Raw genomic sequence first — 59,299 nt, forward strand, 5'->3', positions numbered from 1 at the left:
GAAAATAGTATCTTTAGGAAGTTGTTTATACGTGTATTTGAAATTTTGAATTAATCGCATATTTATTTTTACTTTGAGTATCATGCCATGTAAAATTAGAAGCTACTCTCATTAATAGCTTATTAGCAAATTTGCATCTCAATGGTTAACTAGCTTGTGAACCAAATTAATTAATTTCTCATTCAACTTCAAAAATGGTAGTTAATAAGCCCGGCCCGTGATAGTGTTGTGACTAAGGGTATGTTCTCACAGACTGAAAGAGTTGAGTTAAGTTGAATATTTTATAAGAGAAGGAAATTATGAGCTAAATTGAATTGAACTGAAGTGAGCTGAACTGAAAATAAACATATGAGAACAGACCCTAATTTCTCATTTCAACTACTTCGTATTATAGTTAGCCTGTGACATGACCAGGAGATTTTGATCACATACAAATCGAATCTACTGTATATTTTAAGACGATTAGTGATAGTAGGAGTAGCTCACTAACTAAGACCTGGTTCATTTCACTTAAAAAATAATAATATCTGGTAAAAATAATTTCAGTTCAGTAAAAATCAGTAACTTTAAAAATGAAATATAACACATAATCAGTAAAAATAATTTTAGTCCAGCAAAAATAATTTCAATTCAGTAAAAATAAAATAAGTTCGGCAAAAATAAGGTGAAGTGAACGGGTCTAAATCAATATATATATGGACAATTAGTCCCAACTCAGTTCACATGTGAGTTATTTTCCTAACAATTATTACGTAAATTATTAACAATGTTGTAATGTTTGTTGTATAGGAGAAATGATGACCTAGGGCTCCCAATAGTTGAAGCCAATATAGCAGATGAAAGGGAAAAGAACAAGGTATTAGAAGCAGCTGAGGAGAGTATAGAGAAAACAAAAATGATGATGGAGGATTCTGCTAAAACCGCGGCGGAGATGGTTGGTGAGGCGGTGCACAAGACTGCGGACATTATGAAGGAGGCCTTTTCTCATCACCATCACCAGGATGAACTTTAATTCAACCCATATTTTAAAGCATTTTTTATCTTAATTTTTAATTTTTTTTTTCTAATATTATACTATGCCTTTTTGATCGATATGTTACATGGACTATAGAGTTTGTTTAATATTATAGGATGCTTAATTAGAGAGCTAATCAAATGTACTTTGTATATGTTTTCTTGCAAGCCTTGAACTTAATTAGGTCAAAACTTAACCAAAGTCTCTATTCGATAAACTCAATGTTCTTTTGTTAACATGATATATCCGGATGTTAATTAACTTGGTTATAGTAATATCTGGCCACCTAGTCCCCTCCTTGATAAAGGAAAAAAAATATCACGGAAACGTGTGTTCAAATTTAATAGGATGTTTAACTTTTGTCTTAAAATAACCTTTTGTGCGTGAGATGAAAATTAAATTACATATAAACTCAATAAAAATTTTATATTAAGTGATAATCAGTGTAGAGGGCACCAGACCGTGGTAAGTAGCTTATCAAATTCTACGAGTATATAAATCAATATAAATATGAAGTGCTTTGTAAGACGTAACTTGCCTTTCAATACGTACGAAAAGAGAACATAACTCAATGTGATACTCCGTAAATTAAAGAACACGTACGAGATCAATTGATGATATCTACCCTTAACATAACATAATGTGTATGTGTTATCAATTTTGGCAACTTAATGGCATGATGGAACGGCCTGACGTTACCGGCCCATGGGCCAAATGTGAATCTTTGATTAAAAAAACATCAAATTCAAATTATGGAAGACATCCTTAACAGATCATAAATGTTGGGTTTGAAACATTCAAAGTTCAATTCAAACTAATAATTGGTTGATGCTTCATCTAATCATCTTCGTGTACCTACCATTTTGCTAGCGTGACATATAAAACCATATTATATACGTGCATAAAAACAAAGTCGCATCATTTTGTCACAATTGCATGTGCCTTAAACCTCCCACCTCCACCAATTTGTAAATAAGTAATCTAGGATTATAATTTGACTTGTAATTAATTAGCCTAATACTATGTATATTATTAATCCAAGTCAATAAACTCGTAAAGTCAAGAAGCATGTCTGTTAAATTATATGTATGTGTGTCAATCATATGATTGGCATAATGTTGATTGTAAGCCAAAAAAACAATCTTTATGAAGATAATTTAGCCAAATTAAAGCCATAATCATAGCATAATGACTAATGAGGGTATTAAATATTAATTTCTTCACGTAGATATAACGTTCATGACATGCAAATGTATGATTGCAATTATAAGCAACAAATAATACACCCTAACATGCAAGTTAACTAGTAAGTCTAGTTGTTAATTCATTATCCTTTAGATTAAACATTATTAGGTTCACTATATATATAAAGGAGAGTTTCTTAGCAATTCTCATCATCACTTAGCTTGAACATAATTAATTAAGTACTTAACATTCGTTAATAAACAAGCTAGCTAGTTCGAGAAAATGAGGTGTACCTCTCCTTCGGTAGCCTTAGCCCTAGGGCTCGTTCTAGTAACCCTTGTTAGCCAATGTTATGGTCAATTGTCTATCGGATACTAAGCTATAAGGATAAATGTTGGGGTCACAACGTTGAAGAAATTATTTTCAGCGCAGTTAAGGCTGAATTTGTTAAGGATCCAACTATTGTTGCTGGTCTCATTCGATTACAGTTTCATGATTGCATTGTTAGGGTAAGTAAATTTGATAATGAACTAGAGTTGTCATTTTAGTATCTTGATGATTAGCTAATTAATACTTATGTCGCGGTTTTGTTTCTTTGTTTAGGGATGTGATGCATCAGTCCTACTAGATGGGCCAAAATCGGAGAAAACAGCAAATCCAAACTCAAGTCTTAGGGGTTTTAATGTTGTGGATGCTGCAAAGGCGGCCGTAGAGGAAGTTTGTCCCGGAGTTGTCTCTTGTGCTGATGTACTTAATATGGCTGCTAGAAGTGCTGTATTTTTGGTGAGTATGCAAATCTTTTCATAATCTCAATTTGATCATTTGGTATACTCACAAATTTGGACACAATAACCTGTTTACCATCATTAATTAGTTGTTAATACAATTATATACTTTGTATATGATACCTCAAACTAATCAAAGTTGCAATGCAGGCTGGAGGTAAATGGTATTATGTAGAAACAGGACGACGAGATGGTGTTGTTTCACAAGTAGAAGAAGCCCTTGCTAATCTTCCATCAGAGAACTTGCCAGTGCGTGACGCTGTCCATCTATTTGCTTCAAGAGGACTAAGCAAGGAAGACTTTGTTGTTCTTCTAGGTATGCATTATTAACTTCACCTAAAAATAAAAGTAAAATTGTTACATTTTATGGATTTTGTGTTATTTTAATGTCTATATAGACTATACAATTAAACTTATAACGTCGATCATACAGGTGGACATACTGTTGGATTTACACACTGTGAAAAATTTGACCACCGTCTATACAATTTCCACAACACCGGTAAGCCAGACCCTAGGATGCATACCGGTATGCTATATGCATTGAAGAAAATGTGTCCAAAAGACGGTAGTGGTGCTCACAACAAGGTTTACTTCGAGTACAACCCGAAAAAACATTATCACTTTGACAACGGCTACTACAAGCAACTATTGGTAAACCAAGGAAAGCTTGAGATTGATGCAAACATAGGAAGGTCTCCACTTACTAACAGCATTGTGAAAAAATTGGCCTATTCCCCTGATTATTTTGTCAATAGATTTGGCTCTGCAATGGTTAACTTGGGAAGAGTTGGCGTTCTTACTGGTAATCAAGGAGAGATTAGAAGATCTTGTCGCGCTGTTAATCACTAAAAGGACTAATGATTTTGTACTAATCGTAAATTGTTCAGCTATGTATGCTTTGGTTTTTTTTCTAACTGATGTATTAATAAAGTTTTGCTTTCTTGAGGCATAATTCTGTAATAGCTTCAGAATTTGATTTATAACAAATCATTTTAGTAGCATGTTTTGTGTATGATACAAATGTTAGCGCGTTCTCTTTCTATGTACTGGCTCATGAATCGATTCTTCTTCGTTTCATTTCACAATCACGGTGTCCTTGTTATAGCAGCTAACAAGGCGCGATTGCTATCCTGCACACTGACTCCTTATCCCCTCCATACCCGAAAACAAAATCTAGTCAGGACTGTAAGGTCTGTAACATGTTCAGCAAACTAATGTGAGCTGTGTCAAATAAAAAATAAAAAAAAAAAAAAATGTGTCAAGCTCAGCTGCATAGTTTGATTCTTCAGGTGATCTGAAGAGAGTGGCGAACCCTTGTGCCACAGTATGCGCAATTTTCATCATAGCTTGTGTATTTGCACCAGCCGGGAATCGAACCCGGGTCTGTACCGTGGCAGGGTACTATTCTACCACTAGACCACTGGTGCTTGTTGAATGTTTGTTAACTTTTTTTGTAGATAGTATGTGTCCATAAAGGTCATTCTTTTTCTACCTTTGGCCAATGATTATACTTTTTTTTTTTTTTTTTTTTTTTTTTTTTGATAAAAGTCCTAAAAGGACACTAAATTTCATTAATGTAAGCCATACGACATATACAATTGACAATGAACGATAATGAAAACGAATTTAACAAAATCAAACAAGAATTAATCGGGGAAGGGCTAAGAATCCAAATACATAAATATAACAATTCGGCATATTCTCGATTCGTTGTCTCATACAACTTTTTGAGTGGATCCGTCGTCGCTTCGCAATTTTGTGAGAAAGTAAATTCTTCTGTTGATTCCGTAATCCGAATCCGAGCCACAATCAATAGTAGCCCCGCACAACCGGAGATCAAATTAAGCACAAATAAAACCTTGTCTTTCGAAGGAGTACGAAAAACCTTGTCTTTCGAAGAAGATCGAAAAAACCTTGTCTTTCGAAGGAGATAAACCCTTTCTTGAGGGAGACATTATTGTGACCTAAAACAAATTAAAAAGCTTAAAAGAAAATAAAGATTGGGGCTTTCCACCAGTGAAATCCGATGGAAGCCCTTAAAATTAACAATGGAGACTAGGTTTAGGAGAGAGAAGAGAGAAAAGGAGGCTAGGGTTTTTTTTTTTGAGAGGGAGGTTTTTTACTCTCTTCGGATCTTGAATTATACTTTTATCTTTTCAATGTACTTCATTCAATTTCTCCTTCCAATTCTTAATTATTGTGAAAAAAAACACAAACAAAAAGTCAAAAAATACAGTGTATTATGAGATAAAGGGAGTATCAATTTATGATAGAGTGCAAACATTTTTAAGCTAATTACTCGAATTTTTATAGTTATTAATGTGAAATTGTGAATAGAATTGGAAGATTTTGATGAGAAATGGATAAAACTCTAGACGGTTGGTAAGATAATTACTCTAATTAGCGATTCGGGTAATAATGATAGGGTAATGTTAGTTCTCATGATATATCCCCCACCTAAGAACATAAAGCCATAGAGGTCTACATTGAAGCTATAGACCATCTTATCTTCCTATTGACACTTCACAATATGTTGTGTTTTCTTCCCTTTTGATGCGTAACGCGATCCTAAAATTCATGATTAACATTTTAAATTATGATGTGGAATTTTTTCTTCTATGATTGGTCTTAGGATTAATGTTTAATTTAAGAAGTTTTTCAATTAGCACCTTTAAAAACCAGAGTTAAAGTTTACCACTCATTATTTCTGCATAATTTGCACATAGCTTTTCAAATAATACTCAAAGTAACAGCTTCATGGGTGTGCGATAATGATTACTTTTACTACTGTCCTGTCCATCTATACTTAATGTTCTCCTGAATTGCCTGAAAATCACATCTTATGATTCTTGCATCATTTGTGTAACAGAGTGATAAGAAGCTGTCATATTAACTTAAGATGCTGCAAAGATGGACTCAATTAACCATTTAGCTGGACTAAGGTTTCTAATGCTCTCTAAGAAAATGAGGTTCAGGTGGCTAACTGGCTACCAAACAGCAGCAACTCCCTGCACACCTTAATTCTTTGAGGCTACACCTCACTCGCTTCCCTGAGCACGCCCATAAGGACTGCACCAGCCAACATTACTATCCCGCGCACCGACTCCTAGCCCCTCATATCATCAGGAAGTAGCTTTGCTCCGCAATCTGCATTGGCTATAACTTGATCTCAAACTTCTACTGTTTCTAATGCAAGAAACAAAAAGATAACAAAGCTCAGCAGCACAGTTTGCTTCTTCAGGTGTTCTGAAGAAAGTGGCGAACCCTTGGGCCACAGTATGTGCATTTTTCATCACAGCTTGGTTTAGTGCACCAGCCGGGAATCGAACCCGGGTCTGTACCGTGGCAGGGTACTATTCTACCACTAGACCACTGGTGCTTGTTTGATATTTGTTAGCTATTTTTGCAATTAGAGTATGACCACTTTATTGTTTGGAATAACATATACAAGTAAGCAAACATCATTTCCTCTATCACTTATTAGAATTTTTGAGTGGAACTTTTGCAGTTTAAATAAATTTATCTAGATAATTTATGTTACCATTGGCAACTCATATATTCATATGCTGTGTTTTCTGCCCTTCCATTGCACATAGTGGACCTAATAGTCATGATTAATATTATACTAGTGTATAGATTACAGTATAATTTGAAAAGTTTATTCTATTGTTGGTCATAGAATGTAATGTTTAATTTAGGAAGTTTTTAGGTTAGCATCTCAAATTCGATTATACTAAAACAAGAGTTGAAGTTTACCACAAGTTTTCAATAAATTCCTGCATAAGTTGCTCATAGCATTTCCAGCTTTGCAATGCAACAGCTCAAACATTTTCCGGTATGGTCCTTAGTAAGGCTTTGTGGAGGTGCAATAATGGCTGTTTTACTCCTCTAGTCCTGCACATTTTTGGCATCAAGTTAGTTCCTGTTATCTATGGCTTATATTGAATATATTCTACAGAAATGCCCGAAATATTGCATCTTATCAGATGCTGCAAAGATGGACTCAATCAACCAAGTAATAGGGCTGCTTCTGCATTAGTGATTTCGGTTAGTAGTTTAATTTTAACCTAATGTTTGTTCTAGTGCTGTTCAAGGAAACTTAGTTCAGGTGGCTACCAAACAGCAGCAACTCGCTGCACAACCCGAACGCCTTGACCAGCAGGCTGCACCTCACTCTCTCCCTGAACACTGCCAAAATGGACTCTTCACCAGCTAGAATTTCAGCTGTGCGGTGCACCATTCCAACACAGAAAACAGAATTTCGGTCATTCGACATCGACCATGCCAGCATTGCAACCCTCTCCGTCTCTATCAATCTACCACAGTGCAACTCTATCAAGTATCAACACCAGTCCAAAATGGCAATACTAAAATGCAATTCCTTCACAGCAAGTAAATCAGACAATATTTTCATAGAAATTTTTGCCAAATGCAACAATGACACAAGATTACCAAGGAAAAAATCAATATATTATACACACAAAAGAATCAAACAATATAGTAACACATATAATTAATTTTCAATATAAATTTGTCAAATTCCAATTACATTATAATATTACATTCACAAATGAATATTTGATTACACACAAAAATCAATACTCCCCTAAAAAAAACAAAATTTACAACCCCATTTTCTCAATTACATATAACAACAATCCCTTGTACTATTACAAAAGAATTCACTCAAAATCTCAAAGCAAACCACAAAGAACAGAAAACCCTAAAACAATAAGCCAAATCAAATGAAACAACAGAAAAGCTTGACCCGATCCACCACTTTCAACTTCACAATACCCAGATTTTACGACCCGAGTACCCGCACAATGAGCATCAGCGCAACCGCACCAGTAAGTTACACCATTTTCGCCGCAAACCGGGTCGGGTCGAAAACATTTAATCGGGCAAGATTTTCCAGAAGGTTCTGATTCTTCAATCGAGCATAAATTAGAATCGCTGACGAAAGTATTGGTGGGCAATTGAATGATGGAAGATTGGGTATCGGATATTACGATTTGGGTGGAGGAGATGAAGAGGAGAGAGAGAATTAGGAATGATAAATTGGGAATTTGGGGTAACATTTTAATGGGGTGGGTTTAATTTTCAAAGTTAGGGTTTGAGACGAAATGAAATTGGGGCTTCTCAAACCCTAGAATTTTAGGAATTGGGGAAAAATCAGAGTTACGGGATATTGAGGGAGAACAGGAAAGAGAAATTGATTTTATTTTAGTTTTATCTAGAAATGGTAAAAGAGGAAATTGTCGTTAAATTACAAGAAGTCTTATTGGTATTACAACTTTATGACTATTATGAGTACTGCCCGTTCGCCCCATACCCGCATTCATATATTTTTACCAAAGAATACAAGTAAATTAAAAATGATGCTACAAAAATGTCATTTAAATAAAAATGATCAATATAAATATTTAGGAGAGTAGTATAAGAAAATTGTTCTCTAAACCTCAATCAAAACTTAAATTCGCTGTAAATTAACATTTTATTATGCAGAATTGAATCCACTATATTACAAAGGTTTGTTTGAGTTCAAGTTCCCCGTATTATTGATTAATTTAGCTATCGTGTAAATCCTTCAAGAGGAATGTACTCCAAAATATACTTTAGTCGCTTTCTTAGCAATAATTTGATGATTATTTTTGCCAACATACAACATTGAACATAAAAATCTTTAATTGTTCAATCAGTTAAAATTTCGGATTATTTATATAAACATCTAAATATCTAATCATAGCCACTTATCCAATTACAATTTAAAAGTCAAACTGTTGTAATAGAAGACTTTTATTAGATGAAAAAATGTATAAATATATAAATATAAAATATTCAAAACTCAATGTGAGACTGTCACCTTAATTATTAATGAACTTATATGGAAGGAGATTAGGTTAAAGTTGAAAAGTATCTTTTTTTTTTTTTATTTCTTTTTTCTTACACTTGTTCTAAATCATCTTATAGGCTTATAGCGTGCGAGTCAATTAGGATATGTTATGTTCACCGTACCTTAATTTCAATTATTTCATGTCTAATAAGTTCAGTTAAGCTCAAATTAATTCAAATAAGGACATGTTCATATTACTAAACTGAGCTGAACTGATTGGAGCTGAATTGAATTGAACTGAACTGAATTGAGCTGAAATAAATATTTTATGAGAGAAGAAAATTAGGAGCTAAAGTAAACTAAACTGAAATTAAGCTGAAGTGAACAGACCCTAAATTCAGCTCGGGAAAATAAATTTTTGATAAGGGTTACCCAAGTTAAAATTTACAACTAGAACAAGTTTTTAATAAGGCCTAGTAAGGGCCTGTTCATATTTACTTATTTTCAGTTCAGTTCAGCTCCAATCAGTTCAGTTCAGTTCAGCTCTAATCAGTTCAGTTCAGTTCAGTTTAATTTTTCAGTTCAGTTCAGTTCAGCTCCAATCAGTTCAGTTCAGTTCAGCTCTAATCAGTTCAGTTCAGTTCAGTTTAATTTTTCAGTTCAGTTCAGTTCAGCTCCAATTAGTTCAGTTCAGTTCAGCTCTAATCAGTTCAGTTCAGTTCAGTTTAATTTTTCAGTTCAGTTCAGTTCAGCTCCAATCAGTTCAGTTCAGTTCAGCTCTAATCAGTTCAGTTCAGTTCAGTTTAATTTTTCAGTTCAGTTCAGTTCAGCTCCAATCAGTTCAGTTCAGTTCAGCTCCAATCAGTTCAGTTCAGTTCGGTTCTGTTCAGCTCAGTTCAGTAAATATAAACAGGCCCTAAGTTCAAATAAGCAAAAATCAGGTGAATAGAACATATCCACATTTTCTTAACAATAGCTGTGATTTGGCTAGGATAAATAATGCTAGATAGGGTTTGGGTTGGAAGTCTTAGCTAGCCATGACAATAATTTTGTTAATTATTTTTGTTTCTATATATTTATTTTCTATATTTTCTTAATAAATTTTCTTAATGATATAAATTGGACAAATACTGTATATACTTGTATTATTTATTTCAAACATAGAAAATGTGATTTACTTCCACTTTTATCAAATTTTTTATGAAATAAAATCAGAGAATAATTATAAACATAGAAAGTGAGATATGCTCCTTTCTATCCAAAAGATTATTGCCATACAGCTAAATATTACCGAATTTGGACCAATTAATCCTCTATAAAATTCATGTATACTGACCATAATAATCATTAAAAAAAATCTCATCAAAAACATTTTTTTCTACCATAAACTATACATTTACATTTTACAGTAGAAATGGTTAGATTAGTTATGCCACTCTTTTATTGTTTCTTGGCTATTACAATAGCATTTTCGTTAAGCTGCCAAGCTGCTAGCGAAGGGTGGACCGATGCCCGTGCTACATTTTATGGTGACGGGAAAGGAGGAGAAACTATGTGTAAGGCTCGAATTTATTCACTTTATTTTCATTTTTTAATATTTTTTTATGTTTAATTTAATTTTAATTTATTAATTGATTCACGTGTCAAAATGCATCTAATAGTATCGACCAATTTATTAAGATGGTTGGTCGTGTCAGTTTAAGAAGACGTGTAAAATTATTAATAATTCAGCGAAATTATTTTTGATTTGCATGCAGATGGTGCTTGTGGGTATAAAAACCTATTCGATCAAGGTTACGGTCTAGAGACAGCAGCATTAAGCACAGCGTTATTCAACAATGGATCAGCGTGTGGATCATGTTACGAGATACAATGCATTAACTCGAAAAATTGTTTACCCGATGCTAAAACTATTAAGATCACGGCCACCAATTTTTGCCCTCCTAATTACACAAAAACAGTCGATATTTGGTGTAACCCTCCACAAAAACACTTTGATTTATCGGAAAAAATGTTTGTAACAATTGCAAAATATGAAGCCGGGGTTGTTCCAGTTCAGTTTCGTCGAGTTCCTTGTGTTAAGAAAGGTGGCGTTAAGTTCCTACTACAAGGGAACCAAGGTTGGTTACTTGTACTAGTGTTTAATGTTGGAGGTGCAGGAGATGTTGCTAACGTTAAGATTAAGCCCTCTAATTCGAATGATTGGTTGCAAATGGAACGTAATTGGGGGCAAAATTGGCAAATTACTCAAAATTTATTAGGGCAAGGTTTTTCATTCCAAGTTACTACTAGTGATGGTAAAATGGTGCAATCTGATAATGTTGTGCCTACTAATTGGCAATTTGGACAAACTTTTGAAGGCAAAAGTAATTTCTGATTAATAATTGTTTTGTTCCTTAATTATTTTGTTTTAGGGTTATAAGTGAATTAAAGGCTACATATGGTTGTAGAAGGGATTGGGTATTCTTATGTCAATGATCAACATACTATTGAATAAAAATATTTGAGATTTCTAGGTAAAACAAGTATCAGAATTCGAGTTTTTAATTTATTTGTATTGTCATTATTGTCTTTTTAAATTTGCTCCCAAAATTAGTTTGAAATAAATAACTCTAATAAATTTTTCTTCAAAATAAAATAAAAAAGAATGTACATTATGAAAATTAAACATACATCTATGTGTAACCGTTTATGTTGGCAAAAATATTACAAGTAGTTTTTTTTATTATTCATTCAAATAATATTCCGTAAAATTAATTTCAATTTAACAAAAATAAACTTTTGTTAATAAAATGTTTAATTTATAAAAATCGGTAACTTGAATAAATATAATGGAAAGTTGGTGAAAATAAGTTTTAATTAGTAAAAACTAGGTTATTTCCCGTGCTATGCACAATAATTCTTAAAAACCATTATTAAGGGTCTGTTCACATTTATTGATTGAAGCTGATCTGAACTGATTGGAGCTGAACTGAACTGATTGAAGCTGAACTGGACTGAGCTTAAATAAATATTTTATGAGAAAAGGAAATTAGGGGCTGAACTGAACTGATTGGAGCGAAATTGAACTGAACTGAATTGATTGAAGCTGAACTGAACTGAAATTAAGCTGAAGTAAACAGGCCCTAAATTATCATTGTATAATTTATATTTTGTTTTGATCAAAATGTCTAAAAATATAAATTTTGATCAAACTAAAGGATTACGCAATATATGTTAGTTAGATATAAAATAGTGTGTGATATAAATACGATAATTGTAAAATAATACGTAGTATTTAAAGATTGAAATGTATGAGAAATACGAAGTAAGGGCATGTTCATATTTACTGAATTGAGCTGAACTGAACTGATTGGAGCTGAACTGAACTGAGATTGGAGCTGAACTGAACTGAAAAATTAAAATGCATAAAACTGAACTGAACTGAATTGAACTGAACTGATTAGAATTGAATTGAACTGAACTGAATTGAATTGAACTGAATTGATTGGAGCTGAACTGAACTGAACTGAACTGAAAATAAGTAAATATGAACAGGCCCTAAGTCGTATTGGTTGTGGGAGATTTATAATGAATAGTGACATGTGTTTTTTTTTAAAAAAAAAAAAATAGACTCCTTTTTTTTAGTACTCCGTATATGTATAGTAGATTGTTGACTATTATTATTATAACGACCATTATATTAATTATCGAAGGGAAAATAAAAATATATGTTGTTAATTTTTTTTTTTTTTTTTTTTTGGAAATATGTTGATTTTTTATTAGCATTGATTTTTTTTTTCCAAAACAACAATTGGGAGAGGACTGGAACCTAATCACCCAGAATTGATCATTGAATCCGGATTAGCCCAAAAGGTGAATCGGATGAAAATATGGAATATATATGATTTTTTTTTTTTATAGCTATAAATATTTGTGTTAATAAAGATATGTCAATTTTTTTTAAAAGTTATTATATTGTATAAGATTGTGAAATTGTTTTGTATAAGATTTATTTCCTTAATAACATTTTTTAAAAAAAATCAAATTTTTTTATTGATTGATAATTATAAATAATATAATTTTTGTAAAATTATTTTCAATTCACTTAAAGTAATTTTAGGGTTGGTTCTGTTTACTAGATAAAAATAAGTTAAGATAAGTTCTAGGAAAACAAAGTTTGATAAATATTATCCAAGTTAAAGCTATAATTAAAATTTTAATCAATTCTAATAAGTTCAGATAAGTGAAAATCAGGTGAATAGAATACATCTTTAATTTTGCAAAAATAAGTTGTACAAAACTAAGATATATTCACATTTACTGAACTGAACTGATTGGGGCTAAACTGAACTGAATTCAACATAGTTGAAATGAATATTTTATGATAGAAGGGAATTAGGAGTTGAACTGAACTAATTGGAGCGGAAGTGAATAGGCCCTAAGTCATTTTAAAAAAAAAAAAAATCAATGACAAAAGTAATTGATCCTTTTTTAAAAAAAGTTCAAAATCCATGCATTGATTATAACATCCCTTTGTTGTTAAAAGAATTTTTAAAATCATTCCTCAAATATAAAAAATTTGTAAATGACAGCCAAAAAAATTTGTAAATGATTTTTTTTTTTTTTTTTTTAATTGAAAGTAGCCTCAAAGGATAAAAAATAAAAACAAACATTATATTAGAGGGAATTTATTATTATTATTATTATTATTATTATTATTATTATTATTATTATTATTATTATTATTATTATTATTATTATTATTATTATTATTACTAGTTTTATCCCCGTGCAAATGCACGGATTTATAATAATAAGACTTGAAAATAAAAATAAATAAATAAATTAATAAAATTCAATTAAAATGGAGTTAGTTTAAATGAAATGGCTTATATGTAACATTTTTTATTTTTGAATTTGAATTCATATCATGTCTATCCTTAAAATTCTCATGTTAGATACATTATTTAAAATATTTTATAAATTATTGTAAGTTTTTTTTCATTAAATTTTTTTTATCATGTTATTTTTTAAGGGAAAAAAAGAAATTTAAAAAAAAAAGCTAAAAAATATTTGGGCGGGAAAATTTTTGTTGTGAATGTGACATGTGTACTTAAGGGATAACTCTGGTGATTACTTTAGTATATAGTATATAGATAGATAGATAGATAGATTATTATTATTATTATTATTATTATTATTATTATTATTATTATTATTATTATTATTATTATTATTATTATTATTATTATTATTATTATTATTATTATTATTATTATTATTATTATTATTATTATTATTATTATTATTATTATTATTATTATTATTATTATTATTATTATTATTATTATTATTATTATTATTATTATTATTATTATTATTATTATTATTATTATTATTATTATTATTATTATTATTATTATTATTATTATTATTATTATTATTATTATTATTATTATTATTATTATTATTATTATTATTATTATTATTATTATTATTATTATTATTATTATTTGAGAGATAGATCGTAACCAAACTACAACAATGTAACATTTTAATGGTTGGTCCTAGTCTTACTAATTACCATTTCAAATGCTTATTTTTAGGGAAATAAATCATTCTTAATAACCCAACAGCAAATTCTATAGTACCATTTGGAAATCTTTGATGATTTTCCACTAGTCAGAAGATCCCTTTAAATCGGTTTCATATAATAAGAGTATAAGACTATCACTAAGAAAGATAAATACAACATTATGTACGTACTTTCTAAATACTAGGGATAATTACAAGAGAATATTTATCTAAGTATGACAATTTTACAAAACAAAAAAAGATACGAAGAAATAACAGTATTATTAACTAATTAAATTAAACTAATTAAATTACTTAGACTTATCTCCAACCACAACAAATCACTATTTTATCGTGATTAGCTGAAGTTTTCAATCGTGCAAATATTTCATTCTATCTTAACATTGTCAAAAACTCTCTATAAATACCCTTTAAAACTCTCACTCTTAAACCACAACAATAACCTACAATTTACTTGGCATACTTTAGTTTTCTCTCTTCATTTCCAAACCGACTTAAAAAGTCATCGAAAATGAAGTTTGTTTTTGCTATTCTAGCCTTGTTTTTTGCCATTACAATGGCACAAACACAAGTCCAAGGCTATGAACTCAACATTGATAATGATAATGATATTTATATCGATAATGCTGCTTATACTGATTTGTTCGATACAAACACTCTTTCTCATCAACAAGGCCATGACCATAACAATAAGTGTCTTAAGGCGTTCCACAACCCTCACTTGAAAGCTTGCTCAAAAGATCTTCGAAGTTTCTACACGACACACCAAATTTCCATTAGTCCCGAATGTTGTTCTGCCCTAGAAAAGGTCGGGAAGGCTTGCCCTATCTTCAAGGCGCGCCACCCCTTTCTTTTTAAACTTGTTAAAAACCATTGTTCTAGTCCTCCTTCCCCTTCCCCTTCTAATTAAGTGGAAGGGTAGCTAGTTCGTTATTTATGTTTTTAGAATTATTAAGGAATAGACATAATAGTAGGAATATATAGCATATCTTATGCTATCCTAATAAAGTATTGATAGGAGGTTTTTTAAGCCAATTTTAGGGATTTGTTTATTTTTCAAGCAAGCTAGGCATAGTTTGATTTATCTTATCATTTTTATCAATGTGAAAAATAAGTTGATCATAGTGCAATGAATTTTTTTTAATTTTATTTCAATGATGATTAGTTATTTTGATTAATTATGCCTAACAGCAAGTCATGGCAAATGAATGCCTTTGTTAGTAATTTATAACGTATAACTTAAACCGTAAAATAGGAAATTCTCTTTTTTTTTTTTTTTTTTTTTTTTTTTTTGACGGCCGGTAAAATAATGCTAATTAAATTACTAACGCACTTTAAACACTTCCATGGTAAATACTCCATGTATCCGTTTCACATTATTAGTCCCCTTTAAAATCAATCATTTAAAATAAGAAATTAAAAGACGAAAATTTGGAATTTGATTGCTTCGTAATTAATGTTTAAATCGTGAAATACGAAATGGAGTACTTTGTTTTTTTTTTACGGAAAAATAGGAATACTAATTAAATTACTAATACACTTTAAACACTTCCATAGTAGAAACTCCTGTGGTTTCCAACAATGACATGTCATGGATTTCAAAATAGCGTAGATATTTCTACAAGCACATATATTAAATCAAGATAATAAAAACAAATTTTTAAAATTAAGATATAAAAATTAGAATACGAAGTAATTAATTATTTTCAAGTTTTGAAGTTATAAATTCTTTAATCCAACATGTCTAAAGATCAATTAAGTGAGTAAAATTAAGAGAATAAAATCACTCTTGTAGAATAATCATGTGGCAAACAATCGAAAATAATCTAATTGCTTCCATTTAACAATGCTTTAGGTGTTTCTCTTATCAAAATAATCGATTAAGTATATTAGATTAAACTTGTGATCATTACTATATGTTGAATGAACATCCAATGTCATTCTTCTCCAAATTAACATGCACTTTTAATTTAATCTGTTGTTGATGTAGCTCATAATGTCACAAATGTGTGGAAATAAAGAAAATTTTTGTATTTATTTCAAACATATATAACTAGAATATAATCCATAATTATAGGTTTAATTGTAGTAGGAGTAGTAGTAGGATGGAGGAGATTTTTTTTATTTCCTTTTTGACAAACTTTTAAAAAAATCAGGTGTACAATATTGTACATCCGTTATAAAGTTACCCTAACATGAGCAAAAGTTGCCTCTGAAATGAAGAAAGAATCGCATTTTGAATGACTAAAAATCAATTATTAGTGATTGAATATAATTAAATTGTCTTTATAAATTTTTTCTTGTTGTCTATTTATATAAAAATTGTATTATGCTTAAAGTTACCCAAAAAAGGCAAAAAGTTACCCTAAAATTAGCTAAAAGTTACCCTATACCCCTCGATGTACACTAAGGGGGCGTTTGGTTCACAGAGTGGTATGGGGTTGGAATCAGGAATGGGGTTAAAGTGGTATCGGGTTGGAACTTGATACTTAATACCATGTGTTTGGTTTAATTCTGGAATGGAATATCTCACTATTTTCTCCTTTTATTTGATACCTAAGGGAATGGAATGAGCCAAACCCACCTCCCCCCCAAGGTTTCTAAACCCTATACCTCATGGGTTTGAGGTATGGGTTTGAAATTCATATTTTTGACAACCAAACATATGGTATGGGTTTTAATCATTCTAAACCCATACCTCATACCTATATTTCGTGAACCAAACGCCCCCTAATATTAGTGTAAACCAGGTGCAAACAAAAGTTTTTCTTCTTATTTTTTTTCTTTTTTTGTGGTTGATAAGAGCCATCTACAAATTAAATGTGTAAGAATGTAATGTTACATCTCCTAGTCTTACTACTTACCCTTTCAAAGACAATTTTTATAGGAAATCATGTAGTAATAAGCACAACTAATTACACACATTTATCGTGGTTCGTGAATTGAAAATTTCAATCTTGTAACTAAATTTTATTTTTCTTAATACTCTCATAACTAAGAACACTATAAATACCCTCCAAACTCCCATTATTCTCAATCCACATCAAATTAAACCTAGCTACTATCTATCCTCTCTTCTACTACCTTCATTTTTAAAACCCACATTTAAAAAAACTCATCAAATTAAAAATGAAGTTAATTGTTGCTATTCTAGCCTTCTTGCTTTTGGCCATTACAACAATGGCACAAACACAAGTTCAAGGCTATGAACTCAACATTGATAATGATGATAAAAATGATATTTATATCGATAATGCTGCTTATACTGATGATTTTAATCCAAATACTGCATCCAACTCCGGCCATGGCCATAACAAGTGCCTTAAGGCATTCCATAACCCGAAATTGAAAGTGTGTTCAAGAGATCTTCGAAAGTTCTACAAAACACACCAGATTTCCATAAGTCTTGATTGTTGTTCCGCCCTAAAAAAGGTTGGGAAGGCTTGCCCTATCTTTAAGGCTCGCCACCCCTTTCTTTTTAAACTTGTTAAAAACCATTGTACTAGCCCACCTTCCCCTTCTCCTATGTGAGAAATTTGTGTTCTTTATTTATGTTTCGTAAGAGAATTTAAGGAATAGGCGTAATCGTATGAATAGATAAATAGATTGGCACTTTTTTGTTAGCTAGTTTTAGGGATTTTTTTTTCAAGTTTATTTATTGAATAAATCAGGAAATTCATAATGCAACAATTGATTTATTTAATGAATTTAAGTTGTTTCATGTATTCTTAGCTTTAAAGTTCTTACATATTATTTGAATTTGTGTCCTTTTTGTTAAGCCAGCTATAATATCATTTTAAATCATTTTAAAGGATTAACGCGGCCCTTTTACAACTTAAATTAATTGAGTAGCATTTTGAGAATATATTTCGAGGAGAAACTAATAAGATCACTCATGACTATAATATTCTAACGTATAAATCACATAATGTAATAAAAAAAAAAGTGTAAATAATGAAAAATTCCAAAATTATGCGATTAAAAAAATGAAGTGCATGTAGGTGTTAAAAAAAATTTAGTCTCATGAAGGAAATTTAGTTAATTTGTACCCTACGACATTGGCCATCGAAAATTATTGACAATATATAGAAAAAATAAGTTCAGATCAAATTAAATCGGAAAAAAATAAATTCTGGTATCGATTTATGAATGATTTTTTTGTCACTAAATATCTATAATTTTGAAATGAAATGTATAATGAAAATTAAATATCAATGAAATGCACATTATTACGAATCTAACAAGACCATAATTAATTTTGACCTTTAAAAAAATCCATCTAATGAGCTTATTGACCCCGATCTTAGCTCAGAATGGGGTAAAGGCAAAGTTTATAAGAAAAAAATGCAAGGAGTGTACACGAGAGGAGATTTTCAGTTAACAACTCAGGTTTGACTTAGTTTTTTTTTTCATGTTCTCTCGATAAATAAGCCAAATCTGAACTATTATTGAAATTCGTCAAAATAAACAAGATCGAACATGTACATGAAAATAAGTATACTTGCTCATTTATAAATACAAAAACAACCCTTATATACCTACAAAATGTTCAAAAGAAAATGTTCAAAATTACTTATTTGAAACGAACCATCGTCACTTTACATCAGTTGGTCTAAATACCATGCTAGACTTTATATAGTCGGGATTCAATTATTATGCTTGATGTTGAGATTTTCAAATGCCAAAAGCACATATCTCACTTACAAGAACAACTCATTTATAAACTTGACTCAACATATAAACAAAATATCCATAAACCTCTTACAAACAATATGTTCTCCAATCTCACCAGATTTTCAAGCTTAATCGTTAATTGATAGCTCAATCTTTCCTAAGTCATATAAACATAAACCCAATCCTTATCTCAACCTTTGATCTTGCAATTCTCATTTCCACATACCAAACAGTCAAACGAGTATTGGTGTTCAACACAATACGACTACCACAATTGGGTGAAGTGTCCATATATCCGAGCGTACCAAACACCCCGTTTTGGAAGAGAAAACCGCGTAGTAAAAAAAAAAAAAAAAAACTACGGGAGTACCGACAAATCAAGTGGCCATTCCTGTGTGCCGCGCTTTCTTCATCATCTTCTTCTTCCTCTTCGATCTCTGCAACTTCACTCACTCTTTTTTCTCCCTTCTTTCTCTCTCCTCTAACCTCACTTTCTCTCTCCTAAATCATGCGATGAAATTCGGAAGACATACCCAGAAACATTCATCATCATTGTCAATTAAACTCGTGATTTTCGTATCATTTATTGCTTTGATTGGAGTTGGTGTTGTTGTAGATCTCTTATGGGCGTCGTCTTCTTCTTCTTCCTTCTCCGCTTTTCGATATGTCTCTGATAATTGGCCTTCTCAACAATCTCTTAATCTTAACCTAACTTCTCTTCCTAAGGTTTGATTCGATTTCCTTATACTTTTAATTTTGCCCTATTTTTTGTCTATTGTTGAAATTAAGCTGTTTATGCTCTCAATTTGATTAGTTAATTTATGCTCTTATTTGTCATAATAATGTATGATTACAATTTAATTGCCCTAGTTAATTCGATTAGTTTAATATGATATTGAATCCTAAAACTTAATTTTAGTTTTATGTAAATAATTTGTGGGAGAAATGATGTTGAATTTGTTGATTATAATTCTTAAATTTTGAATAATTTTTATGGCGGGGCGTTTGAATCATGGTTTATGTTGCTAATGTATGCACGATTAGGGAAAAATTCGATTGATTTGGTATAAGTTGGTAATGTTGCTATTAAAATTAGGGTACATTGCTCAAACATTGTCAATTAGCTCAATTATCTTGTTCAAGTTTAATTGATATTGGTGTGCATTACCGATTTCCTTACAATAGGCAAAGGGTAAAGATAAAGGAAAGGATGGAGCTCCGGAAAGGATTTTGTCGGCTACTTTCGCGGACTTGCTGGGACCTGAACTACATTGGGAGAAGATGCCAACAGCTCCAGTGCCACGTCTAGATGGAGCTGCTATACAGATTAAGAATATCTTGTACGTTTTCGCTGGATATGGAACCATTAATCTTGTGAGTATTTCTAGCTGTCTTGTATCCCATTAGTTGTGATGTTTGATCTATTTATCTTTGCTGCAATGCATGATTGCCTAATCTCAAACTTGTCTGCTTGATTTGAATGAGATTGTTTGGTATGTTGTGGTACCTTTCTCTTGCCATGGATATGTTATAGTATTAAGTTTATCACTCTACAAATTCTTTTGGATTATGCATTTTGACAAGGAAACATTAGCTAAAAAATACTACTGCTTTACAAGTGTTGTTATTTGAATAGTACCGAATATTAATCTTGATTCACAAATTTGTTTTTAGTAATTTCTCAAGATTGTGGGTCATGACCTCACTCATCATGTCTTGCTTATTTGCTTATGGTTTGCAGGTGCATTCCCATGTTGATGTCTACAATTTTACAGATAATAAGTGGGGAGAAAGTTTTCCTATGCCTAAGGAGATGGCTCATTCTCACTTAGGAATGGTAACCGATGGGAGATATATATATGTTGTCACTGGACAGTATGGTCCACAATGTAGAGGACCAACAGCCCGTAATTTTGTGCTTGATACTGAAACGAGACAATGGAAAGACCTTCTTTCTTTGCCAGTCCCTAGGTAATTTTGTAATGTCTTTGTTCCCTGTTTCTGGTGTGGAGTAGTTTTTATCCTGCAATTTTAAGAATTTATAACTATTCTATTCAGGTATGCACCAGCTACTCAACTTTGGAGAGGAAGATTGCATGTCATGGGAGGCAGTGGGGCTAATCGGTACACGCCTGAACTAGACCACTGGAGTCTGGCAGTGAAGGACGGGAAGGCATTGGAGAAGGAGTGGCGATCAGAAGTACCTATTCCTCGTGGTGGACCTCATAGGTAATTTGATCATGTCCCTGTCAAAATCTCTCCTTTAACATAAGCAAGAAATCCATTGTATTTTCATTGAAAACTAGTAGCACTAACATCAGTTTGTCAGTCAATTATTGAAAACTGATTTGATAATGTTGGCGTTATACTAAGTAGATTTTATCTCACAGTTGTGTTATAAAGATGTCAATGGATGCCTTCCTGTAATCTATAACTTTTTTATTCCTAAATATCTGTGATGTTCTTCCCTTTTCCCAGGGCTTGTGTTGTGGTTGATGACAAACTAATGGTTATTGGTGGTCAAGAGGGTGATTTCATGGCCAAACCTGGTTCACCAATTTTCAAGTGCTCCCGCAGACATGAGGTATTATGATTTAACTTTTTCTAGAGCTTAATGGGTTTTTTGGTTGTTTAACATAGTTTGAACCCTCTGTGTTATGATATTTGGGGCACTAGGTGATCAAGATTTTGAAATTTAGCTTGCTGTACAAGATTAAGGTCATGTTATATCTGTGCACATGGCACTATGATTTCAGTAACTATATATCTGTTGTTTTGAGCTCTTGCATCTTGGATGATGGAATTTTATTTTATTATTTATTATTTTTTTTTTTTATACGAGGTCTTAACTTTCTCAATGTAACAACTGCAAGTTCTAATTGGTTTCTAAGTTTCTGTGCTTTGTACTGTATTGCCTAACTATAAGGAAAGGTGATTATCAGTTTGCACTGTGACTTCCCACTCAAGTGTTGTTGGCGCAAGGCAAAAATCTTTTAGTTGGCATTACAAGTTTTTTAAATTAGTTTACTGGTTTTTTTTGTTATTTAACTTTTGAAAATTAGATTTAATAGCTCACTTATTTAGGTTGCCATTGCTTGAAAGTTGAAACATTGTCCAATTTTGTCAACCTATTGATTAATGAGAGTTCTGCAATATTCAAAATCCCACTGTTGGTTAATTTTTTCTACTACTGGATGAATAGTCCTAGGGTTGGTGATTTTTTTACCCGGGACTTCTAGCACAGAAGATCTTGATGCATATGCATGCTGGTGTTCAATCTTGGCCTCACAACTGAGGTCTGTTGAGAAGGACCCAGGCATGTAACCAGGAACTAGTCCAAATAAATGCATTTACAATTTGAACTATTACCAGTGTAGGATTAGGACTTTGACTTACCCATGAGTATGTGTCGTCAAGCAGGTTCAAGGCCTTGCCGTGTCTTCGTACCCGGGACAAGCTGCTTAGTGCTAAATGAAGTTTCTTTTTTGGCATTCTACCTAAGTACTTAGGAGTTTTTGTGCAAGTAATGTTATTTGAAACAATAAGTGATGCTTGGTGTTTAAAATTGACAGACTTCTGAATGTGATTGATTCATGATGTCTTGATTGCTAGTGTACCATGCGTCTTGCTAAACCATGTACTGTTGCTCTGGTAAGTAGTTCTCGATGTGTTTATAGTCTGAAAAGATGGGCATTCTAGTCACACACCTTTTTTTTTTTTTTTTTTTTTTTTTTTTGGGGTAAGGAGAAGGCCGATTCTAGAAGGGGGGGATGTAAGGGAAATCCCTCCTAGAATGGGCTTGGTGACATTTGACCCTTGGCCTCACGCCTGAAGTTGGAGAACTAGCCAGCTACTCTAGCTTCCTATCTCATTTTTTAATCAACGTGTAGGTGGTATATGCTGATGTTTATATGCTGGACGATGAGATGAAATGGAAGACGTTGCCTTCCATGCCAAAGCCAGATTCGCATATAGAGTTTGCATGGACTATAGTTAATCATTCAATTATAATTGCGGGAGGCACAACCGACAAGCATCCTAACACGAAAAAGATGATCTTGAATGGAGAGATCTTCCGGTTTGATCTAGACACACTGGTAAATGCTCATTATTACTGATTCTTAGGCTGAGTAGGAATTTCTTGCTATTCTACACATTATCCTGAAGTTTCATTCTTGAACTTTTAATTTTACCTCGGGATACTTGGCTACTTGCATTTGCTCATTTTCTAACTTGTTTCATAAATTTGAATATTACAGAAATGGTCAGTGATTGGGAAGCTTCCCTACCGTGTCAAAACAACTCTCGTTGGATTTTGGAATGGTTGGTTCTATTTTACTTCTGGTCAGCGAGACAAAGGGCCTGATGATCCAGGCCCCAGAAAGGTCATTGGGGAAGTTTGGAGAACTAAATTAAGCTTCTAGTCTCTAGTCAATTATTTCTGGATGTTAAATTTTAGGTAGGTCATTTTCATCACGATTTAACCACTGTTAGATGTCCTAGTCCGAAGCTGTGGAGCAGATATATGTTCATTTTCTGCTGTTGTCAAAATGGAAAGGCGGGAGGATGAGAAAATTCAATTTGTTCATATTGATTCATGTATATCTTGTAAACATATGAGAATCAATCAGAGATGGCTAGCCCTTTATGTTCAAGGGCATTTTGTATTCATCTTTAAATTACAAGTTTTCATACATCCCTTTTTCTTGCAGGTGATCTTATTTTTCTTGTGCACATCTTGTATTCCTTGTTGGAACATTAAGTTGATAAACCTGTAAGATTATTTTTCTTTGTACATATTGGTGCTCGATCTAGTAATTTGTACCAAAATTTTTTATATTAAGCCACGCAAAATGATAGATCACTTACAAATTTATTCACAATCTATTTATAAAAAGAACTACAAAGCAATATACTGTACAAGATTGTGCCTAGTAAACTTGACATGAGTTGCATAAAGCCATAGCTCATAAAATAACAGCATCAAATTCCTGAACATAAACTATAACCCATCTTCAACTGCGTCATTACCATACTAAATTACGAATGTTATCTAACCATTTTACACGCAAAACTGAAACCATCCCAAGATGTACAACTTTGAAAGAGTTTCCTGTACCAAAATCTACCTACAACATCCAAAATTGCTCGTATATCTACACGCCTCTCTCTGAACAACATACCACATCGAGAGAGATTGATTCTAGTCGTTAAGAGTTAGCTAAAGGTCAACCAGTCAAGCAAAGTTCCACAGCCAAGACGTCACCATCAAATCTAAGACCAGATGGTTCAGCTGGTTGAAGTAATCCATTGACCATTCCACCAAAGACATACAGCAGACGGCCTGAATGGTCGGAGCATGCTGCGTGAAAAGAGCGAGCCTTGGGTTTATATCCACGGGATTTTAGTCTTTTCCACATTCTTGATGAGAAAGGGTTCTTTATTATGGTGTTCACATCTAACAACCAAAAGTCATTTTTTCTGTGCCTTTGGGAGTTTTCACCTCCATAGATAAGAAGTTTACCTCCTATGACGAGGGTTGCTGAATGACCAACTCTTGGAAGGTTAATTCCCCAAGGAGTGTTTGATAAGTCAAATCTAACCAGTACCCACTTTGAATGATCCTCTGAGGCATCGAAAATCCAGGCATCATTAAGGACATCATAACCCAATCCCCTTCCCCCAAAAAGTAGTGTTCGTGTATCATCAATACAAGTCACAGTATGTCCCGAACGTGGTGGTGGTTTTGGGTGGGTAACAACTTCATGCCAAGTTCCATGACCGAAGTTATCTGACATTTCCAAGATCCACAAGTCTCCTAATCTAACACCATCTGGACCAATCCCTCCATGAATAAGCATTCTCTTGTTCTCCATGCAGCATCCAGCGTGGGCTCCACGTGGTGGTGGTAGTGGTACTGCTGAGCCAACATCAAGCAGCCTCCAACACAAGTTAATACCATATGTCTCATTATGAACAATATTTCCAACCCAGGTATCGTTTTGACGGATACCATGATCATTGATGCCTCCGAATAGTATGAGAAAATCACCACTTACGACACAAGTATGCCCAAAACGTCCACTAGGAATTCCTGAGGTCACTTTCTGCCATTTTGATATGGTTTTTAAATCGTAACCAAGATACGCAACCCAAGTATCATCAAGATGACGACCTGAATGTAAAAGAAGCAGACCAATGAGTAATTCTTTAAGAAACCTATTTCATCACTGTGAACAGAGCTTTAAAGATGCTACGTTGCAAATTATCATTTAACGATTTCTGATTCTGAAAAAAAAAGTATTGCAATGTTATTCCTGCATGTTACTGAAGAGAGAAAGAAGTAGATCAGTGGGGGATATTTTAGTTAAGCCAAGAAGAAACAGGCTCTTTCACGAAATTTCTAGTTTTCTACAATGATTTCCACACCTTAAACATGTTACGATAAGACTAATCAGCAGGAATAAATTAGTGGAAATTCAAAACAGCCTTTAGCTATTAGCACCAATAATCTGATATACTGATTTGTAGCCACAAGAGATTCACAATGAAGATACACAGAAGACGTTATTTAACAAGAACCAATACGTTTACTCTTCAACTCAAACAAAATTAAAACAGGCTCAATGATTACAGTGGCACTTCATCACCATTTTGATGTCAAAATGCAAAAGGGGAAAAGAAAAGAAAAAATACACATCAAGGCAAAAGAATAGAGCAAATTTATGCTGCATAACATTGGTGAGAGAGTATCTGACACTAGTACTTCTGTGCTTGTCCTAGTGTTAATGTTCATACTTGACCATATTTCCAAATTCTGCAGGCTTCCGGCCTCATTTAAAGAGTTCAAGTTTCAAACCTAGCTTTTATTTATCGAAGGGATGTGCTAAAAACTTCGACATTAACCCACAAAACCAAAACAATAAGCAGAACTAACTTTCAGATTTGGATTCTTTTGCCATATTTACAGAATATGGGGTAAACATTAAGATGTCAAATACATCAAGGCACAAAATTTCGAACACAGCAGTAGTATCTCTCAAATTACACATTTGAGGGACATGACACTCATTAAATCATACCTATGATCTTAGTAGACTCATTTGCATCTGCTTTTTACAGTACATATACATCATACATGAACTAATGATGTACACACAATTTAGGTTGACTTATTTGTTTGGGATACAATCAAAGTGTCAAGCAAGGATTCCATACCCATTTCGAAGTGTCAAGTGTCCAACACGGGTACAAATGATTATATGGTGTACTAACACAGTCTATAGCATAGTTCTATCACTGTTCCAATTTTCCAATAAGTTCAACTTCAACACCCTTTTAAGTTCACCGAACAAAACTCTCAACTAAACAATGCAAGAAAACAGATACTAGACACATTACTCAAACATTACCTAATGCCATTATCCACCCAAAACCCTAACTAAGAAATGTCAACTATTACTGAAACATCATATGGAGAATTGGGAATCCATCAAAAAAAAAAAACATGATCACAAACAATAATGAAATATAATTTAATCAAGAAAAATAAAAAATTGATAGAAAACAACAAAATTGAAGAAAATAATGAAATGGGTATCAGAAAAAACTAACCTCCTTCACACCCACCACCAAATAAAACCAAACAATTTGAGACAAAATTGAGAGAATGAGAAGCTCTAGGGCAAGGACCCAAATTATGAGTAACTGGGTCACTCAATTTTAAGCAAGAAACAGACCCCAATTGAGCTACTTGCTTGTACAACTTCATCCATGGCATAAAATTAATTTCACCATTATTATTATTATTATTACTATTAGCAAAATATGAAGAAGATTTAAGGGCATCAACACAGGTGGAACCCCACTCTCTTCTACAAATAGACTCCCACAAACTATCAGATGAAGCTAAAGATTTGAACTTTTTGCAAGTTTGAGCAAAAGAAAGGATTGAATTGATGGGTAAAAGGAGAAGAATTGAGAAAAGATGATCTTGAACTAAGTTACAAATTGGGGTTTTTTCATTATTGCTAGATTCATCCATGAATGAAAAAGGAGGAAAAAGGCAAAATAATGATTTTGTTGTTGTTGTTGTGAATAATTGAGTGGGGGTATTTTCTCTCTCCTAAAAAATGAGAAAATTTTGTTGGTTTCAGAGTAGGAGATGGAGCCATCAGTGCTCATTTTCTGGGTTGATTTGCTCATCAGTTCTTTGGCGTCTTCCACGCCTTTGCCACGGACCGCATTTTGTACCAATTCTACACTCTTTATTTTTTGTAGTTGTATCATTGTATATTTGTATGTATAGATTATACAGAATTACAGATTACTTTATTGTGTTAAATTAATCAATCATGCATAAATTCTCCCATAAACCATCATGTCATATTCTTAACTTTTGGAATTTGTAATACCAAAAGTATGAGAATCTAATCTACCAATCACCAATTGTTTTAATTACTTAAAAATAGAGTAATTACGGGTCAATTTAATTCAAATTTCGAGTAAAACAATGAATTTGCTCCTAGTAGTTAGAAATTCAGAGGGGGCAAATTACTAGAACAAAATTTTGCTTATGGAGTACTTTTTTCACAATATGACGAGTCACAAACGACAATTATGTAGATATAATTTCATTTTATTTCTGTTCTCTTACGTTGAAATTCAGTTCACTTCCTAATTTCATTCTCTTATAAAATATTCAGTTCAGTTCAGTTCAGCTGAGTTCGGTAAATGAGAATAAGCCCTTAGGCTCGTAGCACATAATTTACTACTTGTATATTGTTATTTTATACTCTGTATAAAGGTTAATGAACTAACTAGCATGTTTAATAGCGAAAGGGTGTATTTAATAAAATTATTTAGTTTTAATCGTCTCAAATATAACAATCTTGGTGACATTTTTTTATTCTTGAGGCAAATTGAAAGGGTTCAGCATTGAAAACAATATCAATTTCCCTAACCATTTTTTTTTTAATTAATTATAGGATACATACCTAATATATTCTCACATGCCTATTAAAAAATAAATGAATGTTTATTTTGTTTCAAGGAAAATTATCCTCACAAAATTCCCACTTAACAATCTAAATCAAATTTACTAGCCGTTAGTTATAATTATATGTGAATATACATCTATTGTTAGTAGGAGAATATATTTTCTTCAAATTATCCTATATACTACTAATTCAACCTAAAAAATTTCCTATTTACCTCAAGTAAATTTCAAAATTTACTAGCCGTTATATACATTTCCAATATTAGAGCAACTTAGTAGCTAATTAGCTCCACAAAAATCAGTGACTAATATAGGACTAATACACTTCTCATATGTATATAAAAAAATATTATGATCGTTATAATATCTTATAAGATTAACTACATCTTATTACAGATTTTAATAAGAGAGAAAAGAGGGAAAATAAAATAAAAATCAAAGATTTAGTTAAAAAAAAAAAAATGTCAAATTCAAGAAGATGTGCAGCTTGCAAATATTTAAGAAGAAGATGTCCTAAAGATTGCATTTTTGGACCCTACTTTCCTTCAACTAATCTCGAGAGATTTGCTTCTGTCCATAAAATCTTTGGAGCCAGCAATGTTGCCAAGATGTTAAAGGTACCTTTTATAATTTATTACGGAGTAATATTTATACGAGCAATAAATATTTAGGAGTATTGATCTTACTATTTTCGTATTATAAATGGAGTACTACTTACTAAAATATTCATTAATATTCTCGTGTAGTTTGATTATGACTTCTTATTTATATTTGTCCTACTAAATTAGGTGGATTAGAAGTATCTTCTATTCATTGGAATTTAGAATTCAATGTTAAAGAAAAATCATTGCTTTCAAAAATGACATTTTGTGTCAAGTGTAAACTTAATATCGCTATATTCCAAAATGTGTAATGATGAAGAAAAGATTTGGTTTTTTAAAAGTAAGTAAATTGTATTTAAATAATAATACACTCAAATATGGTGGCTATGATTAATTTCTAGATGATTTATTTTAAATTTTTTTATAGAATTCCATGATTCTAATTTATGATAAATATATGACCCTACTTAAATTTATGAATTAGAGCATGTTTAATTTATAAATTTGGAACTTATTTAAAATTATATCAATTTATTACATAAAGAAATTTAGTTGAACACCTATTTTTTGTCTGAATATTATATAATAATTTTGTCTTTTTCACATAATTTCAAATATGATTTTTGGACAAAAAAAATGATAGTTTTGATGTTAATGCAGCAACTTCCAGAGGAAAGGAGGAGTGAAGCAGCAGAGAGCATGGTGCTTGAAGCAAGGTCACGGGTTCGAGACCCGGTGTATGGAAGTGTTGGTACAATAACTCAATTGAGGCAACAAATTATGGAAGCTGAATATGAGTTGGCCAAGACACAAGGTCTCATAGCCTTGAGCCATGCACAAAATTTGCATGAACAACAACAAAAATTTGAAGCAGAAAACAAACTTCCCTTAATTTCTCAAAATCAAGATAATTTGCATTTTGATCATTCATTGTTATTGAATGATTTGAATCAACAACAACAAAGTAAGAATTACATTAGTTGGGGATTTGAGTAATACTACTATTATTTAGCCCTTTATTCATTAAACATTTTGATATAAGAAGAATATGTACTCTTCTCATAAAATTCACATACAACATGTTTGTATCAATTTGTCATTTTCGTCAAAGTTACAAAAAATCACAAAAAAGAAATAAACTTCATACTCTATAGAAGGGTGACACACAATCATAAAATTTTGGAACAGTCACATTTTTGGAATATCTTGACGATAAATCACTAGTAGAAAAATACAAAAAGGAAACCCCCAAATGGCACCGGTTCAGACCAAACCGGTGCCAAAAACCGCCCTAAAAATGGGCGGGATTTTAGACCCAAAGTAATGGCACCGGTTCAGATCGAACCGGTGCCAAAAATACAAAGGGCACCGGTTTGAACCGGTGCCACTGAACCGGTCCATCCTTAAAAAAAAAAAAAACGGAGCATTATTAAACCCTATTTCCTCTCCTCTCCTTCTCTCTCCTCCATTCCCCCTAAGTTCTATCCCTGCTAAAACCTAAGTTCTTCCGCCTCCATTCGTCCCTCATTTCCTCTCCTCTCCTTCTCTATCCTCCTTCTCTCTCCTCTCTCTCTCAAATCGGCGCCTGCATTTGGAAAATTTTCCTTTGACAGAGCCTTGACTTCAAATTTGGGTGTACACCCTTCCTAAAATTTTCCAATATGTTCTTCGTTCATATTCTCCCTTAGATCTGCAGCCGCCGCCACCACCACCAAGTTCGAGCACCAACAACAACAGCCGCCGCCACCACCACAAAATCTCTTGTGGGATTTTTTTTTTCGATTTTGGTTTTCTGGGTTTTTTTTTTTTTTTTTTCGATTTTAAGATTGACTTAAAGATTTTAAGATTGGTTTTCTGGGTTTTGCTTAAAGATTGACTCACTCGTTTTTCTTATTTGGTTTTTTTTTTCGATTTTGCCTTTTATTTTCGATTTTGGTTTTTTATTTTTCGATTTGTGGGTTTTTTTTTTCGATTTTGGTTTTCTGGGTTTCAATTTTGATTTTGGTTTTTGATTTTGGTTTTTTTTTTTTTTTTTTCCGATTTCTGGGATTTTGATTTTGATTTTGGTTTTTTGGTTTTCAATATTGATTTTGATTTTTGATTTTGGTTTTTGTTTTCGATTTCTGGGATTTTGTTTTTGATTTTTGTTTTTTGGGTTCCAATTTTAATTGGTTTTTTTTTTCCGATTTCGATTTTGTTTTTTTCGAATTTTTGGTTTCTTTTTTCGATTTAAATTTTGGTTTTTTTTTTCGTTTTTGATAATTTCGATTTTGATTTTTTTCCGATATTGATTTTGATTTTTAATTGGTTTTTTTTTTCGTTTTTGATAATTTCGATTTTTATTTCAACTTGAATTTCTGGGTTTTTTTTTTATTAATTCTTAAGCTTATTTTTACCAATTGATTTTTTTTTTCTGTTTTAATTAGTGCAGGTACAGATTATGCAAGAATATTGATATGTTCATATTGTAATTTTATTTTTAATTTACTAGTATATTATAATTTTTTTTTATGATTTATAATGTAATTTTTTTTTATTTCATTATATGTTAGTTGTAATTGATCTATATTGTAATTTTGGATTTCATTATGTATTGTAAATTTTGGATTATATATATTGAAACCAATTCGATTTTTGTTGTGATTGTTATTTTTTTTTTCAGTTGATAGATTTAATTGGTAAGTGAAAAAAAATAATTTTTTTTTTGGACATTTTTGGCACCGGTTAACCGGTGCCAAAAGGAGGATAAATTTTTTTTTTTAATATTTTTGGCACCGGTTAACCGGTGCCAAAAAGGGGGGTAATTGGCACCCCCCACATTGGCACCGGTTCAAACCCGGCCTAAAACCGCTGCCTTAGGCCGGGTTTGAACCGGTGCCAATTTCATTTTTTCACGTAGTGAATTACTCAATACACCTGCCATCCTTATTATCGCTTTATTAAGAGTTGTATTGTTAAATTGAGAGGAGTCATGGAGAACAAACTAACTAAAAATGAAGATGAGACTATTTTAAAGGGGGCCTAAAAAAGGTAAATTGAACTAGCTTTTAGACGGATATATGGAGTATTAAATAGGAAGAGTACAGTAGTAATACTACCTCCGTTACATATTATTTGCAACGATTAGACTTTTTTCCTCTCTATTTTATGTCAAATTGTTGCAAATAATATGTAACGGAGGTAGTATTTACTCATTCTAGTAACTAAGGGTTTGTTCTCATTGGCTGAAATCAGTTGAACTGAACTGAGCTGAACTAAACTGAACTGAACTTAGTAATTAGTGATTTTTAACTACAGATTAGTGATCTTTGATTATTTATTGATTATTTATTACTATACATATGTGTATATACATATGTACCTATTAAAATATTTATGAAAAATATACTTTATAATTATAATATTTATGGAAAATATATTATAAACATGAAACCCCAAAACATTTTAAACACATATACTATATAATTTAAAAAAAAAATATCAATCTGTGACTGAGATACCGACATTGATGAATCGAACCTATAGAAATGCAGCTAGTATTATGACAAAGGAACACAAAACACTTTGTTGTTTAAATTTTTTTTTTAAAAAAAATAAAAAAAAAATTTACGTTTTCAGTTGCAAATAATCGTTGCTTGTTGTACTCTACACAATTTTATTCGTTTACATGAACTAGGGATTCCATTCACGCACCAAGTTGAAGTCATGGAGCGAAGAGAAGATCATACTATGTACGATCCTAACAGAAAAGCAGCTATGGATATTGTACGACAAAAAATAACTGATCAGATATGGGAGTCAGTTCAGAGGAATGCCGAGGTAATGGAGGAGCTTGGTGGACAAGAAGAAGACGAAGAACTAACCGATTATGAAATTAGTTTAAGTTGTGTAGTACTCTAATTTTCTCAATGAGTTTAACAGTAGAAATGTGTATCAAAAAATGGAACCATTTGAACAATGAATTGTATTATTGTTATTATTATTATTATTATTATTATTATTATTATTATTATTATTATTATTATTATTATTATTATTATTATTATTATTATTATTATTATTATTATTATCATCATCGTCGTTTTAATAAGAGCTTAAAAGAATGAAAATATTATCGTCGTTGTAATAAAAGCTTAAAAGAATAAAATCTTGCTTTATATCATCAGCAATATCATTAGACATAAATTGAACTGAATTTCAACGTATGAGAACATGCCCTAAATCAGTGAATTTTGGTTCATAAATGAAATTAAATCAGTAAATTTTGAAAAAATACAGAGCAAATAAAAAGGGGACCATATAGTATTGGTGTGAGTAACAATAGATTCTAGAGGAAACAGATGCTAAACATATCCTTGTCAAAACATCTCTTTCAGCAATTTGATTTGATGAGTGTTAATTGGTTCGCGAATACAATCACTCACAACAAAGACATAAACTAATATGAATGAAGACAAGAAAACATCAATACCCATTGACAGTTACCTTTATAACTGACCAAACTTGTGGGAAAATTGTGCAATTGTACCACCTAATATTAATACAGATTGACAGAATTAGCAATTATAGGTTTGTAGAGATGGATTAATTTGTTCCTTAGGTTGGTCCATACTCCACAGATAATTGTCATTAATGCTTGAGTTGGGCACGAGACTTTGCAGACCCACACACCCAAGGATGTGTGCCTCGTGCTCGACCACGCCTTGTCTGAAAGGATTTAAGAATAGTCGTAATATGCTGAGCATGTGCCGATCTCTCATAAAAGAAGCTCATGTATAAACAGTGAAATCCTTTGATAGTATTAGTAATTTATTGTCAATTGATTAAAATTAAGCAAGCTAGCATATCGTGCTCATACCAAAATTTTAAAATGATGTTCATCCATGGCATGTCAAGTGTGCAGTGCCTCCCATGTTGGGCTTGTGCCCTGCTAGTGGCCGATCCTCAAGCCATTTTTGTGTCATGCGACTTGACTGATTTTCATGTCAGTCCGACCCATATCCAACTCTATTTCTCAAAATATTAAAGTTAAGGGCCATTTTTGCAAACCCTTTTTATGGCTCCCTCTAAATTATAATTTAAAATTGTTTAACCAACTTCTCATATTCTTCGATAAGTTGTCCTACCTAATGGTTAAATGAACTTTAATTATGATACTAATTTAGGATTCTAGTAGAATATGTTAAGCTCGCCGTGGTATCTTTATTTCTTGGTCTTTTTACGGCGAGCTTGAGCCGCTAGCCAATGAGCCGGCGAGACCCATGAACTAGGGACCTTCTTAATCCTACAAGCCGAAAGATCCCGAACCTCATCTTGGATAGCCCCTAATAACCAAATACAGGAGATATCATCCGCGGATACTCGAGTAAAAAGGGAAACCACCTGAGCGCAATCCGTAAATATCTGTAAACGAACAATCCGCCGATTAATAAGGCCTTGTACTCGTACCTTGTGTAAAGTAACAAGTACATGGAGAACATTTGTGTAAGGCCTTGTACTCGTACCTTACACATCTACTTCTTTGAAGATTAATAAGTACGGAGTAAAATTTAAACTAGTTTAAAGAACAAATACAACCATAAATCCATAAAAATAAGCTTTTTAAATCAATTATAGTTATAGAATAAATTTCCAATAAGTGAACATCAATTTCAATTCAGAATTTTGAAAAAAAAATGTTTTTTTTTTTCAAAATTACACTTTGTTTGTTATGATTTCCATCATGAATAACGATATAGTTACCATAAATAAAGTTTTTGTCACGTTTTAAAGAAAGAAAAAATAGGTAGATGTGCAATGCTACCTCTAGAAGCATATTGCTAGACTTTCAAACTTGAGATAATCACAATTATAAATGTCATTATCCAAAGTGCTTTGTATTTTTATCGTAGGCAATCTATATTGACTAAATGACATAACCAGTGACATAATACTTATCTGAATTTCTCAAGCTTATCAATTTAGATTCTAATCGCATCCAAAACTATTGCCACCTAACTACTTGCCTTTTTTTTTAAGCTCGTCTTGTGTGAGGCCAGCCACACCGTGTGGCCACTAAAAGTAACCCGTATAACATTGATTAAGTAACCCCTGTAATATCGACCGAGAAACCCCTACAACACTGACTGAGTAACTCTATAACAATGACGAAGTAACCCCTTTAACACTGACCAAGTAACCCCATTATACTAGTGAAGTAACTCTTATAGTGGCTGACCATATGGTGTGGCCAACCACATATAAGACTTTGTGTTTTTTTTTACTAGAGTAAGAACTCACTAGATGACTCAAAATTCATCATCTTTTCTTTAATGACTGTCAATTTTTTCTAGTTATGATCATTAATCTAAGGGCATGTTCTCTTACGTTAAAGTTCAGTTCAGTTCAGTTCAACTTTGTTCAATGAGAACAGGCCCTAATTTTCCATAATAGTTTCTAGTCTCATACAATGCATGGATCATACGTCTTGTCAAGTAGAAATAAATGAAAAAAACTACACAAATCATAATATGACCGGGAAGAAAAACTTTCAAGAAACAATACAAGTATTTGATATTCATTTATACAATAATTGGACTTCTTTTTTTTTGTCTTTTTTTTTTTTGGCAGATAAGATGGGCACTATTAAGTTATAATCCCCCACAAATCAACACATGTTAGCAAATTAGACAATTTTCAAGAGGGGAAAGGGATCTTTCTAACAAAGTGTCTACGGAGAGAACACTTGACAATCTCTTGTGTTCTTTACCGCTAAACCAAACTTAGGGTCTGTTCTCATTGACTAAACTCAGTTGAACACTTGAGCTGAACTGAGCTGAGCTGAACTGAAATGAATATTTTATAAGAGAAGGAAATTAGGAGCTGAACTAAACTGAACTGAAATGAGCTGAGCTGAAATAAAATAAAAATAAACATATGAGAACAAGCCCTGAGTTTGGTTTGTACAACAATTGATCATAAAAAAGATGTTCTCCTTTCCACAAAGCCGAACTTAAGTTTAAGTTGATATGATGGAAAGAACACGAGAGATTCAAGAATTGTTTCATTTTCCTTAGTGAGGGGTTTTAAACTTGTAATTCAATGTTGGAACTAGAAATAAAGAGCTAGAAAGAATCAAATTCTATACACGAGTAATACATTACCTAATGTAACACAATAATACTTACAGAAGATTCTAGTCCAAAGATTCTCCATTTATCATCAATAACTAGTTTGAGTGATGTTACACTGAAAGGTATTGATTCAATACTTTTCACTACCATAAGATCACTCAAACAACGGCTGCTGAGCACCTACCTAGCTTAGAATTATGAACGCACACGCAACCTCGACTTTGACAGCCTGATAAGGGCCGAAATTCACCTAAACAATATGCCAATCAACAAGCTCAAAGTCACCATTTATCCGAGAATATGATCAAAGATGGTACTCAGTACCGACATGTAAGGGAGATCAATACCACAGCAAACAACTGAGCATCTTAACTTACAAAGAACAAAATTTTTATTCTCGGAGTTTGATACACGCGTCACAAACGCCTAGAACTTAGACTAGTTATGGGAACAGGATGAAAGATGACGATTCTTCTAAAATCTATACTTATTCTATAAAACAGCTACTTTATATGAAATAAAAATAAAAAAAAATTAAAAAAAAAAAAAAAAAAAAAAAAAAAAAAAAAAGACATGCGCATTGCGAAGATCCCTAGCTCGTTAAATGCTGTAAAGTTCATACTGCCACATCTTTAGCTAGACACGACAATGCAAACTCTCCCATAATACATTATTAAGGGGGTTTGGTTACTGATGAGAATTTCTCACTCAGGCAATAGCGTTCATTTCTGAATATTGTACAGCTGCCCATTGTTAATTAAGTGCTGAAGAGCAGATTTGGCTTCCTCAAGAGTCTCAACAACCTTTCCGTCTTGAAATGATATCCTCTGTATGTTGAACTGTAAGAAAAAAGAAGCCTTTAGCACACTGTAAAGTGGCATTTCGAAGCCAGGAGATCTGATGATATTGCTTATCACATAGATGGGAATTATCATGACTAGTACCGAAACATGGGGCAATTCAAACAAACAAAATGAAACAAAAACCAAAGAAGAAAGTAAAGGAGGGAAACAAAATATTGACATACAGGTTGAGTGAAGTTGAAAGAAATGATATACCTGTGCCCCTTGACGAACCCGAACATCAGTTCCTCTGCTGTCTATCGAAATGAGAGCAGCGTCATCTACCTCAATTTCAGTGGATAAAAGCTTTTTCAAAGGCTTTGAGAAGATGGCATTGAGTTCCTAAAATCATACCGGAGTGACAATTATTTCCATGTTACATATGCTTCGTTGATAAAGCCTAAAAGTGAGGACTTTTTGCATTAATTACTAGAGAAACAAGAAAATTAGCACAAATTACCTTTAAATACTGTTCACCTCCTTCCAGCGCAATCTTATCTGGTTTTAGGTCTTCGTATTCCTTAACATCAACCCAAGCGACTGTACCGAAGCCACCAATGAAATAGATATCACTGCTTTCATTGTTCAGGGGAAAAAAATTCAGCTACACGATATAAGATACGCTACTCATGAAATAAGAAGACTCATTAGTTAAGTGGACTTTATCCACTAAAACCAGCCACAATATATAAATAAGATACAAGGTAAGGAACCCTAAAGTATCAACTATCAAGGCGATCCTATGCTATGCAGAAAGTGAAGTCTACTTCATACGCATTTGAGAAGAAAAGCTGCAATACACTTCCCCCCCCCCCCCCCCCCCCTTTTTTTTTTTGGGTGGGGGGTATCTTCTATCAAAGAGAGACTGAAAAGCTTATGAAAGGAAGCCATTTTATCTCAGGACAATGACATATATTGTCGGGTAAGCTAGCTTAAGTCTATTTTTAGGGGAGAAAGAACCCTCTTATACCATAAAGAAGCAGGTCTAACATGTAACACCAGTAAGCCAATCTTCTGACAGAAGTTCAATAAACAATTAACAACAATTAATACAATAAACTTGTAGGTCCATTCAAATAAAAGATTCTCACAATCAGGAAATAAAATTAGAATTTCTTATGAGAAAATGTGCATTCATCTGCGAAGTAAATGAGTGATAAAAGAAACAAAGTATTGCCTTATATTTTGCATCCTGAAGTAATGGAAGTTTCCCCACTGTTGAGAAGGCCCTTGTTGATGCTTTCTTATATACTGTTTATGAGCCCATTCCTGAAAGACACAACAAGAACAGTTATTGGAGAACAGCACAAATAGGATGACCAACTGCGTAAATTAAGTATTTTGCTACCAGATACGTTTTTGAAAACCTGCTAGGCTGCTACTATAATAGCTTAGGTTAACGGTGCATCAGACTCCACAAGTATATAAATACACAAAGAATATAGATTTAAGCAAGCTAAAGGTATAAAATTAACCATCAATCACCTGTTGATCTTCAGGAAGTGGGTAGACATCGCCAAATATTGTCACTCTTGCATTAGATAAGCCACTCCATCCAGGTATCTATGAAACCTAACGGTCAATAAAGTGTATAAACGGAAAAGCGGAAAAGTTACACTTGTAGACAACACAATGTATACAGACAAACCTGTACAACAAGTGTACACCGTGGATCAGCCAACAAATTTCTTGTGTGGATAGCCAATGGTGAAAAAGAGAAAATTGGATCTGCAACAATAGACGATAAAAATTATGCTTCTTGGGCATAACACATGCAGAAATCCCTCACAATTAATCTTCCCTTCTTAGCTCTGTATGTATATTTTTCACTTTATTGTTTTCAGCCCTTTTTCTTTGAGGGGGATGGAAGGAGGCATGGCGACTAAAAAATTGATGGATATTTAGGTCGATCATATCAAGTACCATCAAATTAGAATAGAACATAACCAACAATGATATCCAATTCAAAATATTTTAATGCTGGAACATATCTCCCGTTGGAAATTCATAAGGCTCTTGTCAGACGCTATGAAACTAACTTCTACTGACATAGTTCATTGTATTTTACAATGGAGAGATGACTAGTAAACCACAACCATAAATGATATGCAGAACAATCTCACTTACGTCCCATGGCATCAGGAGCAAAATCCACCAGAGAGCCAAATGGATAACCTTGCCGTCGATGGTGCATACGAGACATAACAGTGCACAAGTGAGCAAAACGAGCCTAAAACAAGAAATACAGAATATTAGTCCACATGTTTCAATTTTCAATTTTATATAAGAATGGAAGGGATCACAGGAATTTACCTGTTCCATCAGATTACGTACTGCCAATGCCGGACTTGGTAACCCATGTGCGGATGTCGCACTTTGAACTCCACCAGAAATTGGCGTTCTGAAAAGTCCTGCCCTGGTGCCTGCAGACCCACTCCCACTTCCTGATCCTGCTGGTGTTGACACCATCTTTGAGGCATCATTAAAGCTTCTCTTGAGACTTTGGGTTGGATGACTATTGATAGCCTTCAGAATGTGAAAGAAGACATCACAACAAAGCCGAAGCAGCCATTTCATACACTCGCTCACAGACTATAATTAAGAAAAGAAAAAATTCTACTTCTAATCACAAACCATACTCCAGTGCTCACTGCTCAGTCATATCAAGACAAGGTATAGAATACAAAGACGGCAGTCTGATCTCCAGAGAATATGAAGTCCTTGTGATCGACTGATCAATTAGTTTATATTTAACATCCTCTCACCCACCCACCCATCACCCTCTCTCCCCAAAGAAATGCCATGGAATAGATACATAATTTAGGGTTCTTCTATTCTCTTTAAGCAACTCGTTCACTCATTAAACATCAATCCTACTTTTGACAGATAAAATTTGGAATGAAGAGAGCATATAATCAGACCATGATCCATTGATAAACTTAGAAACCTCCACTTTGTATGACTAGAGTCATTAGACCACACAAAATGCAGTAGTGCATAGACTGCCAATACAAAATTCATTGCAATTTCCTCCACTTCAAGCTCATCAGGATACAATAGATAGCATCATCTTGCTGTATCACCAATTCACCATAGACACAAAACCCAAAGACTTAAAGCAATACAAACACACACTATCGAGGAAATTATCAGTCCAAACTACATTCCATTTCTCACCAACTAAAGCAAAAATGAGTTAATAATCAATTTCGCAACCAAAGGACAAAATCACACTAGCTCACTCAGCTTCAAATTACAAGAGTAAGTTAAAGGTAAGTCACAGTCTAACAAAAACATTAAAATATCCACCTTCCATCATAATGAAAATGTAAAATTACTACTAGAAAATAAAATTGCAAATTGAACCAATCCTTTGAGAAACATACATCATAAAACCACATTACTCCCAAAAAGGAAAGGAAAAGAAAAAACTTTTAACCCAAGAAACACACACAAAACCCTCAATCATAAATCATCACCAACTAGAAAATTCTAAATATTTTCTCAAATCCCACATAATAATCATCCTTATAAACCAAACACATTTGAATGGAATCATTCAAACCACATTCTAACATTTGAGAAATTTCAGGGTTTTTGTTCTGAGTTTTTTTTTTTTTTTTATATGAAAATCAAAAAATTAATAGGAGAGAGATTAAATTACCTCGGGAAAAGGAAGAACATCATCAGAAGCTGTAGCATGAGCATCATCAGAACTAGGTTTATTCTCACTTTCACCACCTGAAGCTTTTTTCGAAGCAGCCAAAACCCTTGATGACCCAGAAATCCCAACTCTTTCAGAAGATAACCCCCACGAACCAAGATTCAAACTTTCGTTAATTCTCAAACACCCACTTCGATTATTCCAACGTTTGATCGAAAATTGGGGTAATTGACAACCTGGGTTGTTTTTTTCTGGGATTTTTGTCAGAAAAACAGAGCTTGAAAGGGTTTCCATGGCGGAAACTGATTAATTTATCTACCAAATAACTCGAAAATAAGAACTGAAAAATGATATGCTATGATTTGGAATTGAAACTCATCTTTTTTAATATGCTTTGGAACTCAAAAATAGTAGAGAGCAAAAAGAGCTCAGTTTTCCCTGGGAAGGGAGAGAATCTGTTGGCGGAAAAGCCCGTATGAAAACGGGTAGGGCTATTGAAAAGGTTCAACAAATAACCCGAATTAGATTGGACTGTTCGAATCCTAATTGGTTTGCGTTAGTTCAATTGAATTTTCTGGGCACAACATTGAGTAAAGTTTAATTGAAAAGGGCCTGAATTTCTTAAATTTTTAGGTTATTTGGGCCTGGAAACATTACTTAAAAAAAATTGTACAAGCTAGAACTAGATTTTGGTACTATTGCAATTGGCTAAGTGATGAACAGATATGAGATACTAGGGTAAAATAATTGGCTACTTTTCCGACTTTGCGTGAGTTCAGGGTCAAATTTCACCAAGGTCATTTTAGAAGAGATTTTCTTTAAATTCTCCCCTTATGGGCCTTGTCTATGTGTGTATGGGATTAAGGGGATTTGCCCAGCATTTTATAACTCAATGACCCGTTTGGTAAGTGGTGATAAATAAAACTCCGTATTCTGTATCCATTTCCATGGTTATGAGTTTGTCCCAAATTCTCTCCTTTTCTTCACCAATTTCATTTCTATTTGTTACAAAGTATTATATAGAGTGGTATTTCGTGATAAATTGGTAACAGACATTAATAAAGACAATAAAAACACAAGTCTAAAGAGGAAAATGTATTTCAATTCTTGCCAAATTAAACTGTTACACATATCATTCAAACAATCCCTACTCCATATTAAAACTATTGTCAAGGCCAAATTTCAAGAAAAGACAACACCTTTAATTTATTGTCTTTCAAAAAAATTCCTCCAACTTCATGGCATGATAAAAGAAAAAACAGCATTCCAAATACAGTGTACTAGGAACATCATTAAATGAAATTTTTTCAAAAAATAAAATGCTCCTGATAATGTTGGCCTTTAGCAAGGATATACATATACTGAAGATAAGCCTCTTGTATTGCCAACATGCATGCATGTAAGCCCATAATAAACTTCAATTATTGCCAACATTATCTTACATAATCTCATCTCAACTTCTTTACATGTCTTCTCTATTTCTGATGACTTTGCTACTAGTTTCTTCTACATCTTCTTTTGTACTGTAATTTAATACATCAAATAGATTATCTCTTTGGAATACAATGTCACATCACTATCCAATTAATTGTACTCCATAGCTTTCTACAACATTAATATATTACAACAAATTAGGCAAGTTATTTAGAATACTAATTCTTTGTTTACTTTCAAGTGATTCAAAATGGAGATCTCGAGTTTTAGCAAGTCATGAGTCTCGTAATAAGGCTACACCAAATTCGAGCCGTAACAATTCAACTACATGCATTTGGAAGTATGGTTTATGAAATTATGACTTTTCTTATTAAACTCTACGATCTAACATATGCACTTATGCAACTAAGATGATTGACTTATAATGGGTGCTGATTTTAATACGGTTTTTTATTTATGGACATAAACTGTTGATTCAACATTAAAAAAATAAACTAAAATAAATGTGTGTTGTATGTGGTGTATTATACGTGTTTGGTATGAATTTTTATTCTCATAGAGTCATAGTTGTGTAACAACAATGATATTAGTTATAATAACATTGTACAGTACAAATTAAAGTATATAATGCTAGGTGTAAGATTAAAGCTAGAACAATACTCTATTTCCTTTGGCTTTATTTTCGATTGAAGATTGTGATTAAGATGTGTATTAGTGATGGAGAAAAGCTATGATTAAGATTTGACGCTTAATTAGACCCTAAAAAGCTATAAAGCTACATCAACCACAAGTAGGCAGCTTATCAGATTAAACAACTTAATTACTACTTAATGCATGTCTTATCCATGATAATCATTGATTTTTCCGATCCAATATTCACCTTAACAAATTTTCCTTGAATTACTTTAATTTCTCTCATTCATGTTAATTCCCATTTTATACTACTAGCATTCTTTTTTTCTTTTGGTAACTACTTTTGTTGTCATTGAACAAAAATAAATTAAACAATAGAATAATTTATATTATCATGAATAAGATGTGCCCTAAAACCAAATTGTAGTTCATCTTACAAGTAAGAATAATTACCTAACAAGTATAATGTTTTCCTTAACTTTATTTAGTAAAGCAAATAATACTAATGTGTTAAGCTCCCATATATGATGAATTGTCCCTCATTTGATAAGAGTATGTATACAATTGCGTTACAAACTCGAAACTATTTTATGATTTTACCTACTCAGCTACTCTCGCCTTTCTAATTCTGGGTCCAGAACTTCAGATTTAGGGATCAGTTCTAGGTGATTAGGTAATAACACCCTCCCAATTGTTGTTGCGGGGGATCGAATCCACCATATATTTAATTAGGGCTTAGAGGATTTTCTCACCTTCCCTTATTCATCTCAAGGATTTGATCTAGTTTTATGTTTTGTTATCCTATAAATTATCGAAATTTGTCGATGAGCACCCATATTGATAAGTAACATTCACTTCTACTCCTTGCATAATTTTGTTGAGGACTTGAGGATGGAAATTATGAGACTAATAATGGGTGAATTAATAATCTGTATAATTTTTCTCCAAAAATTAATTATTATGATATTCTCTTAAGAAATAAAGTTAAGTATTATTAAATTTATAACATATATGGTATGATTAGCGTAACGTATGTATGAACTATGATATGATCAATGATGTCAACAGATTAGGATGCTAATCCTCTAAAATATTGGCCGAATTTGTGGATCATTTATATGACACGCCAAATTCTTGATTAATTAATTATACGTATGTCGCCTAAGTTCGAACATGAATGGCATGAGCCACAAGCTGCCTATTAAAAGTCTTCCTCTAAACATTGTTTATTTTATGAGCCTTTTTTAATCAAAGTGTTTATTTAACTAACAAGTGGAACTAAGCTAGCTTTAATTTGGTGTTGATTAGTGTTTATTATACTTTGTTTGGACAATTTTGGTTTTTGGATTTATTTGGAAGTCCTCTCATTGTTTACTCGAATAAGCGAGGTGATTAGACCAATAGAGACCTTTATCACTAATGGGATTATATAGTCAAACACGTATGCTCACTTTGTACCTAGCTGTATAATACGAGAATGATGCTTCCTAGTTGGTGCATGCTCCACAACATAAGGCAAATAATGCAGACGGGATTTAATCTTACGTATTAAGAATTACCTCACAAGGGCAAGTATCATCCACTCGACGCCCACCATGTGACATTATGACAATATTAATATGTTCGATGTTTACACACACTTTATTTTTCAGGGGTGATTGTCCAAAATATAGCTAGTCCTCCCTTAGTAAACTCATTGCGATTTCTTCTCAAAACAAATCGAACGTTTAGGTAGATATGCATTATTATAAGCTTAGGTGTAATAATCTGAAGATCAGTGAGAACTAGAGAAGAAAATAAAACAATTAGAGAAAATCCAAATTCTAAAAACTACCTAACTAGAAGTTGATATTAGATAATAATTCAACGTATGAAGTCGCTATTAGCCACAATTTCAAAAGATTAAAGTAAAATGCAATTCTTGTTAATGAAGAGTCAAAACTACCAAGAAATATCGACCGGTAGTTGAGAAAAATATCAAGATTAAAATAATGAACTCCTAATTTTGTGGTGTTAATCTCATACAACAAATATTACTTATTAATTAATCTCAAAAGATCTCTTAATTTTTAAATGCACCTTAAATTTGGCTAAATATTAAAATTATACAGATTCTTTTATTCCTTCAAATATCTCATATAACGTGTGGATTGGAGCAATTTACTCCAGCTTGCACACATATTTGATCATTAGTGGGGTTTGAAAAGTTTAGCAATGTTGAGTAGGGTACGAACCATTCTTAACCATTCATTAATTATTAAATAATTGTAATTAAACTTGATTATATGTATTTGATTAGGCCCATCAAATCTTCATAATCCAATTTTTAATTAAATCATATAAAGTCATTGGACATAAATTGTTTTAAGAGTAGTTAGTACTAATCTATTATCATGCCCTTCTTTCTTTCCAGCCTAAGCATGCTTTGATTGAATATAATGTCCCCTATAAATTATAATTATAGGAAGTAATGTTGTACTATAGTTTTTTAATTCAAATTTTTTGTATCTTGAGTAGGGGTGAGCAAAAATTCCGGGTACCCGGAATTGGAACCGGAACCGGTTAGGAACCGGTGGGTCCGGAACCGAGATTGGACCCGGTGGTTCCAATTCCGGGTAATAAATTAAGGACCCGGTTATAACCAATTCCAATTCCAATTCTCAACATTTTGGACCCGGAACCGGTTGGGTACCCGGTTATCCAATATATCCTAAACTAAATAAATTTTAAATAATAAAAATATGTTAAATGTATCTTATTTGTACAATAAAAAAGTATTATTAATACCTAACATGAATACAAATAGCTTAATGCATATATAAATATAAGTATTAAACACTAATAATGATACTAACTAAAATAAGAATTATAATTTGTATTATATTTTAACAATTACATACATAAGTGGGTACCCGGAACCGGAACCGGTACCCGGTGGTTCCAATTCCAATTCCTAAATTTTAGGACCCGGTTAAACCAATTCCAATTCCAATTCCCAATTTTAGGACCCGGTTCCAACCAATTCCAAGTCCGGGTCCTAAAATTTTGACCGGGTACCCGGTTTGCTCACCCCTAATCTTGAGTACAACATTGTTTAGAAAAATCATGATGATTTCATGTGGTTGATAATTGTTCTCATTAGTCTTAGGAATCTAATGCTTTACATCACCTTTAGAAGTTGTTGCAGTATAATACTTGTACTATACCACTAAAATATTATTCGGGAAAATATCTAGCTAGTAGTTGTATCATAAAACGTCTCAATATTTGACAAATGTCAAGTTTTGTGTTTTGACAATTGTCGCTCATCTATTGTATTCTCAATTAAAATAGGTCTCTCTAAAATACATATGATGTATAAACAAGTAAAGAAAATGTGTTGTTATTTTCTTAGTAAGTGTGTGTACATTAATGGTGTGACAATTGAACTTTGATGCACCCGAAAAGGGTAAAATGAGCTTCAATTTTAAACATAAAAGTTAATCTAAAACTTGAAGAAGCAAAATTAATCTAAAGTAAGACAAAATTCCTTAATTTTTGCACTTATTATTTTAATCAAAGTGTAAATGTTGAAAGTAAATTGTAGATCGAACTGCATATCTATTAATAAAGACTTCAAACTAATTAAATGCTAGTTCCATAACTTTAATCAACTGTACATCGTCCCTTACGGTTTTTTATTTTATTTTTTATTAAGGATTTATAGATTAAACACCTTAAGAGTAAAGAGGGGGGGGGGGAAGGTAAGAGATCCCTACCCGCAAAGTGTCTTTAATTGGGGTTAAACCTTTAACCTCAAGGTTGGAAATTGCAATATTTCTCAATGGACCAAACTTAGTTTCGTAATTATGAGCTAATATGCCAATGATAATACACTAATACATCATATTTAGCTCACACTCTAGACTTGTTTTAATATCATCATTTAGGTGAAGATGTTGTACACCGTACACGCTTCAATTCTCTAAAGTAAAAGATGTAACATACAATCATTTTGAAGGCTGCAAAAGTCTATTATATTGTCCTCTTAAAACCATAATAGCCATGAATTAGTCCCTTATCATGTACTCCAAATTCCTCCAGCCAAGAACATGCATGTTAATGTTCTTTAAGTTTCTTTTGTATTTCAATGAGTATTACTCCTCTTTTCTCTTTCTAAGTACATGTCAAGACTTTCAACCTTATATTCTCAATATGTTAATGAATATTCAACGTTATGCCCATTTAAGAGACGAATTTACTCAAAAGTAAATATACGGTACCTTCATGTACAATTGATACGAACTAGATCAATGTCATGCTCTATACGATGCAGTAACTTCACTACGAGTATAGTAGATGGCGGCATGCTAACTAGGTAGATTGACTCCTCGGGTCATCTCAAAAAAAAAAACTGAACAAAATAATTTAGAAAAGTTTGGTTGATGTCGATGTCTAATAATGTATACAAAGTGTGTGGTTCATTGAAAAAACATGTACATAAGTCAAAATTAAAATTTGTCTATTATACGGCATTTCTAAAGAAGATGTCTAATACACAATTTAAAGCCATGCCTTTGGCATTCCTCTTAGACAATTGCGCGCGATCTCGATCAATCACGCTAACAAGACAAATCCTTCAACGCTCCATTTCAATTCATCTCATGCACTTCTCATTTCAAGGTTTATTCAATAATCAACCAAACTATGGAGTAGTATTTGTTATTCAAATTCATTAAATATTCATCACCATTTTATTAGATTATTATAAAATGAGTACTATGATACGTCAACTACATCAAGTACCCCACTTCCCATTTTTGTTACCTTCCGCAGATTTTGCTTCAAAAATTAACAATTTCTCATAATAAATCAAACTAATCAAGACAAAATGTTGGTTCAAAACTTCAAATACATTAACTAGGTAATTATTTTAAGTTAATAGAATTTTAAATAAATTTTTGGGATTGTTATTCGGGTTACCCTTGATCTCGTCTTTGATAAATGAGACTCCGTAATAAGAAGTATTGATATTTATGTTGATCTCATCTTTGATGTATGAGACTTTGTATAAATTGTAATATGTAGCGTTGATTTATATATCTATATCTATGAACTATAAAGGTAGATAAGGGAGATCTATCTAAGAATGTATTTGGTTGCTAATAATTATTCCATATATAATTCAACACTTCTAACTATATTAGCCACAAATCTAATGAAATAGATCAAGTAATCCCATATTAGTATGTTAACATTCTTGAACAACATCATGCAATGTTAACCATCACATTTCCATATATACGCTCAAGTTTCCTTCTTAGTGTTGTATCCGCAACTTATGTGACAACTAAACCTCAACGGCCGTCTGAACGGTACATGTTGAATTAACGTAACAAAGATAACAAAGACGTCCGTTAGTTGAACAAAATAATGATAATCACAAAATTACCATGATCTCATTTTTAGTTTTAGATTTAAATACATACATTCTCAAATAACAAATAAAAAAACCCACAACTCCCTTTTTTTAACCTACCAACCAATCTAATAATCTACCATTCCACATTGTCTTATACAAATAATCAATCCCAAATCCTACTCATCTTCATCTTAATTTTGTTCTCTTAATAATATTCAAGTGGAACAACTATTTTTTTTTTTTTTTCTTCTTTTTGCTAATTATGGTTTTTAGAAAAATAAATTACAATTAGCATTCAGCCCAACCTTCCTCGTGATCCTCACGTGATCGCCTGCGTTTAATAACACGCGCGAGTTTCGCTTCGGTAGCCAAGATCAGCTTAGCTGGCACTCCCGAGATCTGCTCCAACCTTCTCAGATCTTGACACGTGGACGCCGCCGATGACGAACTCCGGGACCCACATACCCTTATTGCAACCCAAAACGACGCCGCTAAGGAAACCCGAAAGGGCCAAACCGTAATTCCATCCAAACAACCACTTAGCAATTCAACCGCCATGTTCACCACTTTACCATAATCTCTCTCTTCAACAACACCCATCTTTTTGCACCAATTTACCAAAATACCCTCCACCTTCAAATCCACCACCACCGTACTACTACTGTTCCTCTCTCTCCTCCGTACATCCGCCATCTTCGCTCTCTTCGAGGTCGACGATGACGTCATCTCGGCGGCGTCTTCCGCCGCGTCTCCGGTGCTCGAAATGCAGGAAGACGACGATGAGAGAGAATCATCATCATCATCTGCCACGTCAGCAGCCTCACCGGAGCTTATCTTCGGAGGAGAGCAATCTCGACAGAACAACGTCGAAGGAGGAGGAACTCCGGCACCGGAAAACCTCTTTCCGTCAGTTTTCCGACAGCTAGGGCAAATCAACGACCTCACATGACGAGCAACAAGGAAATTCGCACAGTGAACCTTAGAATCACAAGTGTAGCACAAAAAAGCGTTGTCGGAAGGACAATACAGCGACGCTTGACCACTACAGAGCTCGCAATTACGATTCGCCATTTTTGTAAAGCTTCTTCAACAATCTAGAAAAAAAAAAAGTTGAAACAATGAAGGATTTGAAGAGGAGAGAGGAAGAAGAGGGAGAATATATGGTTGGAGCGATAAGAGAGAAGGTTTTGATTTGGAGAGAGAGAGAGGAGAGAGAATCTTGAAATAAGGGGACACGGGGCGAGGAGAGAGAAAATAAGATGAGTGGTGGAATGAGGAGAAAGAATCAAAGAGTATTTTTTCAAATTATGTGGATTAGGAAGGTTTTATATGTATATATATAAATCAATAAATGAAAAAATAAAATAAATAAAAAATGAAGAAAAAAAAGAAGTGTATGTGGAAGAAAAAAGAAGGGCTTATAATGACCACAAAAACCTCGTTTCTCTCGAAACACTCAATATTTGAAAGGAGAGAATAGAGAGGTGTTTGTTTTGGACTTGTATTATTTTATTTTGGAATGTGGTTGTGTTATTTGCCACATTAGTTTTTTTAACTGGTTTTTGAGGGGCCTACCTTATGAAAAAGAATGGTGATTATTAGTCTTTGTGTTTTTTGGTTTGAATTTTTCAAAACTCTTCTTCCTTCCATTAAAAATATCTACTAGTATGTGGGTTAAGCCATTCTATTAGCTTTAGTTATGTCATTTATTGTTTTTTGGGAATATAAAATTGAGTCAAAGCCATGTGGCAACCATCGTGTGATTCGTTTTGGAGTATCGTTTATAAATGGAAGTTACAAACGTTTAAAATAATATACGTAATCATCAATAAGATTATCATTTACGGTCCTAAGTGTATAAGTAGTTTGTATTTTAAAATAACTGAAAACATTAATCAGTACTCGTATATAATTTTATAATTATGCAATACTCGTATAAGATATATAATTTTTTTTTTAAAATAGTTTTTCTGACAATTATATGCATTTAGCTAGCGATGACTTGAAAATGATGTGTCAAATGTTTAAACGTGATAATGCGCGCTTAGAATATGCATAATAATCGCGGTGTTTCCGATTGCACATCATATTGTTTAATGGTCAACGGAATTCGTTACCACAATCATAATCAAAGGGTAAGTGGTTTTACAAATCTCCCTATTCAATAACGTGGAGAAGTTACCATTAATTTAGGGTGTAACAATTTAGGATGTATGTTACACTTGGTTGTCACAAGATTTGCGAAGTAATTTAGCTGTAACATTGCAGATTTACCACATGAATCTAGGCAAACAATCACCAATACTTAACCTTACTAAGATTGTGAGCTAGATAAGCAATTTTTTTTTTTACAATGTCCGTAATCTCCGCCATTAATCCAAAGATATTAAGCGCAATACACACATTGACAACTTTTCCATGCATCTTAGTAGCTTAGTTATGTTTAATAACTTGGCTATTTTACCTTAAATCAAGGTAAACTTGTATTTAAATAAAAAACACGTGTAAACATGTTTTTCTCTATCGAATGACATGTTGATCACCTAATAAATTACGGAATAATCTGTAATTAACTAATTTGTATAATTATTTAAAAATGATAAGATTTCAATCAAAGCTTAATACAAGTAGTGTGTGATTATAATTCATAGATGAATTGAATGATAAGTATCATTTTTAATATAATGGTACTAATCTCTTGCGTGAGTACACACATTGCTCACGTTAAACGTTATAAAGCTCAGTATAGAATTATCACAATCATGTCAAGTGTTTAGCACAACAGGCTCAACAACTCGTAGTATCAATTACACTTGTCTAATGATCGATATTCGTTCATATAATCAATTTTTAATTTAAAAAAAAAACGTAAATAGCTGTAAAAATCTCCTTGAATATGGAAATTTTACCTTTAATTTAGGAGGTATATTGTAGTACTAGATTTTGAAAGGAGATAATTAAGCTTTGATTAACACATTGCATGTTTCACTTAAAAGAATTCACTTCATGAACTTAGATAGCATTTGTATGCATATTCACCGATAATTAACCTAATTATTGTGAGCTATATACGCAAATCACGTAGCTAATTACATGGCTTCCGTTATCTCTGCCATTTGATCCAAAGTTACTAAGGAACATACACATTGACCAATTCTCCATATTAGTACCTTTATTTTTCGAGAAAAAAAAAAAAATAACAAAACATCAATCCTATAAATTGGTTATCTTACTTGGAATGAAGGCAACTTTTAATTAGTATGGTAACTTTTCTTCATTTATGTATATCTTTATTATAATATGAAAAAAACACGTATAGTAAAAATTTTAACAGATTGACGTGTTGATTCAAAAACTATTATCGGTTAACATTAAACCCAAGGTTAAAAAGGATGGTGATGGAAACATCAATCAAAGAGTAATCATCCCATGAAAACAAATAAATAATGGATCCAAGTGTGTGATTATAGTTCATACAATTTCATAACAAAAATCAACCGTCCATAGTTCCCAAAGAAATTCAACCACCCAAGAAAGTTAGTTAGGTGCAAATTTGTGATACTCTATATTTATATTATTTATTTTAAAAGAAAAATTTAAAATATGGTTTCAACAAATATAATCAGTCAAGATAACCACCAAAAATATCCGCGAATTAAAAAATATAAAATTGAGGTTATTATGAATTGATGTTAAATTCTTGGTTTATTTTACAAGTGAAAGTGGGACCCAATGAATGAACACAACGTGGCAATTCCTTAATCCATGTCATAGTCGATGATGATCAAATGGGAGACGCGTCAACTAATTTGGACACAAGCAATGGAAGCTTCAGTATTACTAGTTGTTGTATATACTCCCACCACTTACTAATACTAACATTCATTTCATTCTTTGGAAACTTATATTTTTTTGCCTTATTCTCTAAATTTGCCCACACTTTTTTTTATTTTTTGGAGTGATGTGGGACAACCCTTCTCCAACTTTAGTGATCATTGTTTCATATAATTGCTTGTAGAGTTTGTTATCTTATGACATAATGTTTATAATAAGTTATGGGGTTATGTTGTGGTTCATATTTACTCTAAAAATGTGTAGAAAATGATGTTTGTTTTAAGGAGTGAAAGTTCTAAATGGTGCGTGTGGTTGAAAAATGTTTAAGATATTACACTTTTTAAAGTCCTCTTAGTTATGTGAAAGTTTCTAAGTAGCTTCCTGATTTTAAGATTGGTGTTAAGTATGTTTTCACATTTAGACAAGAATGAGAGGTAGTCAAGGAGTATTTGTGGACTTGTATACTATCTAGCAAGAGCCAAGAGGTAGATAGAGGGCAAAAATGAGGGAAAAGATCGAGTAGCTTGAAGGCCTATTCACTTCAGCTTAATTTCTGTTCAGTTTAGCTCCAATCAGTTCAGCTCAATTCAACTTTAATTTCCTTCTCTCATAAAACATTCATTTCAGCTCTATTCAGTTTCAGTTTAGTTCAGTTCAGCTCAGTTCAATAGATGTGAACAGACCCTAACTCTAGGTTGTTTTATCCAATAATGTGTTTTTATATTAAAAAATAGAAAATACATTTATGTGTTTATTAAGGATTTTACAGTAGTGTGTTAATTTGCTACTTTATTTTTGTTCTTGACAATCCAACTTTCTTCAATGCATCTAGAATACTAATAATCTGTTATTTATCGATAGATAAAATAATAATAACAATAATGGCGTATTGCATATGACATACTTTGTATTACGTATGCATAATAAGTTTCATATCAAAAAACTTCACTACCTGAGTTAGTTTACGTATTTAAAAAACATCGTAGGATCCTAAAACGTAAACAAATGGGAAAAATGTTATAATTAGCATGCAAATATGCAATTATTGTTTGATTATAGATGATCATAATTAGTTGGTTTATTCAGCCAACCCCAATTGAACACAAACCACATTATTCCTGAAAAAGCTCAATTTATCTCGACCTATGATTAACTCTAAGCATCTACTTTTGATGAAATTGAATTTAGCCAACAAAGTGAATTGAAGTACCTCCCCATTTGGCATTACTCAACCACTAGAAGTATAGCATAAATATAGAAAGAATGAAAGTAACATGAAGAATAACAAATAGATAAAGGTGTAAAAAAAAAAATATATATATATATATATATATATATATATATATATATATATATATATATATATATATATAGAAATAAAAATTACAAGGTGTCCTTTGTATTTCTTTCAAAGGTTTTAGCACATTGCTTTGAGATTAGTCCCTAAAATTCTTTCTATTGAACAAGAAAGTGACTGACCTACAAGGACACACAACATGCCAAAGTAAATTTTTACCTTTGATTATTTAATTAATTTATACAATAAAATATAAAAATAATGAATAAATAAATAACAGAACATGACATGACGTGGCAAGAAGGCAACGGACCGTTAAGGTTGATCCAGTCACAAATCACATGAGAAAGCAACTGAAGGAATAACCACACATTAGATAAAGATTTCCAAATTTGTGAATTGTGAACAAGGAACAAGTTTTAAGAAAATATCATTTTTATTCCACCACCACTTTATTGACACGTGCTTTTATATGTGGCAACACTGTTGTTTTGTTGCTGAGCTCACCACGGAATCTAACGGTGCTGGTGGCTCACTGAAGGGAAAAAAAAAAATTCATATTTTTTTAGCTTTGGTTAAAATTGATATGGGTTGACATTTAAGTACTTAGGAAATAATTCCTCTGTTCTTTTTTACTTTACCTATTTCTTTTATCACGCTTTTCAATGTAAAACTTTAGCGATTAATAACTTTAGTTCTCCATAAGTAAAAGATTATAAAAGTTGGATATTATGATAATACTTATTGAGAAAAATTCAAAAAGATACCACATGAATATATTTTTCCTTATATATCATTCACAAAAGACGGTCAAAGGAGGGGTGATAAATAGTGTAAAAGTAAAAGCGGGTCAAGTAAAAAAGAACGGAGGAAGTATTAGTTATTATTATTCTCAATAATTCTTTAAATAAATAATTAAAGGGTAATGTTATATGTAGCCCTAACGGCTATATATAAGCATTAAATACACGCTTGATAATTGTATAAAATTAGGAATTCATGACAAAAATACGCGTAAATTAGTGTAATTAGTGTTTAGATTTTTATGATTTCTTAACTTTTTACGGAGTATGATTTTTAAGTATAAATTTAATGCTTATATGTGGCAGTGGGTCGGGTTAAATTTAGGCGGAGATGGAGGGAGGTTTGGCGGGTGATGGCGCGGGGATGGGTATAAAATGTGTACTCGCCATGGGTGATGGGGCGGGTATGGATTTTAGAGTAGACTCGCCCCATATCCGCCCCGCCTCGTACCCATCTTATAACCGCACCATATTTCTTTTAGAAGAATTGAGAATTTATTAAACTTGATGCCCCCTAAGACCCAATAAGCTTGAATAGTGAAAGTCTCAATTTTCTTAACCTAATTTGATATAATTGTCATTAATGTGATACAATAGAGCATCATGGCAAAAGGTTTGGGGCGATTTTGGGGCGGGTATGTGGTGGATATGAATATCCAAGTGGGCGATGGGGCGGGGATGGATCCTATCTTGTACCCGGTGGGGCGGGTATGGATGTGGATAATTGAACCCGCCACGGGTGGTGGGGCGGGGATGGGTATAAGATTTTTAGGCGGGTATGGGTATGGAAGTACCATCATCCGCATCCGACCCGCCCCATTGCTATCCCTACTTATATGTAGCCCTAATGGCTATGCATAACATTTTCCACAATTAAATACAGAGTATCAAATAACTAACTAATCACAAATTTGGGTAAAAGTAATTATATTAATTTTATAAAATTTATATCATTACATGCTAGGTATTTTATATACCATAGTATTAAACTACCCAAACAATGAAATAACGATATAAGTTCTTCGAATTGATTAAAAGTAATATCATCGCCATTTTAAGCGGGTCCAAAACTTGACCCTTTGTCTTGGCCCGACCAAACTCGATTGATTATGAACATTATCACATCTAGTATCTCCTTTATATACCGGCAAAATTACACCCATTCAAGTTATTTCTAATTATAGTTGATGCTTTGTATTTTTTAGATGCACTTTTAAGAGTTACATATTTACTCCATGTTAAATGATAGAAAAGGTAACACAATATTTGCATTAAGAAATTTTGTAATTTATAATAAGTAAGAAAAATGTGAATATTCGAAATCACCACTCACAAGTATTCTACAACCGTTGTATTGTTCTTGCTAGCTTTTCAAAGTAAAAAAAAAAGAAGGTTTTAAATAATTTAAACTTTATATTGAAATAATACATTTTTTTATTGACAGTGGCTATTAGGTATTTTATTTTATTATAAAACTAGGATAAATAATTGGTAAAACAAGCACTGGCGGATCCACGTAAAGAACCGGGGGCACGTGCTACCCCCGGAAAAAAAAAACAAAAAAAAAAATTGTTTCAAAAGTATATTATACAAAATACAATATAAGCATTAAATTATGTTTATCTTATAAGATAAATGAAGATGTTTCAATGGTAACTTAGGTGGTGATTTTAACTTTCTTAGCCTTGAATCTTCCCAAGAACAATTAATAGTATAGATAATTTGTCCATAAAGAAAGTTAGTAATTTTATATGATGGTAATACAAAGTATTTCGTGTACATCTATAATTTATGTGATAATAGCTCAGTGCAAAATCTAAAGATATTCAAAAATTTGATGGTAACTTTTTCTACACAATCACAATACATTATGCAAAAACTTAACTTGATATGTTATTACCAACTTAAAATCAAATTAGTCTGAGTTTCAAGTTAGTAGGTGTATAATTTTTTATTTTTTTTCTATCGTTTAGTGCTACCCTTGTTTGGAATCCTGGATCCGCCACTGAAAACAAGTGCTCACAACTTGTGATATGGTTTCCTAATATTTACATATTGTTCAAGTTCTCATTGGTGTTTGTTTCAAAAAAAAAAAAAAAAGTTCTCATTGGTGTTGGAAGACAAGTTAGAAACAATAAACTTGTTGTGTTGTAAGAAAATGTCAAAGAGTGTAATTAAAAATGCAAGCTAATGTGTCTCGAATAATGCTTTAATTGGTTTTACGATAGTATAATAAGCTGGTTGGGTTGCACAAATGAATGGAGTGACCTATTTATAGGCATTCAATTTTTTAAGACCGAAACCAATTCAGCTTTATAGTATTCGAATTGAATTTTTGTGAGGAGTGTTCTACACACCAACTATTACACACCAACTATCTTATATGCTTTCAAAACTTACATAGATGTTAGAGGTTCTACACGTTTACTATCTTAACACTCATAAGCTTGTTTAAACTCTATTGTAGCTCTAGAACCTTCTGAAGAGCGCTAAACATATGTTTTGCACAAAGTAAACTTTTGTGACTTTGCATAAGGATTTATCATGACCATTTCTTCATCAACCCAAAAAATTATAGACCCTTAAGTTTGAGCCCATTTAGGACTTGTTTGGCTTACCACATTACCCATTAAACCAAAACCCTTCCAAAAATCTAACTAATTAAACCATCTCTAAAATGAAAATCATCCACGATCTTCACTGACATTATTAAAAATCATAAACAATATCAATTGCCGTAAGCACCTCGTGTATCAACACTAGTAAACCACACAAACCGTTATGAACTAGACAATTCTCGCGGGAGAGCTAACATGTTTCGTACGGTAGATCACATAATAAGAATGCAAATATCGGGAAATTCATATGTGGTTGGTACATTAACGTGGGCAAGGAATAGTAGTGAGGAAATGATTTTTATAATGGGGCCACAAAGTTGCTTTTTTTTTTTTTTTTCTGTTTCTTTTCTTTATTGCAAATTTTGATTTGGTCCACTTATATAGACTAACCAAATGGGAGCCACAAAATCATTTCCATGTATGTCTATGGTGTTAATAATATCCATAAGATTTTCATTTCAATATTCATTATGGTTCGTTTCTGGTTTTTTGCCCACAGATTATTCTATTATATTTCATTTTATTTTATTTTATTCTATGGTTAAAAACTTACCTATAAACTTTATTTATATCATTATTGTTATTATTTTATACAACCAACACAGTACATTACACCTCATTACTCAAGCACAATATGTGTTGAGGAAATGTGTTAGGTGGATGGTGATGCATGGTTTTTTTTTTTTTTTTTTTTTTGGGTGGTGAAAATGAATAGGAGTAAGAAAAGACATGTATGATCATTATTTGTTTCGTTTTGTTGAAGTTTCTTATTAGTGTTTCTATGGTTAGGGGTGAACCAATCTTATAAGATATCTTAAACTATACATGATGCAATATTTACATCCATTTGTTATTATTGGTGTGTGATGCAACATTTAGATTTAATCTTAGCCATATATTATGAGTGTAGCATAAGTACCGATTTCCTACTAAAGTTTGCTCTCCTCTACTTTCTTCTCTACAAATATAAGTAGTTTATTAACGAATCAGTTTTTAAATAGTTACAAACTTACAACACATTTTTTACTTTGAATTTTACCTATACTTGTGAAAATTAAATTTGATCTTTTCTTAGATTCAGTTTTTTTTTTTTTTTTTTTTTTTGAATAGCAAAAATATTTCATTAATTAAAAGTCATTCGACATCTACAATAGAGATTCGTCGTTAACAAATACATAAGATATTGAATCAAATAAAATTTTCCTTCATAAAAACTACGATCGTCGAGTAGATCTTGCACTGCGGAGCATCTCCCGCTAATATCGCTGAAAATTATAGCCTTGTTGGAGAGACAATCTAACGATCCTTTGTAGTCGTGAGGATGTTTTTCTGATTCATCTGTTCGTATTCGAAAACTTGATAACTTTTCACCAACGAAATAATCTCACGACAATCCATTAGATGTGCTACCATGGATTCAAAACTAAGAAATTTCTCCCTCGAAAAGAGGAGATAAACCTTGTCTTTCGAAAGAGGTCGAAAAACCCTTGTATTTCGAAGGAGATCGGAAACCCTTTCTTTCGAGGGAGAAAAGTTCCTCCCAAAAGGAGGAAGCATTATTATAAACCTAAAAAAAGCAATAAAGAAACAAGGATTGGGGCTTTCCACCGATTAAAATCGATGGAAGCCCCTTCAAAATTCAACAATGGAGGCTAGGGTTTTGGAGAGAGAAAGGAGGAAAAGGAGAAGAGGCTTCTTAGATTCAATTGAGTGTATATGAATATTATTTATAAATTATAATTTTGCTATATATGATTATATTAAGATGATTATGCCTGATTTATGAATTATGTATTGAGAATCATGAAAATCAACTTGTTGATGTGTTGCAACTAAATAACTCGTAAAAGATAAGAACTATGACAACGCATCCATACATAAACCAACCCAATTTAGCTTATAGACCACCTTGTACCTGTGTACCACAAATCCACACAAAAATATTTGAAGTCAAGAATCTCAAGTTGTATAGATTAGATAATGGATAAGTCTTTATTATTTCCATTACAGTACAATTTGCTTTTCTCCTGGGAAAGTTACGAGTTACTCCGTATAATGTCAAGTTTAATATGTAGTATTTATTAAATTAAACAAAAAATAAAAAAGTCACTTGATCATATATGATACGACTATATCTCACTATCTCAGCTGTTCATGCAGCTAGATTCACAAAGAGCCGAGACAAGTCATCTGAGTCTCTCTTCCAGTAACAAGATGATCATCTCAATATGAAGACGAAGCTTATTAATTTTTTCAACTTCGATTATACATAATTTAACAAAGACAATGAATAATGATCCATGTTCGTCATGCATATGTGAGTGAGGTATAGCTCAAGTGGTTAGACCTCCCCTTCCGGTTTAAGGAAATTAGTGTGAATTCCACTAAAATGCAATATTATGTTGGTTAATATCTAAAAAAAATAACACTTTAGTTTCATAATTTACTTGTACACAAACATGTATGTTGGTTATTATTTTGAATTCCAGCTCCACTAATCAAATGATCATCTTTCTTTTATTTATTTTTTTCTTCCAGGAAATCCACCATAATGTAATAACAAATCCTAGTTGAAAAAAATGTCGACATCAAAATAATGAAGATTATTGATGAGAATCAATCAATTTATTACTATATAATGAATTTCCTAGCTAGCTTTTGATGGTCCATCATATAATATCATATACTATGTATTAACTGCACTTCCTAGTTGCAATTTGCAAATAGGTTGACATCACTATCTATCTATCTTTGTACAAGTTCAAACAATTTGACAACTTGTTGGAAGGATTATGAAAAAAAGAAAATAATAAGTAGTACTAAAAGTAGAAACAGTAAATTATTACAACATCACCACTACTTATTATTGTATTAATTTATCAATTGATAAGTGATTTTGTAATTTTATGCTCTCTCCATTCCAATGTTAAAAAATTAAATACTTTGTAAAACGTTACACATTGATTTGGTACGTTGTTTTTTTTTT

At 32.3% G+C, this 59,299-nt stretch overlaps 4 protein-coding genes, 4 non-coding genes and 3 pseudogenes across 9 annotated transcripts; 4 read left to right on the forward strand and 7 right to left on the reverse strand.

The window, feature by feature from the left end:
• The first annotated feature begins 2,547 nt into the window (after positions 1 to 2,547).
• On the forward strand, positions 2,548 to 3,874 carry LOC145625447 (peroxidase 57-like). The gene is made up of 4 exons (XM_081678487.1): positions 2,548 to 2,709; positions 2,804 to 2,983; positions 3,136 to 3,301; positions 3,419 to 3,874. Exons 1-4 carry the CDS (start codon positions 2,548 to 2,550, stop codon positions 3,835 to 3,837), a joined length of 927 nt encoding a protein of 308 aa, XP_081534613.1. The 3' UTR covers positions 3,838 to 3,874.
• Positions 3,875 to 4,248: 374 nt separating this feature from the next.
• LOC145625566 (small nucleolar RNA snoR114) lies at positions 4,249 to 4,337 on the reverse strand. The gene has a single exon (XR_014110505.1). It is a non-coding gene; the product is annotated as a small nucleolar RNA snoR114 (small nucleolar RNA).
• A 7-nt stretch (positions 4,338 to 4,344) lies between these two features.
• Positions 4,345 to 4,415, reverse strand: TRNAG-GCC (transfer RNA glycine (anticodon GCC)). Its single transcript has one exon. It is a non-coding gene; the product is annotated as a tRNA-Gly (tRNA).
• Positions 4,416 to 6,200: 1,785 nt separating this feature from the next.
• Positions 6,201 to 6,289, reverse strand: LOC145625567 (small nucleolar RNA snoR114). Its single transcript, XR_014110506.1, has one exon. It is a non-coding gene; the product is annotated as a small nucleolar RNA snoR114 (small nucleolar RNA).
• A 7-nt stretch (positions 6,290 to 6,296) lies between these two features.
• Positions 6,297 to 6,367, reverse strand: TRNAG-GCC (transfer RNA glycine (anticodon GCC)). Its single transcript has one exon. It is a non-coding gene; the product is annotated as a tRNA-Gly (tRNA).
• Positions 6,368 to 10,238: 3,871 nt separating this feature from the next.
• Positions 10,239 to 11,201, forward strand: LOC145625448 (putative expansin-A26 pseudogene; annotated as a pseudogene).
• Positions 11,202 to 19,433: 8,232 nt separating this feature from the next.
• On the forward strand, positions 19,434 to 23,746 carry LOC145624331 (kelch repeat-containing protein At3g27220-like). The gene is made up of 7 exons (XM_081677335.1): positions 19,434 to 19,801; positions 20,261 to 20,449; positions 20,817 to 21,046; positions 21,134 to 21,304; positions 21,554 to 21,659; positions 22,966 to 23,172; positions 23,335 to 23,746. The coding sequence occupies exons 1-7, from the start codon at positions 19,589 to 19,591 to the stop codon at positions 23,497 to 23,499; spliced, it is 1,281 nt and encodes a 426-aa protein (XP_081533461.1). The 5' UTR covers positions 19,434 to 19,588; the 3' UTR covers positions 23,500 to 23,746.
• A 188-nt stretch (positions 23,747 to 23,934) lies between these two features.
• On the reverse strand, positions 23,935 to 27,398 carry LOC145624330 (F-box/kelch-repeat protein At1g51550-like; annotated as a pseudogene). The gene is made up of 2 exons (XR_014110420.1): positions 26,690 to 27,398; positions 23,935 to 25,250 (listed from the first exon to the last, which is right to left on the reverse strand). The product of XR_014110420.1 is annotated as an F-box/kelch-repeat protein At1g51550-like (transcript).
• A 1,136-nt stretch (positions 27,399 to 28,534) lies between these two features.
• Positions 28,535 to 29,671, forward strand: LOC145625449 (LOB domain-containing protein 23 pseudogene; annotated as a pseudogene).
• A 6,464-nt stretch (positions 29,672 to 36,135) lies between these two features.
• On the reverse strand, positions 36,136 to 40,743 carry LOC145624332 (non-canonical heme oxygenase HOZ, chloroplastic-like). The gene is made up of 9 exons (XM_081677336.1): positions 40,294 to 40,743; positions 38,943 to 39,155; positions 38,757 to 38,859; positions 38,278 to 38,357; positions 38,115 to 38,192; positions 37,807 to 37,898; positions 37,090 to 37,201; positions 36,846 to 36,971; positions 36,136 to 36,626 (listed from the first exon to the last, which is right to left on the reverse strand). Exons 1-9 carry the CDS (start codon positions 40,585 to 40,587, stop codon positions 36,510 to 36,512), a joined length of 1,215 nt encoding a protein of 404 aa, XP_081533462.1. The 5' UTR covers positions 40,588 to 40,743; the 3' UTR covers positions 36,136 to 36,509.
• Positions 40,744 to 47,756: 7,013 nt separating this feature from the next.
• Positions 47,757 to 49,169, reverse strand: LOC145624333 (B-box zinc finger protein 32-like). The gene has a single exon (XM_081677338.1). The coding sequence runs from the start codon at positions 48,830 to 48,832 to the stop codon at positions 48,050 to 48,052; it is 783 nt and encodes a 260-aa protein (XP_081533464.1). The 5' UTR covers positions 48,833 to 49,169; the 3' UTR covers positions 47,757 to 48,049.
• Positions 49,170 to 59,299: the final 10,130 nt, after the last annotated feature.

This window comes from Chenopodium album, chromosome 3, assembly GCF_948465745.1.
Source record: "Chenopodium album chromosome 3, dcCheAlbu1.1, whole genome shotgun sequence".
Taxonomy (NCBI): domain Eukaryota; kingdom Viridiplantae; phylum Streptophyta; class Magnoliopsida; order Caryophyllales; family Amaranthaceae; genus Chenopodium; species Chenopodium album.

Excerpts from the sequence above, each read along its gene's own strand:
- LOC145625447 (XM_081678487.1), top strand. The coding sequence starts at position 2,548 with ATGTTATGGTCAATTGTCTATCGGATACTAAGCTATAAGGATAAATGT. Across the intron at positions 2,984-3,135 it reads CTAGAAGTGCTGTATTTTTG|GCTGGAGGTAAATGGTATTA; the intron begins GTGAGTATGCAA and ends GTTGCAATGCAG. Across the intron at positions 3,302-3,418 it reads AGACTTTGTTGTTCTTCTAG|GTGGACATACTGTTGGATTT; the intron begins GTATGCATTATT and ends TCGATCATACAG.
- LOC145624331 (XM_081677335.1), top strand. The coding sequence starts at position 19,589 with ATGAAATTCGGAAGACATACCCAGAAACATTCATCATCATTGTCAATT. Across the intron at positions 21,047-21,133 it reads CTTTCTTTGCCAGTCCCTAG|GTATGCACCAGCTACTCAAC; the intron begins GTAATTTTGTAA and ends TATTCTATTCAG. Across the intron at positions 21,305-21,553 it reads CCTCGTGGTGGACCTCATAG|GGCTTGTGTTGTGGTTGATG; the intron begins GTAATTTGATCA and ends CCCTTTTCCCAG.
- LOC145624333 (XM_081677338.1), bottom strand. The coding sequence starts at position 48,832 with ATGGCGAATCGTAATTGCGAGCTCTGTAGTGGTCAAGCGTCGCTGTAT.
- LOC145624332 (XM_081677336.1), bottom strand. The coding sequence starts at position 40,587 with ATGGAAACCCTTTCAAGCTCTGTTTTTCTGACAAAAATCCCAGAAAAA. Across the intron at positions 38,860-38,942 it reads TACGTAATCTGATGGAACAG|GCTCGTTTTGCTCACTTGTG; the intron begins GTAAATTCCTGT and ends TTCTTGTTTTAG. Across the intron at positions 38,193-38,277 it reads GGTGTACACTTGTTGTACAG|ATACCTGGATGGAGTGGCTT; the intron begins GTTTGTCTGTAT and ends TAGGTTTCATAG.